At 44.4% G+C, this 59,241-nt stretch overlaps 1 protein-coding gene across 2 annotated transcripts; it reads right to left on the bottom strand.

Moving 5' to 3' along the window:
- Positions 1-13,401: 13,401 nt before the first annotated feature.
- Positions 13,402-56,209, bottom strand: LOC139554891 (DNA-directed RNA polymerase III subunit RPC1-like). Of its 2 annotated transcripts, XM_071368136.1 has the most exons (21): positions 55,967-56,209; positions 55,270-55,405; positions 54,698-54,835; positions 52,787-52,958; positions 52,457-52,611; positions 50,663-50,902; positions 49,978-50,140; positions 49,523-49,659; positions 48,387-48,490; positions 45,163-45,304; positions 43,364-43,504; positions 41,759-41,828; positions 35,226-35,353; positions 33,626-33,764; positions 32,976-33,140; positions 31,771-31,943; positions 29,798-29,909; positions 24,706-24,824; positions 17,345-17,482; positions 14,798-14,968; positions 13,402-13,557 (listed from the first exon to the last, which is right to left on the bottom strand). In XM_071368136.1, exons 1-21 carry the CDS (start codon positions 56,008-56,010, stop codon positions 13,417-13,419), a joined length of 2,928 nt encoding a protein of 975 aa, XP_071224237.1. In that variant the 5' UTR covers positions 56,011-56,209; the 3' UTR covers positions 13,402-13,416. The 2 variants fall into 2 exon arrangements, 1 of the variants encoding a protein (XP_071224237.1); XR_011670909.1 differs by lacking the exon at positions 13,402-13,557 and having other exon boundaries at positions 14,832-14,968; positions 24,696-24,824.
- Positions 56,210-59,241: the final 3,032 nt, after the last annotated feature.

Below are 59,241 nucleotides of genomic sequence, written 5' to 3'. Positions count from 1 at the left end.
TATGTGTCCTTAAGAAATTCCTGATTTGGAGGTATCTGAAAAAATGTGTTGTTGGCATGTTGAACTTTGCCTGTAATTGTTGAAATGAAGCTAACTGACCATCTATGTATAAATTACCAATTGTTGTGAGCCCCTTCTCCCTCCACTGTGAAAACACCACATCATCCAATGCAGGGTGGAAAGCATGATTCAGGCTAATCGGGCTGTCTATGTAAACAGTGGGTATGTTAAGAAAATCCCTAATCTGTTTCCAGATCCTAAGCGTATGACAAATGACTGGATTGGAGTCATAAGTGGGTTTTTTCACATATGATGGGCTATTAACAAGTGCAGGGAGTGAGGAACGTTGACAGGAGGCCTGCTCGATCAAAAGCCATGAAGGCATATCCTTCTGTCTCATCGCAGGTAAACTTTCCCTCCAGAAAGACACAATGTTCAGATTAGCAGCCCAATAATACAGTTTGAAGTGAGGAAGGCCAAAGCCCCCCTCTATCTTGTACTTGCATAAATGCTTCTTTGAAATTCTGGCTGCCTTGTTATCCCATAAAAATGGAGTTACTATTGAATCCAGTTTCTTAAAATAGCTTTGTGGTATGAAATTGGGTAGACATTGGAAGAGGTAAAGAAACCTGGGTAGGACAACCATTTTAATAGCGTTTATACGACCAACCAAGGAAATAGGCAGAGTTTTCCAGAAATCTATATTTTGTTTAAGCTGATATATTTTCATGTCCCAATTCACTTTCAATAGCTGGTCAAGGTCTCTTGTCACTACAATGCCAAGGCTTGTGAACTTGTCCCTCACTGTTCTAAACGGGGTAGATTGCAGAAATTGCATATCCACAGGCCGTGATATTGGCATCAACTCACTTTTTTGCCAGTTTATCTTGTAGCCAGAGAAGGAGCCGAATGTGTTTATCAAGTTAAGTAATGGTGGAATAGAAGTTTTAGGCTTAGACAAAAACAAAAGAACATCGTCTGCATATAGGGAAATTTTGTGCTGTGTGTCTTTTATTTTAACAGAAGCTATATCGGCACATGCCCGAATGCGAGTAGCAAGGGGTTCCATGGCTATAGCGAAGAGAGCAGGCGAAATAGGGCACCCCTGTCGGCACCCCTTGAACAGGCGGAATGACTGCGACATTTCCTGATTGGTCACAACGGACGCCATTGGGTGTGCATAAATAATTCTTATCCAATTAATAAATTCCTTTCCAAATCCGAAATGCTCCAGAACCGACATCATATACTTCCACTCAATCTGATCAAACGCCTTCTCTGCATCAAGAGCTATTACCACTGCCTCAACTTTATGATCATGATACATTACGTTGAAAAGGCGTCTCAAATTGTAGTATATATGTCGGCCCGGGATAAAACCTGTCTGGTCAGGGTGTATGATGTCGGAAATATATTTTTTCAATCGGTTTGCCAATATCTTTGTCAACACCTTGTTTTCTATGGGGAGTAACGACACGGGGCGATACGACGACATCTCCATGGAATCTCTATCTTTTTTCAAGATCAGGGCTATTGTAGCCTCATACAGTGTTTGCGGGAGTTTGGTATTTTCTTTGGATTGTTGAAACATTCGCAGCATAAGTGGAGATAGACTAGCGCAGTACTTCTTATAGAATTCTATTACATATCCATCGGGCCCAGGGGCCTTGCTGTTTGGAAATTGTGCTATCGCTGTGTTAATTTCATCTAAGGTTATCCCTGCATCGAGTGCGGCAGCTGCCCCCCTGTCTAGTTTAGGAAGTTCACATTCAGCGAGAAAGCGTTCCATAGTTTGTGGATCAGTAGCATCGCATTTTGATTGGTATAGCTCTGAGTAAAACTGCGCAAAGCATTTATTAATGTCCTGCGGATCTGTTACTATTTTACCCTTCTTGTCTTTTATTTTGTGAATAGCTCTAGATGCTTGTACATGCCTTAGCTGTCTTGCTAATAATTTATGTGGTTTGTCCCCCAGTTCAAAATAACTTTGTTGCGTTCTAGCAAGTAAAGAGCCCACCCGTTTCGAAAGGATGGTATTGTATTCATACTTTAACTTTGTGATCTTCTCAAGGACTGTATACGAGGAATTTGTCCTAAAAACGTTCTCCTGTTCCCCTAACTCTCTTTCAATTTCTCTCAGCCTAGTATTGGCACGTTTCTTCCTCTCTGATGTATAAGAAATAATGTAACCTCTAATCACAGCCTTTAGAGATTCCCAAAGGGTGGAGTCGTCAACATCCCCCGTGTCGTTAGTACTGAGGAAAAAGGCAATCTGCTCCTTCAAATACTGACAAAAAGCCTCATCTTTCAACAGGTATGCGTCTAAGCGCCACGGTCGCCGACCTGTCGACATATTGTCGAGTTTCAGCACCATGGACAGAGGAGAGTGGTCCGTAATTAGAATGGGGTGATAGGTAACCGACTCAGCTGCTGAAATTAGTTTGGAGTCCAACAAAAAATAGTCAATTCTGGAATATGATTTATGAACTGATGAAAAGAAAGAATAATCCCTGTCTGTTGGGTGCGTCAGTCTCCAAATATCGACAATGTTAAGGTTTGTCATCAATGTATTTAGACAGACACTGGCATTTGATTGTTGAAGTGACCTTGATAGCTGTTTATCTAAAAGAGGATCTAACGTACAGTTAAAGTCACCTCCAACAATAACACTTGTATCCGAGATATTTGGTATGGCCTTAAATACCCTTTGAAAAAATAATGGATCATCGAAGTTGGGTCCATATAAATTGACCAAGGTTATTGGTTTTGAATTCAGTGTACCAGCCACAATAATATACCGACCATTAGGATCTGAAATCGAGGTTGAGTAAACAAAAGGAATGTTTTTCCTTATCAGGATTGCTACCCCTCTCGCTTTTGCATCAAAGTTAGACTGGTATATCTGACCGATCCAGCCGACTCGTAGCTTGGCCTGCGCGGAGCGTTTAATATGAGTTTCTTGAAGAAGCACTATGTCAGCACCCAGTGATTTAAGATGAGAAAAAACCTTAGCTCGTTTCACGACATGCCCTAATCCATTACAGTTCCAGCTGACTATCTTTATTCCACCTGGTCTACTCTGTGCTCGGTCACTATGTGGCATTTCTTATTTTAAAGCAAATTGCTGCTGTCAAACAAAACCCTGAAGAAAAACGTCCCGCCGTGCGGGAGCTTGTCATGCCACCTGTACTAATAAACGTGAACATAAAACACAGACCCCATCCCCCCTCCCGTCCCTCCACCCGTCCCTTTACTGAGTGACTTCCCCAAACGAAGCGCTCCTTGACTAACACACAAACCTTAGGGTGTCTAGACATAAAGCTTGAACTAACTCGTCGTCTATAGATGCTCCGCATATAAACTAATATTAAATAACACTTAACTTAACTCTCACGTTAGGGGGTGAGTGGCGTTAAAACATGACATGCCAAACAATGCTATATTAGCCACAACATCTCACCTATCATATAAGTCCCAATTTCTGATCTTCTGATCGAAAAGACATAGGCCGGAAATTCAATTCACACACATTCCTGGCCTGTATTTGGCCATTTAGCCTGCTGGCACAGCCGTTCTGTATCCTCAGCCGGGGAGCTTGCTTGTCAAGAACAGATCGGCCTCTTTTGCGTTGTCAAACGTACGTGTTGATCCCTCGACTGTCACCTTAAACCGGGCTGGGAAGAGGAATCCATATCGGATGTTGGCCGCCCTGCATTTGTTGCGTACCTCATCATACTCTTTCCGTTGGTTCCTCACCTCCAAGGTAAGATCTGGGTAGAAAGACACCCTGGCTCCGTTGTAGTTAAGGGGGAACTTTTGACTAGCCAGCTTGAGGATGAGATCCCTGGTGTGGGGATAGTGCAGCCTTACAATGAATGGCCTTGGTGGCCCGCCCTTGGCCGGCTTCGTTGCCTGTGCTCTGTGTGCGCGGTCGATCAGGATGGCCGTTTTGAAGTGTTCACTCCCCAGCAATGCCGGTATCAGCTCCGAGACAAATTCAGTGGGTTTCCCTTTCTCAGTGTCCTCCTGGATCCCACATATTCGGATGTTCTGGCGTCTTGAATGCGACTCGAGCATTTCCAGTCGGGCCTTCAGGGTTTTGTTGTCATTTTTGAACGTTGCGCACTGTTTCTCTATGTCCTGTAGCCTGGCCTCGTGATCGATTGTCGTCTGCTCAACCTCGTGCACCCTTCCCTTAGTTGCCTTCACAGTTTCAGCCAAAGTCCCAATACTCTTTGAGATATCAGCCAACCTTGTGTCCACCTTCTTGCTTAGTGCGTTTATGGCAGCCAGTATGTCACTTTGAGTAGGATCTGTGGGGAACTCTTGGAAGCTAGCCTCTTCAGCTAGCTCCTCGTGGGTCGGCGACGTTGAAATTGGTTCGTTGTCTATCTCATTCCAATTATCTTGTTTAGCGCCCCCTTTTTTGTAGCCTTTTCCTTTTGTCATATTTGTTTGAAGTTATAGGTTGTGAGAGGTTAAGATAAATATTAATTTGTTTCAAAATTGAGCGGAGCTCTAGCAATGCACGTCTACTCCATAGCACGCTCTCTAGCGCCCCCGTAACATGACTGTTGATGATTGATATAGGTCTATAGGCTGTAACATGACTGTTGATGATTGATATAGGTCTATAGGCTGTAACATGACTGTTGATGATTGATATAGGTCTATAGGCTGGAACATGACTGTTGATGATTGATATAGGTCTATAGGCTGTAACATTACTGTTGATGATTGATATAGGTCTCTAGGCTGTAACATGACTGTTGATGATTGATATAGGTCTATAGGCTGTAACATGACTGTTGATGATTGATATAGGTCTCTAGGCTGTAACATGACTGTTGATGATTGATATAGGTCTCTAGGCTGTAACATGACTGTTGATGATTGATATAGGTCTCTAGGCTGTAACATGACTGTTGATGATTGATATAGGTCTATAGGCTGTAACATGACTGTTGATGATTGATATAGGTCTATAGGCTGTAACATGACTGTTGATGATTGATATAGGTCTATAGGCTGTAACATGACTGTTGATGATTGATATAGGTCTATAGGCTGGAACATGACTGTTGATGATTGATATAGGTCTATAGGCTGTAACATGACTGTTGATGATTGATATAGGTCTATAGGCTGTAACATGACTGTTGATGATTGATATAGGTCTATAGGCTGTAACATGACTGTTGATGATTGATATAGGTCTATAGGCTGTAACATGACTGTTGATGATTGATATAGGTCTATAAGGCTGTAACATGACTGTTGATGATTGATATAGGTCTATAGGCTGTAACATGACTGTTGATGATTGATATAGGTCTATAGGCTGTAACATGACTGTTGATGATTGATATAGGTCTATAGGCTGTAACATGACTGTTGATGACTGATATAGGTCTATAGGCTGGAACATTACTGTTGATGATTGATATAGGTCTATAGGCTGGAACATGACTGTTGATGATTGATATAGGTCTATAGGCTGGAACATGACTGTTGATGACTGATATAGGTCTCTAGGCTGTAACATGACTGTTGATGATTGATATAGGTCTATAGGCTGTAACATTACTGTTGATGATTGATATAGGTCTATAGGCTGTAACATGACTGTTGATGATTGATATAGGTCTCTAGGCTGGAACATGACTGTTGATGATTGATATAGGTCTATAGGCTGTAACATTACTGTTGATATAGGTCTATAGGCTGGAACATGACTGTTGATGATTGATATAGGTCTATAGACTGGAACATGACTGTTGATGATTGATATAGATCTATAGGCTGTAACATGACTGTTGATGATTGATATAGGTCTATAGACTGGAACATGACTGTTGATGATTGATATAGATCTATAGGCTGTAACATGACTGTTGATGATTGATATAGGTCTATAGGCTGTAACATGACTGTTGATGATTGATATAGATTTATAGGCTGTAACATGACTGTTGATGATTGATATAGGTCTATAGGCTGTAACATGACTGTTGATGATTGATATAGGTCTCAAGGCTGGAACATGACTGTTGATGATTGATATAGGTCTATAGGCTGTAACATTACTGTTGATATAGGTCTATAGGCTGTAACATGACTGTTGATGATTGATATAGGTCTATAGGCTGTAACATGACTGTTGATGATTGATATAGGTCTATAGGCTGTAACATGACTGTTGATGATTGATATAGGTCTATAGACTGGAACATGACTGTTGATGATTGATATAGATCTATAGGCTGTAACATTACTGTTGATGATTGATATAGGTCTATAGGCTGTAACATGACTGTTGATTGATATAGGTCTCTAGGCTGGAACATGACTGTTGATGATTGATATAGGTCTATAGGCTGTAACATTACTGTTGATATAGGTCTATAGGCTGGAACATGACTGTTGATGATTGATATAGGTCTATAGGCTGTAACATGACTGTTGATGATTGATATAGGTCTATAGGCTGGAACATGACTGTTGATGATTGATATAGGTCTATAGACTGGAACATGACTGTTGATGATTGATATAGATCTATAGGCTGTAACATGACTGTTGATGATTGATATAGGTCTATAGGCTGTAACATGACTGTTGATGATTGATATAGATCTATAGGCTGTAACATTACTGTTGATGATTGATATAGGTCTATAGGCTGTAACATGACTGTTGATGATTGATATAGGTCTATAGGCTGTAACATTACTGTTGATGATTGATATAGGTCTATAGGCTGTAACATGACTGTTGATGATTGATATAGGTCTATCGGCTGTAACATTACTGTTGATGATTGATATAGGTCTCTAGGCTGTAACATTACTGTTGATGATTGATATAGGTCTCTAGGCTGTAACATTACTGTTGATGATTGATATAGGTCTATAGGCTGTAACATGACTGTTGATGATTGATATAGGTCTATAGGCTGTAACATGACTGTTGATGATTGATATAGGTCTATAAGCTGTAACATGACTGTTGATGATTGATATAGGTCTATAGGCTGTAACATGACTGTTGATGATTGATATAGGTCTATAAGCTGTAACATGACTGTTGATGATTGATATAGGTCTATAGGCTGGAACATGACTTGATGATTGATATAGGTCTATAGGCTGTAACATGACTGTTGATGACTGATATAGGTCTATAGGCTGTAACATTACTGTTGATGACTGATATAGGTCTATAGGCTGTAACATTACTGTTGATGATTGATATAGGTCTATAGGCTGTAACATGACTGTTGATGATTGATATAGGTCTATAGGCTGTAACATTACTGTTGATGATTGATATAGGTCTCTAGGCTGGAACATGACTGTTGATGATTGATATAGGTCTATAGGCTGTAACATGACTGTTGATGACTGATATAGGTCTATAGGCTGGAACATGACTGTTGATGATTGATATAGGTCTATAGGCTGGAACATGACTGTTGATGATTGATATAGGTCTATAGGCTGGAACATGACTGTTGATGACTGATATAGGTCTCTAGGCTGTAACATGACTGTTGATGATTGATATAGGTCTATAGGCTGTAACATTACTGTTGATGATTGATATAGGTCTATAGGCTGTAACATGACTGTTGATGATTGATATAGGTCTCTAGGCTGGAACATGACTGTTGATGATTGATATAGGTCTATAGGCTGTAACATTACTGTTGATATAGGTCTATAGGCTGGAACATGACTGTTGATGATTGATATAGGTCTATAGACTGGAACATGACTGTTGATGATTGATATAGATCTATAGGCTGTAACATGACTGTTGATGATTGATATAGGTCTATAGACTGGAACATGACTGTTGATGATTGATATAGATCTATAGGCTGTAACATGACTGTTGATGATTGATATAGGTCTATAGGCTGTAACATGACTGTTGATGATTGATATAGATTTATAGGCTGTAACATGACTGTTGATGATTGATATAGGTCTATAGGCTGTAACATGACTGTTGATGATTGATATAGGTCTCAAGGCTGGAACATGACTGTTGATGATTGATATAGGTCTATAGGCTGTAACATTACTGTTGATATAGGTCTATAGGCTGTAACATGACTGTTGATGATTGATATAGGTCTATAGGCTGTAACATGACTGTTGATGATTGATATAGGTCTATAGGCTGTAACATGACTGTTCATGATTGATATAGGTCTATAGACTGGAACATGACTGTTGATGATTGATATAGATCTATAGGCTGTAACATGACTGTTGATGATTGATATAGGTCTATAGGCTGTAACATGACTGTTGATGATTGATATAGATCTATAGGCTGTAACATTACTGTTGATGATTGATATAGGTCTATAGGCTGTAACATGACTGTTGATGATTGATATAGGTCTCTAGGCTGGAACATGACTGTTGATGATTGATATAGGTCTATAGGCTGTAACATTACTGTTGATATAGGTCTATAGGCTGGAACATGACTGTTGATGATTGATATAGGTCTATAGGCTGTAACATGACTGTTGATGATTGATATAGATCTATAGGCTGTAACATGACTGTTGATGATTGATATAGGTCTATAGGCTGTAACATGACTGTTGATGATTGATATAGATCTATAGGCTGTAACATTACTGTTGATGATTGATATAGATCTATAGGCTGTAACATGACTGTTGATGATTGATATAGGTCTATAGGCTGTAACATGACTGTTGATGATTGATATAGATCTATAGGCTGTAACATGACTGTTGATGATTGATATAGGTCTATAGGCTGTAACATGACTGTTGATGATTGATATAGGTCTCTAGGCTGGAACATGACTGTTGATGATTGATATAGGTCTATAGGCTGTAACATTACTGTTGATATAGGTCTATAGGCTGGAACATGACTGTTGATGATTGATATAGGTCTATAGGCTGTAACATGACTGTTGATGATTGATATAGGTCTATAGACTGGAACATGACTGTTGATGATTGATATAGATCTATAGGCTGTAACATGACTGTTGATGATTGATATAGGTCTATAGGCTGTAACATGACTGTTGATGATTGATATAGATTTATAGGCTGTAACATGACTGTTGATGATTGATATAGATTTATAGGCTGTAACATGACTGTTGATGATTGATATAGGTCTATAGGCTGTAACATGACTGTTGATGATTGATATAGGTCTCAAGGCTGGAACATGACTGTTGATGATTGATATAGGTCTATAGGCTGTAACATTACTGTTGATATAGGTCTATAGGCTGTAACATGACTGTTGATGATTGATATAGGTCTATAGGCTGTAACATGACTGTTGATGATTGATATAGGTCTATAGGCTGTAACATGACTGTTGATGATTGATATAGGTCTCTAGGCTGGAACATGACTGTTGATGATTGATATAGGTCTATAGGCTGTAACATTACTGTTGATATAGGTCTATAGGCTGGAACATGACTGTTGATGATTGATATAGGTCTATAGACTGTAACATGACTGTTGATGATTGATATAGGTCTATAGGCTGTAACATGACTGTTGATGATTGATATAGATCTATAGGCTGTAACATTACTGTTGATGATTGATATAGGTCTATAGGCTGTAACATGACTGTTGATGATTGATATAGGTCTATAGGCTGTAACATTACTGTTGATGATTGATATAGGTCTATAGGCTGTAACATGACTGTTGATGATTGATATAGGTCTATCGGCTGTAACATTACTGTTGATGATTGATATAGGTCTCTAGGCTGTAACATTACTGTTGATGATTGATATAGGTCTCTAGGCTGTAACATTACTGTTGATGATTGATATAGGTCTATAGGCTGTAACATGACTGTTGATGATTGATATAGGTCTATAGGCTGTAACATGACTGTTGATGATTGATATAGGTCTATAAGCTGTAACATGACTGTTGATGATTGATATAGGTCTATAGGCTGTAACATGACTGTTGATGATTGATATAGGTCTATAAGCTGTAACATGACTGTTGATGATTGATATAGGTCTATAGGCTGGAACATGACTTGATGATTGATATAGGTCTATAGGCTGTAACATGACTGTTGATGACTGATATAGGTCTATAGGCTGTAACATTACTGTTGATGACTGATATAGGTCTATAGGCTGTAACATTACTGTTGATGATTGATATAGGTCTATAGGCTGTAACATGACTGTTGATGATTGATATAGGTCTATAGGCTGTAACATTACTGTTGATGATTGATATAGGTCTCTAGGCTGGAACATGACTGTTGATGATTGATATAGGTCTATAGGCTGTAACATGACTGTTGATGACTGATATAGGTCTATAGGCTGGAACATTACTGTTGATGATTGATATAGGTCTATAGGCTGGAACATGACTGTTGATGATTGATATAGGTCTATAGGCTGGAACATGACTGTTGATGACTGATATAGGTCTATAGGCTGTAACATGACTGTTGATGATTGATATAGGTCTATAGGCTGTAACATTACTGTTGATGATTGATATAGGTCTATAGGCTGTAACATGACTGTTGATGATTGATATAGGTCTCTAGGCTGGAACATGACTGTTGATGATTGATATAGGTCTATAGGCTGTAACATTACTGTTGATATAGGTCTATAGGCTGGAACATGACTGTTGATGATTGATATAGGTCTATAGACTGGAACATGACTGTTGATGATTGATATAGATCTATAGGCTGTAACATGACTGTTGATGATTGATATAGGTCTATAGACTGGAACATGACTGTTGATGATTGATATAGATCTATAGGCTGTAACATGACTGTTGATGATTGATATAGGTCTATAGGCTGTAACATGACTGTTGATGATTGATATAGATTTATAGGCTGTAACATGACTGTTGATGATTGATATAGGTCTATAGGCTGTAACATGACTGTTGATGATTGATATAGGTCTCAAGGCTGGAACATGACTGTTGATGATTGATATAGGTCTATAGGCTGTAACATTACTGTTGATATAGGTCTATAGGCTGTAACATGACTGTTGATGATTGATATAGGTCTATAGGCTGTAACATGACTGTTGATGATTGATATAGGTCTATAGGCTGTAACATGACTGTTGATGATTGATATAGGTCTATAGACTGGAACATGACTGTTGATGATTGATATAGATCTATAGGCTGTAACATGACTGTTGATGATTGATATAGGTCTATAGGCTGTAACATGACTGTTGATGATTGATATAGGTCTATAGGCTGGAACATGACTGTTGATGATTGATATAGGTCTATAGGCTGTAACATGACTGTTGATGATTGATATAGGTCTATAGGCTGTAACATGACTGTTGATGATTGATATAGGTCTATAGGCTGTAACATGACTGTTGATGATTGATATAGGTCTATAGACTGGAACATGACTGTTGATGATTGATATAGGTCTATAGGCTGTAACATGACTGTTGATGATTGATATAGGTCTATAGACTGGAACATGACTGTTGATGATTGATATAGATCTATAGGCTGTAACATGACTGTTGATGATTGATATAGGTCTATAGGCTGTAACATGACTGTTGATGATTGATATAGATCTATAGGCTGTAACATTACTGTTGATGATTGATATAGGTCTATAGGCTGTAACATGACTGTTGATGATTGATATAGGTCTATAGGCTGTAACATTACTGTTGATGATTGATATAGGTCTATAGGCTGTAACATGACTGTTGATGATTGATATAGGTCTATCGGCTGTAACATTACTGTTGATGATTGATATAGGTCTCTAGGCTGTAACATTACTGTTGATGATTGATATAGGTCTCTAGGCTGTAACATTACTGTTGATGATTGATATAGGTCTATAGGCTGTAACATGACTGTTGATGATTGATATAGGTCTATAGGCTGTAACATGACTGTTGATGATTGATATAGGTCTATAAGCTGTAACATGACTGTTGATGATTGATATAGGTCTATAGGCTGTAACATGACTGTTGATGATTGATATAGGTCTATAGGCTGTAACATGACTGTTGATGATTGATATAGGTCTATAAGCTGTAACATGACTGTTGATGATTGATATAGGTCTATAGGCTGGAACATGACTTGATGATTGATATAGGTCTATAGGCTGTAACATGACTGTTGATGACTGATATAGGTCTATAGGCTGTAACATTACTGTTGATGACTGATATAGGTCTATAGGCTGTAACATTACTGTTGATGATTGATATAGGTCTATAGGCTGTAACATGACTGTTGATGATTGATATAGGTCTATAGGCTGTAACATGACCGTTGATGATTGATATAGGTCTATAGGCTGTAACATTACTGTTGATGATTGATATAGGTCTATAGGCTGGAACATGACTGTTGATGATTGATATAGGTCTATAGGCTGTAACATGACTGTTGATGATTGATATAGGTCTATAGGCTGTAACATTACTGTTGATGACTGTTATAGGTCTATAGGCTGTAACATTACTGTTGATGATTGATATAGGTCTATAGGCTGTAACATGACTGTTGATGATTGATATAGGTCTATAGGCTGTAACATGACTGTTGATGATTGATATAGGTCTCTAGGCTGGAACATGACTGTTGATGATTGATATAGGTCTATAGGCTGTAACATGACTGTTGATGATTGATATAGGTCTATAGGCTGGAACATGACTGTTGATGATTGATATAGGTCTATAGGCTGTAACATGACTGTTGATGATTGATATAGGTCTATAGGCTGTAACATGACCGTTGATGATTGATATAGGTCTATAGGCTGTAACATTACTGTTGATGATTGATATAGGTCTATAAGGCTGGAACATGACTGTTGATGATTGATATAGGTCTATAGGCTGTAACATGACTGTTGATGATTGATATAGGTCTATAGGCTGTAACATGACTGTTGATGATTGATATAGGTCTATAGGCTGTAACATGACTGTTGATGATTGATATAGGTCTATAGGCTGTAACATTACTGTTGATGACTGATATAGGTCTATAGGCTGTAACATTACTGTTGATGACTGATATAGGTCTATAGGCTGTAACATGACTGTTGATGATTGATATAGGTCTCTAGGCTGTAACATTACTGTTGATGATGGATATAGGTCTATAGGCTGTAACATGACTGTTGATGATTGATATAGGTCTATAGGCTGGAACATTACTGTTGATAATAGATCTAAAATCAATAATGTAGTCTGGTCCCAAATGGCTCCCTATTCTCTATGGTATGCAGTGCACTACTTTAGACCAGGGCTCTGGTTAAGGTGCACTATGTAGGGAATAGGGTGCCATTTTGAACGCAGACATAGAAGCAGTCAAGTGGATACGTGATAGTTATTTACCTCCAGGAAGCTGTCTCGGCAGCACTTGAAGTCACTCCTCTTCATGATGGACTCTGCCGTCAGGACCAACTCATTCTTACTAAGGGCTGGCTGCTCTGAACACGTATGGACAGACTGGGGGATGGAAGCATGGAGGATAGAGGGAAGGATGGAGGAGGGATAGAGGGATGGAGAGGAGGGATAGAGGGATGGAGAGGAGGGATAGAGGGACGGAGTGATAGAGGGATGGAGAGGAGGGATAGAGGGATGGAGAGGAGGGATAGAGGGACGGAGTGATAGAGGGAAGGATGGAGGAGGGATAGAGGGATGGAGAGGAGGGATAGAGGGACGGAGTGATAGAGGGATGGAGAGAGGAGGGATGGAGAGGAGGGATAGAGGGACGGAGTGATAGAGAGATGAGGGATAGAGGATTGGAGGGAGGAGGGATAGAGGGATGGAGAGGAGGGATAGAGGGACGGAGTGATAGAGGATTGGAGGGAGGAGGGATAGAGGGATGGAGAGGAGGGATAGAGGGAGAGGGATGGAGGGAGGATAGAGGGATAGAGGGAGAGGGATGGAGGGAGGATAGAGGGATGAGGGATGGAGAGGAGGGATAGAGGGATGGAGAGGAGGGATAGAGATGGAGGGAAGAGGAGTGATGGAGGGATAGAGGGATGAGGGATAGAGGGAGGAGGGATAGAGGGATGGAGAGGAGGGATAGAGATGGAGGGAAGAGGAGTGATGGAGGGATAGAGGGATGAGAGGAGGGATAGAGGGAGGAGGGATAGAGGGATAGAGATGGAGGGAAGAGGAGTGATGGAGGGATAGAGGGAGGAGGGATAGAGGGATGGAGTGATGTGGAGTGATGGAGGGATAGAGGGATGAGGGATAGAGGGATGAGGGATAGAGGGAGGAGGAGTGATGGAGGGATAGAGGGAGGAGGGATAGAGATGGAGGGAAGAGGAGTGATGGAGGGATAGAGGGATGAGGGAAGAGGAGTGATGGAGGGATAGAGGGAGGAGTGCAGATGTGTTATTAGTCACTGTGGGTGGGTGAACAAACAGCTGACCTGCATCATCAACACATACATAGAGATGACAACATGCACGCTGGGTAAAACCTCATTTCACCGTATGCACATTCTGAAGTCTGGCACTTTGAAATGTAGGCTTGTTTATGTTATTGTTGCCAGACTGACGACAGGTGAGGATAATGGGTGTGGGAGTGTGAGCGTCTGCGTGTGTCTCTGTGTGTGCGTGTCTCTCTCTCTGTATCTGTGTGTATGTCTCTGTGTGTGTGTCTCTGTGTGTCTGTGTGTGTGTGTGTGTGTGTGTGTGTGAGATTAAGTCTTGTCGCACACGTGTGTGTGACTCACCCGGATGTTGTCCAGAACTCTGTTGAACTCCAGCGGTTCATCTTTCCCCTCCATGGCGGCCGGGTCCAGGCCGTCCCCCCCATAGACGAACTGGATGATGTCACCCGTGGAGCTCCGTACCGTCAGATCATACTGGGAACACAGGTCCTCCAACGACTTCACCAGACGCCTCTGTTGACACACAACACATCCACCACAGAAGAACAGATCAGAGGATGAATCAACAACAGATAGGCCTATTTAATCCTGCTTGTTGTGTAACCGTGTGTGTGTGTGTGTGTGTGTGTGTGTGTGTGTGTGTGTGTGTGTGACCACTCAACACCCTTCCTCTGCTATGTGTCATCAGTCAGATGGTGAGCTGTTCTGATCTGACCACATCAACAACACACCCCTAGGACCCTCAACTCTGGACCACCAAGCCAGTGCCACTGCATGTTTCCATTGTTCCCCTCTAGCCAGGGCCTGATTTAGACCTGGGATATCAGGTGGGTGATATTAATGACCAGGGCCTGATTTAGACCTGGGACACCAGGTGGGTGATATTAATGACCAGGGCCTGATTTAGACCTGGGACACCAGGTGGGTTATATTAATGACCAGGGCCTGATTTAGACCAGGGACACCAGGTGGGTTATATTAATGATCAGGGCCTGATTTAGACCCGGAACACCAGGTGGGTGATATTAATGACCAGGGCCTGATTTAGACCTGGGACACCAGGTGGGTGATATTAATGATCAGGGCCTGATTTAGACCTGGGACACCAGGTGGGTGATATTAATGATCAGGGCCGGATTTAGACCTGGGACACCAGGTGGGTGATATTAATGACCAGGGCCTGATTTAGACCTGGGACACCAGGTGGGTTATATTAATGACCAGGGCCTGATTTAGACCAGGGACACCAGGTGGGTTATATTAATGATCAGGGCCTGATTTAGACCCGGAACACCAGGTGGGTGATATTAATGACCAGGGCCTGATTTAGACCTGGGACACCAGGTGGGTGATATTAATGATCAGGGCCTGATTTAGACCTGGGACACCAGGTGGGTGATATTAATGATCAGGGCCTGATTTAAACCTGGGACACCAGGTGGGTGATATTAATGATCAGGGCCTGATTTAGACCTGGGACACCAGGTGGGTGATATTAATGACCAGGGCCTGATTTAGACCTGGGACACCAGGTGGGTGATATTAATGATCAGGGCCTGATTTAGACCTGGGACACCAGGTGGGTGATATTAATGATCAGGGCCTGATTTAAACCTGGGACACCAGGTGGGTGATATTAATGATCAGGGACTGATTTCGACCTGGGACACCAGGTGGGTGATATTAATGATCAGGGCCTGATTTAAACCTGGGACACCAGGTGGGTGATATTAATGATCAGGGCCTGATTTAAACCTGGGACACCAGGTGGGTGATAATAATGATCAGGGCCTGATTTAGACCTGGGACACCAGGTGGGGTGATATTAATGACCAGGTAGAACAGAAAAGCAGCAGACTCCGGACCTCATAGGGTCAGAGTTGAATAGCCCTGCTCTAGGAGATAACCCTGATCGCTACAGAAAAGCAGCAGGCTACAGACCTCATAGGGTCAGAGTTGAATAGCCCTGCTCTAGGAGATAACCCTGATCGCTACAGAAAAGCAGCAGGCTACAGACCTCATAGGGTCAGAGTTGAATAGCCCTGCTCTAGGAGATAACCCTGATCGCTACAGAAAAGCAGCAGGCTACAGACCTCATAGGGTCAGAGTTGAATAGCCCTGCTCTAGGAGATAACCCTGATCGCTACAGAAAAGCAGCAGGCTACAGACCTCATAGGGTCAGAGTTGAATAGCCCTGCTCTAGGAGATAACCCTGATCGCTACAGAAAAGCAGCAGGCTACAGACCTCATAGGGTCAGAGTTGAATAGCCCTGCTCTAGGAGATAACCCTGATCGCTACAGAAAAGCAGCAGGCTACAGACCTCATAGGGTCAGAGTTGAATAGCCCTGCTCTAGGAGATAACCCTGATCGCTACAGAAAAGCAGCAGGCTACAGACCTCATAGGGTCAGAGTTGAATAGCCCTGCTCTAGGAGATAACCCTGATCGCTACAGAAAAGCAGCAGGCTACAGACCTCATAGGGTCAGAGTTGAATAGCCCTGCTCTAGGAGATAACCCTGATCGCTACAGAAAAGCAGCAGGCTACAGACCTCATAGGGTCAGAGTTGATTAGCCCTGCTCTAGGAGATAACCCTGATCGCTACAGAAAAGCAGCAGGCTACAGACCTCATAGGGTCAGAGTTGAATAGCCCTGCTCTAGGAGATAACCCTGATCGCTACAGAAAAGCAGCAGGCTACAGACCTCATAGGGTCAGAGTTGAATAGCCCTGCTCTAGGAGATAACCCTGATCGCTACTCAAGAGGGAGCCTGATAAGATTTACATTTGTAGGAAGCACACGTTGTCCCTCTTTTCATGAATACAAGCAGAGAGCAGAGGGTGTTGGGTACGGTGCAGCAGGCAGCAGCCCAGCAGTGTGTGTTTGTGTTACCTGCATGTATCCGGTCTCTGCTGTTTTAACGGCGGTGTCCACCAAGCCCTCTCGACCAGCCATAGTGTGGAAAAAGAACTCCGTGGGCGTCAGGCCTGAATAAAAGCTGTCAGCCACAAAGCCTTTAGCCGCAGGAAGCTGTGACAGGACACACAGAGAGATAGAGAGAGAGGTGTTACATCATTATAAAAGGGCCTGGGCGAGTCCCAAATGGCACCCTATTCACTATACTGTAGAGTGCACTACTTCTGACCAGGGCCCCACAGAGCCTTGGTCAGATGTAGTGCACTAAGTAGGGAAAAGGGTTGTCATTTTGGGATTCATCCCCTGTTAGAGCAAAACAAATGAAAACAGGGCTCTGACTGAGCCAGCTGGAGATGTTGTTTACTGCTGGGAAGGAGAAACATCTACGAACGTTTGAACGTTTTTCAACCCTTTAGCCTACAATTTCTGCAAGGTTGGCGGAAATCTAATTGACATAAATCCCCATCAAAATCCGTCTGTTTAAGCTAGAGATTGTTAACGCATCAGGCTGTGTGTGTCTCAATCCACCGCATCCTGACTAGTCTCCCAGTCCCTGCCGTTGAATAATATCCCCTCAGCATGTTGCTGCCCACCACCGTGCTTCACCGTAGGGATGGTGCCAGGTTTCCTCCAGATGTGACGCTTGGCATTCAGACCAAAGAGTTCAACCTTGGGGTTCATCAGACCAGAGAATCTTGTTTCTCATTGTCTGAGTCCTTCAGGTGCCTTTTGGCAAACTTCAAAGGGGCTGTCGTGTGCCTTTTACTGAGGAGTGGTTTCTGTCTGGCCACTCTGTCATAAAGGCCTGATTGGTGGAGTGCTGCAGAGATGGTTGTCCTTCTGGTAGGTTCTCTCATCTCTACAGAGGTACTCTGGCACTCTGTCAGAGTAACCATCAGGTTCTTGGTCACCTCCCTGACCAAGGCCCTTCTCCCCCGATTGCTCAGTTTGGCCGGGCGGACAGCTCTAGGAAGAGTCTTGGTAGTTCCAAACTTCTTCCATTTAAGAATGATGGAGGCCACTGTGTTGTTGAGGACCTTCAATACTGCAGACATTTTTTTGGTACCTTTCCCCAGATCTGTGCCTCGACACGATCCTGTCTCGGAGCTCTACGGACAATTCCTTCCACCTCATGGCTTGGTTTTCTCTCTGTCAACTGTGGTACCTTAGACAGGTGTGTGCATGTCCAATCAATTTAATTTACCACAAGTGTTTCTCCAATCAAGTTGTAGAAACATCTCTAGGATGATCAATGGAAACAGGATGCACCTGAGCTCAATTTCGAGTCTCATAGCAACGGGTCAGAATACTTATGTAAATAAGGTATTTCTGTTTATTTTGTATAAATTTGCAAACATTTCTAAAAACCTGTTTTCCCTTGGTCATTATGGAGTAGATTGATGAGGGGGGGGAAATTATTTCATACATTTTTAGAATAAGGCTGTAACGTAACAAAATGTAGAAAAAGGTCAAGGGGTCTGAATACTTTCAGAATGAACTGTATATGATATAGGCTACTGCACATTACACATGACAGAAACACATACAAGCCCGTAGATATTAGCTAGCTCTATGCTCTCTTGGGTAAATAAATGAAACTAGCTCCAGTAGGCTAATCTGAGTGTGAACGGTATTAATGTAGACTACTGTATTAATATGTACATCGTTCAAACCATGATAAAGCAAGGAGAGAACATGTGATTCTGGTGCTGCAAGTATAAGCTAGAGAATATTGAAATATAATAGGACCTATTTGTATAATTAGTAGGCTGACGCATATTTACCTTTCATGATATTTCCCCTAATTATTATTAGTCTACCTCCTCTTTTCCTCTCTAGTGCTGCTTCATTTCTTCCTCGCGTTCAACAGCTAAATGAAATACACGTTTATTTTCCCTTATCGTCATCATTCTAATGTCATCCTTGAATAATATAGGACTAGAATTAGATGCCGACGGGTTTTCACGAAGATTGAATGGTTATGGGTCTGAATTAATAACTGCTATAGTCTACCACCATCTGAATGGTTATGGGTCTGAATTAATAACTGCTATAGTCTACCACCATCTGAATGGTTATGGGTCTGAATTAATAACTGCTATAGTCTACCACCATCTGAATGGTTATGGGTCTGAATTAATAACTGCTATAGTCTACCACCATCTGAATGGTTATGGGTCTGAATTAATAACTGCTATAGTCTACCACCATCTGAATGGTTATGGGTCTGAATTAATAACTGCTATAGTCTACCACCATCTGAATGGTTATGGGTCTAACTGCTATAGTCTACCACCATCTGAATGGTTATGGGTCTGAATTAATAACTCCTATAGTCTACCACCATCTGAATGGGTCTGAATTAATAACTGTTATAGTCTACCACCATCTGAATGGTTATAGGTCTGAATTAATAACTGCTATAGTCTACCACCATCTGAATGGTTATGGGTCTAACTGCTATAGTCTACCACCATCTGAATGTTTATGGGTCTGAATATATAACTGCTATAGTCTACCACCATCTGAATGGGTCTGAATTAATAACTGCTATAGTCTACCACCATCTGAATGGTTACGGGTCTGAATTAATAACTGCTAGTCTACCACCATCTGAATGGTTATGGGTCTGAATTAATAACTGCTATAGTCTACCACCATCTGAATGGGTCTGAATTAATAACTGCTATAGTCTACCACCATCTGAATGGTTATGGGTCTGAATTAATAACTGCTAGTCTACCACCATCTGTATGGTTATGGGTCTGAATTAATAACTGCTATAGTCTACCACCATCTGAATGGGTCTGAATTAATAACTGCTATAGTCTACCACCATCTGAATGGTTATGGGTCTGAATTAATAACTGCTATATTCTACCACCATCTGAATGGTTATGGGTCTGAATTAATAACTACTATAGTCTACCACCATCTGAATGGGTCTGAATTAATAACTGCTATAGTCTACCACCATCTGAATGGGTCTGAATTAATAACTGCTATAGTCTACCACCATCTGAATGGTTATGGGTCTGAATTAATAACTGCTATAGTCTACCACCATCTGAATGGTTATGGGTCTGAATTAATAACTGCTATAGTCTACCACCATCTGAATGGGTCTGAATTAATAACTGCTATAGTCTACCACCATCTGAATGGTTATGGGTCTGAATTAATAACTGTTATAGCCTACCACCATCTGGATGGTTATGGGTCTGAATTAATAACTGTTATAGTCTACCGCGCATCGCACATTCGCTCTTCTTTCAAACTATCAGTTCTATTGGCTGCTGTATTTAACATTCAGCAAACAAGAGCTTACCTCTTCCAACAGTCTATTGGTATAAGAAATGCTAAAAAACAAAAAAGGTCATAGCAAGCTATTCTAGTCTATCTTTTCCTGCATGGGACTCCTAGGAGTGTTCCCCTCTAGTCAGGGCCTGATTTAGACCTGGGACTCCTAGGAGTGTTCCCCTCTAGTCAGGGCCTGATTTAGACCTGGGACTCCTAGGAGTGTTCCCCTCTAGTCAGGGCCTGATTTAGACCTGGGACTCCTAGGAGTGTTCCCCTCTAGTCAGGGCCTGATTTAGACCTGGGACTCCTAGGAGTGTTCCCCTCTAGTCAGGGCCTGATTTAGACCTGGGACTCCTAGGAGTGTTCCCCTCTAGTCAGGGCCTGATTTAGACCTGGGACTCCTAGGAGTGTTCCCCTCTAGTCAGGGCCTGATTTAGACCTGGGACTCCTAGGAGTGTTCCCCTCTAGTCAGGGCCTGATTTAGACCTGGGACTCCTAGGAGTGTTCCCCTCTAGTCAGGGCCTGATTTAGACCTGGGACTCCTAGGAGTGTTCCCCTCTAGTCAGGGCCTGATTTAGACCTGGGACTCCTAGGAGTGTTCCCCTCTAGTCAGGGCCTGATTTAGACCTGGGACTCCTAGGAGTGTTCCCCTCTAGTCAGGGCCTGATTTAGACCTGGGACTCCTAGGAGTGTTCCCCTCTAGTCAGGGCCTGATTTAGACCTGGGACTCCTAGGAGTGTTCCCCTCTAGTCAGGGCCTGATTTAGACCTGGGACTCCTAGGAGTGTTCCCCTCTAGTCAGGGCCTGATTTAGACCTGGGACTCCTAGGAGTGTTCCCCTCTAGTCAGGGCCTGATTTAGACCTGGGACTCCTAGGAGTGTTCCCCTCTAGTCAGGGCCTGATTTAGACCTGGGACTCCTAGGAGTGTTCCCCTCTAGTCAGGGCCTGATTTAGACCTGGGACTCCTAGGAGTGTTCCCCTCTAGTCAGGGCCTGATTTAGACCTGGGACTCCTAGGAGTGTTCCCCTCTAGTCAGGGCCTGATTTAGACCTGGGACTCCTAGGAGTGTTCCCCTCTAGTCAGGGCCTGATTTAGACCTGGGACTCCTAGGAGTGTTCCCCTCTAGTCAGGGCCTGATTTAGACCTGGGACTCCTAGGAGTGTTCCCCTCTAGTCAGGGCCTGATTTAGACCTGGGACTCCTAGGAGTGTTCCCCTCTAGTCAGGGCCTGATTTAGACCTGGGACTCCTAGGAGTGTTCCCCTCTAGTCAGGGCCTGATTTAGACCTGGGACTCCTAGGAGTGTTCCCCTCTAGTCAGGGCCTGATTTAGACCTGGGACTCCTAGGAGTGTTCCCCTCTAGTCAGGGCCTGATTTAGACCTGGGACTCCTAGGAGTGTTCCCCTCTAGTCAGGGCCTGATTTAGACCTGGGACTCCTAGGAGTGTTCCCCTCTAGTCAGGGCCTGATTTAGACCTGGGACTCCTAGGAGTGTTCCCCTCTAGTCAGGGCCTGATTTAGACCTGGGACTCCTAGGAGTGTTCCCCTCTAGTCAGGGCCTGATTTAGACCTGGGACTCCTAGGAGTGTTCCCCTCTAGTCAGGGCCTGATTTAGACCTGGGACTCCTAGGAGTGTTCCCCTCTAGTCAGGGCCTGATTTAGACCTGGGACTCCTAGGAGTGTTCCCCTCTAGTCAGGGCCTGATTTAGACCTGGGACTCCTAGGAGTGTTCCCCTCTAGTCAGGGCCTGATTTAGACCTGGGACTCCTAGGAGTGTTCCCCTCTAGTCAGGGCCTGATTTAGACCTGGGACTCCTAGGAGTGTTCCCCTCTAGTCAGGGCCTGATTTAGACCTGGGACTCCTAGGAGTGTTCCCCTCTAGTCAGGGCCTGATTTAGACCTGGGACTCCTAGGAGTGTTCCCCTCTAGTCAGGGCCTGATTTAGACCTGGGACTCCTAGGAGTGTTCCCCTCTAGTCAGGGCCTGATTTAGACCTGGGACACCTAGGAGTGTTCCCCTCTAGTCAGGGCCTGATTTAGACCTGGGACACCTAGGAGTGTTCCCCTCTAGTCAGGGCCTGATTTAGACCTGGGACACCAGGTGGGTGATATCAATGATCAGGGTCTGATTTAGACCTGGGACACCAGGTGGGTGATATTAATGATCAGGGTCTGATTTAGACCTGGGACACCAGGTGGGTGATGGACCCATCCATTTTTTACTTCTAGAAGTAAGGAGTGTTATTTAAGGAGACCAGCGGCCGACAGGTTCCTGCATATTGCACAAGACACCGAGGCTGTCAGTTAGAAGATTATTATAACCCATTAAATATAAGGCTAATCCTGCATTGAATTTATTACCTGAAAGAGGTAGGCTCAGACTTCTATAAAATGGGGCTATATATCAATCTAGAAGAGGATTATCTGTGTTGGATGCAATTTGAATGGACTTGATGGAGAGAGAGAGAGACTGAGAAAGCGCTCCACTGATGCAAAGCAACGATATGCCTGTGATAGGATGTTTTAAAACTGCTTTAAAACTGCTGTAAAACAACGATATGCCTGTGATAGGCTGCTTTAAAACTGCTTTAAACAACGATATGTCTGTGATAGGCTGCTTTAAAACTGAATTAAAACAACGATATGCCTGTGATAGGCTGTTTTAAAACATCTGCAGCTGCAATTAAAAAATATCTTTACAATAACAAAGAATAAGGTGATCCCCAAAAGCAGATGGAGATGTGTAAATCAGACTGTCTGTCCCCGCCCCGAGACGGGCCGCCTGTCCCCGCCCCGAGACGGGCCCACTGTCCCCGCCCCGAGACGGGCCGCCTGTCCCCGCCCCGAGACGGGCCCACTGTCCCCGCCCCGAGACGGGCCGCCTGTCCCCGCCCCGAGACGGGCCGCCTGTCCCCGCCCCGAGACGGGCCGCCTGTCCCCGCCCTGAGCGTTGATTCATCATGCAGAGGCCGTAGAGAAGCCAGATTTAGACATGGCATGTAATTAAGCAGTTCCATTTCATGCTGTTCATATCAATAATTTATTATAATTTACCGGTTTCTCGCAGTTATTTATCCCCCCAAAAATGTAGAGGTTTTGGGCGGTAAATCCCAGTAAATCTTTGTAACGGGGTTCCTGCCATTAAACCCTAATGCTGACTGCAGGAATGTCCACCAGAGCTGTTGCCAGAGAAATGTAATGTTAATTTCTCTACCTTAAGCCGCCTCCAACGTCATTTTAGAGAATTTGGCAGTACTTCCACCCGGGCACACAATTGCATACCACGTGTAACCACGCCAGCCGAGGATCTCCACACCTGGTTTCGTCACCTACGGGATCGTCGGAGACCAGGCACCTAGACAACTGATGAAACTGTGGGTTTGCACAACCGAAAAATGTCTGCACAAACGGTCAGAAACCGTCTCAGGAAAGCTCATCTGCGTGCTCCTCTTCCTCACCAGGGTCTTGACCTGACTGCAGTTGACTGCATCATAAATCGACTTCAAATGCTCACATCGACGGCCACTGGCACGCTGGAGAAGCGTGCTCGTCACGGATTAATCCCGGTTTCAACTGTCCTGGGCAGATGGCAGACGAGCGTGTACGGCGTTGTGTGGGCGAGCGGTTTGCTGATGTCAACGTCGTGAACAGAGTGCCCCCACGGTGGTGATGGGGTTATGCAAATTGCTTTTAATCGATGGCAATTTGAATGCACAGAGATATCGTGACGAGATCCTGAGGTCCATTGTCGTGCCATTGATCCACCACCATCTCCTCATGTTTCAGCATGATAAAGCACAGCCTCATGTTGCAAGGATCTGGTCACAATTCCTGGAAGCTGAAAATGTGCCAGTTCTTCAGAACCCCATCAGTGCCCTGGTCAAAAGGAGTGCACTATGAAATAGGGTGTCATTTGGGAGATAGCCCACCCTAATATCTTCATGTTATGAATGAATGAAACCATGCCCTGAGACTTTGGACAGATCTAACGGTGATTTCAGCTGGTTAACAAAGGCCTTAAGAGGTTCTTACAGAATCTTACTTTCGAGTGTTTCTCAAAGTGTGGCAGCGAGCGGTTCTCGAAGCCGTCGGGCACTCGAGAGCCGCTTATAGCCTGCTGGCCCACACAGGCAATCATCTGGGAGATGTTGATGAAGGATCCTAGGAGGGGAAAGAGAAAGGGATGAATAAATAACACCATTAGCATTACTGAATCATCACCTTAAACAAACAAAGGAAATCCTAAGCTTTCTACCATATACAGGTAAGTAAGCAGCCAGAACGGCTCATAGGAGTAGAATCTCCTGTTTCTGTAGCGTGATGTACCAGTACACCCCCTGGACAGGACACTAGTCTATCTCCTCAGTACACCCCCTGGACAGGACACTAGTCTATCTCCTCAGTACACCCCCTGGACAGGACACTAGTCTATCTCCTCAGTACACCCCCTGGACAAGACACTAGTCCATCTCCTCAGTACACCCCCTGGACAGGGCACTAGTCTATCTCCTCAGTCCACCCCCTGGACAGGGCACTAGTCTATCTCGTCAGTACACCCCCTGGACAGGACACTAGTCTATCTCCTCAGTACACCCCCTGGACAGGACACTAGTCTATCTCGTCAGTACACCCCCTGGACAGGACACTAGTCTATCTCCTCAGTACACCCCCTGGACAGGACACTAGTCTATCTCCTCAGTACACCCCCTGGACAAGACACTAGTCCATCTCCTCAGTACACCCCCTGGACAGGACACTAGTCTATCTCCCCAGTACACCCCCTGGACAGGACACTAGTCCATCTCTTCAGTACACCCCCTGGACAGGACACAGGTCTATCTCCCCAGTACACCCCCTGGACAGGACACTAGTCCATCTCTTCAGTACACCCCCTGGACAGGACACAGGTCTATCTCCTCAGTACACCCCCTGGACAGGACACTAGTCTATCTCCTCAGTACACCCCCTGGACAGGACACTAGTCCATCTCGTCAGTATACCCCCTGGACAGGACACTAGTCCATCTCCTCAGTACACCCCCTGGACAGGACACTGGTCTATCTCCTCAGTACACCCCCTGGACAGGACACTAGTCTATCTCCTCAGTACACCCCCTGGACAGGACACTAGTCCATCTCCTCAGTACACCCCCTGGACAGGACACTAGTATATCTCCTCAGTACACCCCCTGGACAGGACACTAGTCTACCACAGGGCCCCAATCTATTTCCTTAATGCAGAGGGACAAGCAGAGATGCACCAGGTCCCATTTTTCATTGGTATGACTCGGCCGGGAATCACACTCTCAATCACAACACCACTGAGTTGGACCATGTACAAGTACTGCCCATAATCAATTAATACATGAGAAATGTAGCAGGGAGAAGAGACATAATGATGGAGAGATGTTGATGAGAGTCTACAGCAGGGAGAAGAGACATAATGATGGAGAGATGTTGATGATGAGAGTCTACAGCAGGGAGAAGAGACATAATGATGAAGAGATGATGAGAGTCTACAGCAGGGAGAAGAGACATAATGATGGAGAGATGTTGATGAGAGTCTACAGCAGGGAGAAGAGACATAATGATGGAGAGATGTTGATGAGTCTACAGCAGGGAGAAGAGACATAATGATGGAGAGATGATGATGAGAGTCTACAGCAGGGAGAAGAGACATGATGGAGATGTTGATGAAAGAGTCTAGAGCAAGGAGAAGAGACATAATGATGGAGAGATGTTGATGAGTCTACAGCAGGGAGAAGAGACATAATGATGGAGAGATGTTGAGAGTCTACAGCAGGGAGAAGAGACATGATGATGGAGAGATGTTGATGAGTCTACAGCAGGGAGAAGAGACATAATGATGGAGAGATGTTGATGAGAGTCTACAGCAGGGAGAAGAGACATGATGGAGAGATGTTGATGAGAGTCTAGAGCAGGGAGAAGAGACATAATGATGGAGAGATGTTGATGAGAGTTTACAGCAGGGAGAAGAGACATGATGATGGAGAGATGATGATGAGAGTCTAGAGCAGGGAGAAGAGACATAATGATGGAGAGATGTTGATGAGAGTCTACAGCAGGGAGAAGAGACATAATGATGGAGAGATGTTGATGAGAGTCTACAGCAGGGAGAAGAGACATGATGATGGAGAGATGATGATGAGAGTCTACAGCAGGGAGAAGAGACATAATGATGGAGAGATGTTGATGAGAGTCTACAGCAGGGAGAAGAGACATAATGATGGAGAGATGTTGATGAGAGTCTACAGCAGGGAGAAGAGACATGATGATGGAGAGATGTTGATGAGAGTCTACAGCAGGGAGAAGAGACATAATGATGGAGAGATGTTGATGAGAGTCTACAGCAGGGAGAAGAGACATGATGATGGAGAGATGATGATGAGAGTCTACAGCAGGGAGAAGAGACATAATGATGGAGAGATGATGATGAGAGTCTACAGCAGGGAGAAGAGACATAATGATGGAGAGATGATGATGAGAGTCTACAGCAGGGAGAAGAGACATAATGATGGAGAGATGTTGATGATGAGAGTCTACAGCAGGGAGAAGAGACATAATGATGGAGAGATGTTGATGAGTCTACAGCAGGGAGAAGAGACATAATGATGGAGAGATGATGAGAGTCTACAGCAGGGAGAAGAGACATAATGATGGAGAGATGTTGATGAGAGTCTAGAGCAGGGAGAAGAGACATAATGATGGAGAGATGTTGATGAGAGTCTACAGCAGGGAGAAGAGACATGATGATGGAGAGATGATGAGAGTCTACAGCAGGGAGAAGAGACATAATGATGAAGAGATGTTGATGAGTCTACAGCAGGGAGAAGAGACATAATGATGGAGAGATGTTGATGAGAGTCTACAGCAGGGAGAAGAGACGTGATGGGAAAAGGATTTAAGGGCATTAGCATTACACCAACTTGTTTACCTTAAACCAGGGGGAGGGAGACTAGAACCAGGGGGAGGGAGACTAGAACCAGGGGGGGGAGACTAGAACCAGGGAGACTAGAACCAGGGGGAGGGAGACTAGAACCAGGGGGAGGGAGACTAGAACCAGGGGGAGGGAGACTAGAACCAGGGGGAGGGAGACTAGAACCAGGGGGAGGGAGACTAGAACCAGGGGGAGGGAGACTAGAACCAGGGAGACTAGAACCAGGGGGACTAGAACCAGGGGGACTAGAACCAGGGGGACTAGAACCAGGGAGACTAGAACCAGGGAGACTAGAACCAGGGAGACTAGAACCAGGGGGAGGGAGACTAGAACCAGGGGGAGGGAGACTAGAACCAGGGAGACTAGAACCAGGGAGACTAGAACCAGGGAGACTAGAACCAGGGGGAGGGAGACTAGAACCAGGGGGACTAGAACCAGGGAGACTAGAACCAGGGAGACTAGAACCAGGGAGACTAGAACCAGGGAGACTAGAACCAGGGAGACTAGAACCAGGGAGACTAGAACCAGGGAGACTAGAACCAGGGGGAGAGAGACTAGAACCAGGGGGAGAGAGACTAGAACCAGGGGGAGAGAGACTAGAACCAGGGGGAGGGAGACTAGAACCAGGGGGAGGGAGACTAGAACCAGGGGGAGGGAGACTAGAACCAGGGGGACTAGAACCAGGGGGACTAGAACCAGGGAGACTAGAACCAGGGAGACTAGAACCAGGGAGACTAGAACCAGGGAGACTAGAACCAGGGGGAGGGAGACTAGAACCAGGGGTGGGGAGACTAGAACCAGGGGGACTAGAACCAGGGGGACTAGAACCAGGGGGACTAGAACCAGGGAGACTAGAACCAGGGAGACTAGAACCAGGGAGACTAGAACCAGGGAGACTAGAACCAGGGAGACTAGAACCAGGGGGACTAGAACCAGGGGGAGGGAGACTCGAACCAGGGGGAGGGAGACTAGAACCAGGGGGAGGGAGACTAGAACCAGGGGGAGGGAGACTAGAACCAGGGGGAGGGAGACTAGAACCAGGGGGAGGGAGACTAGAACCAGGGGGAGGGAGACTAGAACCAGGGAGACTAGAACCAGGGAGACTAGAACCAGGGGGACTAGAACCAGGGAGACTAGAACCAGGGAGACTAGAACCAGGGAGACTAGAACCAGGGAGACTAGAACCAGGGAGACTAGAACCAGGGGGACTAGAACCAGGGGGAGGGAGACTCGAACCAGGGGGAGGGAGACTAGAACCAGGGGGAGGGAGACTAGAACCAGGGGGAGGGAGACTAGAACCAGGGGGAGGGAGACTAGAACCAGGGGGAGGGAGACTAGAACCAGGGGGAGGGAGACTAGAACCAGGGGGAGGGAGACTAGAACCAGGGGGAGGGAGACTAGAACCAGGGGGAGGGAGACTAGATTCAGCCCCGGGGGCTGATTTTTGGCGGAGTGAATGGTCGGGAGGGCCTGAACGTAACTATAATCATTTTGATCACTGCAAATTGACAACTAAGACCCAAAATAATGTCACACCTTGATCACTTCTCTTTTTTCTTTCTTCGTTGGAATACTTGAGAACAGATTTCCTAAATTAAACTCATTTTTTAGCTGAATTCCTGGTGATTTTACAGTCATTTTTTAGGAAAAGAAAGTTGCAGGCCGGTTTTGGCCCGCGGGCAGCCTGTCGCCGACCACAGCCTTAAACCCATGGGCTGGTTTCCCAGACACAGACTAAGCTTTTGAAATCTGTGGAGAATCTCCATTGAGCATAGTTTTTAGTCCTGTTCTATAAACTATACTGTACATCCTACCATAAACAGATAATGAAAGAGCCTAAAGCAGGGAGAAAATGAAATAAGGCAATTATAATGGCTATATTAGCATACAGGTCAGCTACAGGTCAGTACTAGCCCCTAATAATCCATAAAACAAACGTTAAAGTATAACCTAGCTGTTCCCATGACAACAGCGCTCTAACGGCCAATAAAATCCGAGCGAATCAGGAAGTCTTAGTTGAAGTGAATAAGAACCACTTAGTCCTTATTATTAGAAGTGTGTACAGGCAGAGCTCCTGACATGTGATTAGTGTATGTGTGTGTGACCGTGTGTGTGTGTGACCGTGTGTGTGTGGTAAAGGCAGCATTTAAACCTCCGCGGCTGGTTAGTTGACCTACCTTTGGAGCCACACAGAGCCATAATCAGAGGACTGTTGGTCTTGTCCAGTTCTCTGAGGCAGGCGCTGCCGGCATGGTCTCTGATAACAGATAGCTCCTTCAGGATGAGGGCCTGTTGAGAGACACATCATTATCACTCTAAACCACAGGTAATAGATACACCTCCATTACAAAAGAAAGTGCTATCTCTCCTCCTCACATCAGTCTGAAGCAGAGATGATGACCTACCTGCTTTCAAAAGGCCACCAGACTAAAGTAGCTGGTCTAGAAGGAGCACCAGACATCAACCAGACAATAGATACAGTAGCTGGTCTAGAAGGAGCACCAGACATCAGCCAGACAATAGATACAGTAGCTGGTCTAGACGGAGCACCAGACATCAGCCAGACAATAGATACAGTAGCTGGTCTAGAAGGAGCGCCAGACAATAGATACAGTAGCTGGTCTAGAAGGAGCGCCAGACAATAGATACAGTAGCTGGTCTAGAAGGAGCACCAGACAATAGATACAGTAGCTGGTCTAGAAGGAGCGCCAGACAATAGATACAGTAGCTGGTCTAGAAGGAGCGCCAGACAATAGATACAGTAGCTGGTCTAGAAGGAGCACCAGACAATAGATACAGTAGCTGGTCTAGAAGGAGCACCAGACAATAGATACAGTAGCTGGTCTAGAAGGAGCACCAGACAATAGATACAGTAGCTGGTCTAGAAGGAGCGCCAGACAATAGATACAGTAGCTGGTCTAGAAGGAGCACCAGACAATAGATACAGTAGCTGGTCTAGAAGGAGCACCAGACAATAGATACAGTAGCTGGTCTAGAAGGAGCACCAGACAATAGATACAGTAGCTGGTCTAGAAGGAGCAAAGCTCATGGTGGCTGTTTGATTTGGGGATACCAGAAATATCAGCTGGTTTAAGGGGGGGGGGGGGTGTTTGATTTGGGGATACCAGAAATATCAGCTGGTTTAAGGGGGGGGGGGGGGGGGGTGTTTGATTTGGGGATACCAGAAATATCAACTAGTTTAAGGGGGGGGGGGGGGTGTTTGATTTGGGGATACCAGAAATATCAGCTGGTGTAAGGGGGGTGTTTGATTTGGGGATACCAGAAATATCAGCTGGTTTAAGGGGGGGGGGGGGGGGGGGGGGTGTTTGATTTGGGGATACCAGAAATATCAGCTGGTTTAAGGGGGGGGTGTTTGATTTGGGGATACCAGAAATATCAGCTAGTTTAAGGGGGCTGTTTGATTTGGGGATACCAGAAATATCAGCTAGTTTAAGGGGGCTGTTTGATTTGGGGATACCAGAAATAACAGCTGGTTTAAGGGGGCTGTTTGATTTGGGGATACCAGAAATAACAGCTGGTTTAAGGGGCTGTTTGATTTGGGGATACCAGAAATATCAGCTAGTTTAAGGGGGCTGTTTGATTTGGGGATACCAGAAATAACAGCTGGTTTAAGGGGCTGTTTGATTTGGGGATACCAGAAATAACAGCTAGTTTAAGGGGGGGGGGGGGTGTTTGATTTGGGGATACCAGAAATAACAGCTAGTTTAAGGGGGGGGGGGGGGGGGGGGTTGATTTGGGGATACCAGAAATATCAGCTAGTTTAAGGGGGGTGTTTGATTTGGGGATACCAGAAATATCAGCTAGTTTAAGGGGGGTGTTTGATTTGGGGATACCAGAAATATCAGCTAGTTTAAGGGGGGTGGGGGATTGATTCAGTTTGGACCAAGCTTGAGGTAAAGACAGGCTTCAGGTGAAGGGAGACGTCATCATTGTGCTTAACTATATCCTTTTGCAAAAAACACCACTGAAAAGGCTCCAGTTGACTCCAGGAAATGTAAAAGGATACTAATCTGATTGGTTATCTTGTGTTTATAGTATCTCCACGGTCTCCTCAGCAGTGGATCCTGAATCCTGCCGCATCAAATTGAGAGAAGTGACTAAGCTAAGAGTTATCTAGTCTAGGGTGTACCTCCAGCGTCTCCTCAGCCGTGCAGCCTGGCTGTTGCTGCAGTTTGCCAGTCTTCAGGGCCTCGATGTACTCGTCACACTTGGCATAGCCTTCGTCCAGCAGGTTCTGTTTGGCCTTCAGCAGACCCTGGCCTGGGGTCACGTCACCAATACCGATGGAGAAACCCCGGTTGGCTGCAAGGTTTTATAACGGTCATGTTCAGTAGGGCACACTGTAGCCAAATGTTGGGCAACGGGAAAACTAAAGCGAGCAAACTAAAACAAGCATTGTAAAGTATGAGAACGCATTTAGTATTGAGCATGTTCAAAGCATTATCAGAAAGGGATGTAAACCTACAGTATATTACTATTATATAATTATATCACAGTACAGCATGTTCAAAGCATTATCCATAAAGGGATGTAAACCTACCGTATATTACCATTATATAGCATTAGCTCACAGTACAGCATGTTCAAAGCATTATCAGAAAGGGATGTAAACCTACAGTATATTACTATTATATAATTAGCTCACAGTACAGCATGTTCAAAGCATTATCAGAAAGGGATGTAAACCTACAGTATATTACTATTATATAATTATATCACAGTACAGCATGTTCAAAGCATTATCCATAAAGGGATGTAAACCTACCGTATATTACCATTATATAGCATTAGCTCACAGTACAGCATGTTCAAAGCATTATCAGAAAGGGATGTAAACCTACAGTATATTACTATTATATAATTAGCTCACAGTACAGCATGTTCAAAGCATTATCAGAAAGGGATGTAAACCTACAGTATATTACTATTATATAATTATATCACAGTACAGCATGTTCAAAGCATTATCCATAAAGGGATGTAAACCTACCGTATATTACCATTATATAGCATTAGCTCACAGTACAGCATGTTCAAAGCATTATCAGAAAGGGATGTAAACCTACAGTATATTACTATTATATAATTAGATCACAGTACATCATGTTCAAAGCATTATCCATAAAGGGATGTAAACCTACAGTATATTACTATTATATAATTAGATCACAGTACATCATGTTCAAAGCATTATCCATAAAGGGATGTAAACCTACAGTATATTACTATTATATAATTAGATCACAGTACAGCATCAGTGAACTGCAGGTCAGTATAGCATCTTTGAAGTATTGACAGAAGAGAACGTGTCAGTACGGGCGGCGGTGGACGTACAGAGGTATGTAGGCGCGATGCGGGCCAGGCGAGACATGGCGTTGGCTGCCTCCAGCTGCCCCCAGTCTCTCAGCAGGATGTAGAATATGTTCTTCTTGGAGCCAGAGCCCAACGTGCCCTTATCCATGGTACCACACATCAACTCACTGTTCTGGATCACCACGACTGACAGACAGAGAGAGACACACAGAGAGAGAGAGAGATATACACAGAGACAGACAGAGAGAGAGAGAGACACAGAGACACAGAGAGAGACACAGAGAGAAAGACACAGAGACACAGAGAGAGACAGAGAGAGACAGAGAGAGACACAGAGACAGAGAGAGACACAGATACACAGAGAGAAAGACACAGAGACACAGAGAGAGACAGAGAGAGACAGAGAGAGACACAGAGACACAGAGAGAGACACAGATACACAGAGAGAAAGACACAGAGACACAGAGAGAGACAGAGAGAGACAGAGAGAGACACAGAGACAGAGAGAGACACAGAGACAGAGAGAGACAGATAATCATAGTTTTGGAATAATGAATCAGAATCGTTGAATCTGATTATAGTAATACAATTATATTTAAATCTGAATAATTGAATCAGATGATATGTATTTTATGGATGAAGACACTAGAGAGGCATGAGGAGGAACTCACAGGAGTCGTTGCTGCAGAGGTCCTCTCCTTTGCCGCTGTACTGTTTCCCCTTGGTCCTCAGGTTGGCCTTGACTGGACAGTCCTTACTGGGCTTCAGGATCAGACCAAAGAGCTGCTTCCCTGTCCACAGAGTCATGGGCTGACAACAGACAACAGAGTCATGAGCTAACAACAGACAACAGAGTCATGAGCTAACAACAGACAACAGAGTCATGACGGACTGACAACAGACGACAGAGTCATGACGGACTGACAACAGACGACAGAGTCATGACGGACTGACAACAGACGACAGAGTCATGACGGACTGACAACAGACGACAGAGTCATGACGGACTGACAACAGACGACAGAGTCATGACGGACTGACAACAGACGACAGAGTCATGACGGACTGACGGACTGACGACAGAGTCATGACGGACTGACGACAGAGTCATGACGGACTGACGACAGAGTCATGACGGACTGACGACAGAGTCATGACGGACTGACGACAGAGTCATGACGGACTGACGACAGAGTCATGACGGACTGACGACAGAGTCATGACGGACTGACGACAGAGTCATGACGGACTGACGACAGAGTCATGACGGACTGACGACAGAGTCATGACGGACTGACGACAGAGTCATGACGGACTGACGACAGAGTCATGACGGACTGACGACAGAGTCATGACGGACTGACGACAGAGTCATGACGGACTGACGACAGAGTCATGACGGACTGACGACAGAGTCATGACGGACTGACGACAGAGTCATGACGGACTGACGACAGAGTCATGACGGACTGACAACAGAGTCATGACGGACTGACAACAGAGTCATGACGGACTGACAACAGAGTCATGACGGACTGACAACAGAGTCATGACGGACTGACAACAGAGTCATGACGGACTGACAACAGAGTCATGACGGACTGACAACAGAGTCATGACGGACTGACAACAGAGTCATGACGGACTGACAACAGAGTCATGACGGACTGACAACAGAGTCATGGCGGACTGACAACAGAGTCATGGCGGACTGACAACAGAAAGACCAACACCCAAATGATTGACGAGTTGCAGACCACTGATATTTAACTACTAAAGAAAGTCACGCTGTATGACTCCCAGTGACTTTCAGACCAACTGTATTAAACTACTAAAGTCACTCTATATGACTCCCAGTGACTTTCTAGATGTTTTCCCCTCACGACAGAGAACAACAGATGTCGGCCCAATATCCAGTCCCATCATTCAGTTGAACCAAGGAGAGCCGTACCTTGAGTATGCCAGGGTGTGGGAGAGCTGTACCTTGAGTATGCCAGGGTGTGGGAGAGCTGTACCTTGAGTATGGCAGGGTGTGGGAGAGCCGTACCTTGAGTATGGCAGGGTGTGGGAGAGCCGTACCTTGAGTATGGCAGGGTGTGGGAGAGCCGTACCTTGAGTATGGCAGGGTGTGGGAGAGCCGTACCTTGAGTATGGCAGGGTGTGGGAGAGCCGTACCTTGAGTATGGCAGGGTGTGGGAGAGCCGTACCTTGAGTATGGCAGGGTGTGGGAGAGCTGTACCTTGAGTATGGCAGGGTGTGGGAGAGCTGTACCTTGAGTATGGCAGGGTGTGGGAGAGCTATCTTGATCTTCTCATCCACCCCCACCAGGATAGAGGCCACTATCTGGCAGGCTTTAGACCTATCGAAGAAAGTGTCCTTCAGGGTCAACAGGTAGGCTCCTGAGAAGAAAGGCGAGAGAGGAGAAGAGTAGGGTGTTGAAATGTGGAGTGTGAAACATACAGCTATTGTCTTCCTAAGAAATAGCCTAAGAAATATTAGGCTACACTTTCTCCAAATATGATAAATACAAAGATGACATTTTGACATTGCTATATGTGGCCGGATTCAGGATCGTAGGCATTTGAGTCTATTTCCTACTTTACAGTACAGACGTAAAAAAACAAAATATATTATTTTTTTTCGTTGCAGAAAAGCCTTCTTGAACGTGTGAACTTTCATATGACTTAATTACAAACTTGTCTGGAATCCATAAATATGAATAAAAATGTTATATTATGAGCCTAGTTTAGCCAAGGAGTAAAGCACTGAGCTCTATAGGGAGAAAGACAGGCTCCGTGATTGGCTGATAATGGAGGGGGGATAATAGAGAGCAGAGGAGCCTCAAATAGTGAATATTTTTAGATTAAACTGTACTAAATATATTCACGTCACCAAATAATTGATTAAAATACACTGTTTTGCGATGAAGGTCTACAGTAACTTCCACAGCACTCTGTAGGGTAGCACCATGGTGTAGCCGGAGGACAGCTAGCTTCTGTCCTCCTCTGGGTACATTGACTTCAATAGAACACCTAGGAGTCTCATGGTTCTCACCTCCTTCCATAGACTTACACAGTAATTATTACAACTTCCAGAGGATGTTCTTTAACCTATTAGAACTTATGCAGTATGAACTGAAAATGTTGTTCACCCAATCAAAGGATCAGAGAATGAATCTAGTACTGAAAGGATAAGCTACAGCTAGCTAGCACTGCAGTGTATAAAATGTGGTAGTTGACTCAAAGAGAGAGAAAGAAACGTTGAACAGTTTTGAACAAATTCATTTAGTTAATGAAGGAGAAGCAACAGAGAGAGAGTGAGAGAGAGCAAGACAGCTATATTTAGTTGTATTTTTTTCACTTTCACTTAGCTAGCGAAAGCAGCTAGCTAGTTTAGCCTACTCAAACACCCGCTCAAACAGATAGGGATGCTATGTAAGCTAGCTGGCTATGACAGTTCAACACTGGAACTCTTTCAAGTCAAGGTAAGCTTTTGGTTTTATTAATTTATTGCCACCGGGGCCCACCGGTGTAACTGCTAAACTGCTTGCTGACTGCACTGCATGATTTTAGCGGGATTACTAACGCGTTAGTTCTAGTAGCAATGTTGACTATGACGTTACTAACATCGTTAGCTAATATGGTGACAACGATGTAGGCTGTGTGTAGTGATTAACGATATGAAGGTTTGGCTTGGAAAGTTTTTTTCCGCCTGGTCACAGACAGCTGATGTGTTGTGCACTGAAGTCCACAAGCGAAGGGAAAAGATGAGGAGAAGAGCGCATAGATGCAAGAAGGAATTATACAACGAGCAAAATGTTCATGCTGTTTGTATGTGGTGGCTATGAAAGTGAACTGTGTTTGCGTGTGATCAGGGGTGTATTCATTCCATTGATTCTGTTGAAAACCAATTCTTAAAAACGGAAGCAAGCGGAACGAAAATGATAAACATAATTGAATTTGTCCAATAGAAACTCTCATTTGCAACCTTTGGACTAATGATTACACCCTAGGTCAGCTAGATGCAGGCAGGAGTGTGCAGGGCGTTACTGAATGTGCCAATGTCGGTCACTTTGATTACTCACATTTCTCTCAACCTGTTGTAAACTTTCATTCATAGGCTAGGTTGTAGCAACCTCATGATGGGTATAGGGAAAATGTGAGTATCGTGTAGTAGCCTAAACCTATCAATGTCACATTGAACTGGGTGAATATGAATGACAGTAACCTAAACCTATCACTGTTACATTGAACTGGGTGAATATGAATGACAGTAACCTAAACCTATCACTGTTACATTGAACTGGGTGAATATGAATGACAGTAACCTAAACCTATCACTGTTACATTGAACTGGGTGAATATGAATGGCAGTAACCTAAACCTATCACTGTTACATTGAACTGGGTGAATATGAATGGCAGTAACCTAAACCTATCACTGTTACATTGAACTGGGTGAATATGAATGACAGTAACCTAAACCTATCACTGTTACATTGAACTGGGTGAATATGAATGACAGTAACCTAAACCTATCACTGTTACATTGAACTGGGCGAATGGAATATGAATGACAGTAACCTAAACCTATCACTGTTACATTGAACTGGGTGAATATGAATGGCAGTAACCTAAACCTATCACTGTTACATTGAACTGGGTGAATATGAATGACAGTAACCTAAACCTATCACTGTTACATTGAACTGGGTGAATATGAATGACAGTAACCTAAACCTATCACTGTTACATTGAACTGGGTGAATATGAATGACAGTAACCTAAACCTATCACTGTTACATTGAACTGGGTGAATATGAATGACAGTAACCTAAACCTATCACTGTTACATTGAACTGGGTGAATATGAATGGCAGTAACCTAAACCTATCACTGTTACATTGAACTGGGTGAATATGAATGGCAGTAACCTAAACCTATCACTGTTACATTGAACTGGGTGAATATGAATGACAGTAACCTAAACCTATCACTGTTACATTGAACTGGGTGAATATGAATGACAGTAACCTAAACCTATCACTGTTACATTGAACTGGGCGAATGGAATATGAATGACAGTAACCTAAACCTATCACTGTTACATTGAACTGGGTGAATATGAATGGCAGTAACCTAAACCTATCACTGTTACATTGAACTGGGTGAATATGAATGACAGTAACCTAAACCTATCACTGCTACATTTTACCTGGGTGAATATGAATGACAGTAACCTAAACCTATCACTGTTACATTGAACTGGGTGAATATGAATGACAGTAACCTAAACCTATCACTGTTACATTGAACTGGGCGAATGGAATATGAATGACAGTAACCTAAACCTATCACTGTTACACTGAACTGGGTGAATATGAATGACAGTAACCTAAACCTATCACTGTTACATTGAACTGGGCGAATGGAATATGAATGACAGTAACCTAAACCTATCACTGTTACATTGAACTGGGTGAATATGAATGACAGTAACCTAAACCTATCACTGTTACATTGAACTGGGCGAATGGAATATGAATGACAGTAACCTAAACCTATCACTGTTACATTGAACTGGGCGAATGGAATATGAATGACAGTAACCTAAACCTATCACTGTTACATTGAGCTGGGTGAATATGAATGACAGTAACCTAAACCTATCACTGTTACATTGAACTGGGTGAATATGAATGACAGTAACCTAAACCTATCACTGTTACATTGAACTGGGTGAATATGAATGACAGTAACCTAAACCTATCACTGTTACATTGAACTGGGTGAATATGAATGACAGTAACCTAAACCTATCACTGTTACATTGAACTGGGTGAATATGAATGGCAGTAACCTAAACCTATCACTGTTACATTGAACTGGGTGAATATGAATGACAGTAACCTAAACCTATCACTGTTACATTGAACTGGGTGAATATGAATGACAGTAACCTAAACCTATCACTGTTACATTGAACTGGGTGAATATGAATGACAGTAACCTAAACCTATCACTGTTACATTGAACTGGGTGAATATGAATATGAATGACAGTCATCCAATATGCTGTAATAGAAATAAGGCCAAGCTCATTAAAAATAAAAGTCGCCCTCCTTCATGTTAAACGTCACCAACCGCCACTGACAGAGAGACCACTTTCTGGAGGACAACGCCACGCTGACTCATGAATAAATGGGTGGGGCTTAAGAGGGTGCGAACAATGCTGAATGGACGTAAAGAAACAAGTGTTCTGTAGAAAGTGGGAAACTCATTGAAGGGCATTTTTCTCCTACCCGTCTCCATATTGGGATAACACGTCTATCAAACGTCAAAGAAGCATAACTTTCCCATGTTTCATAACAGACCAAAGCTCTGGGACTGTACCTTCATAACATGTAAAAAAATATATATATTTGACATAAGTTCATCTTCCTGAATTCAGTTTCAAAATGTCAAACCCTAGTGGATAATAAAGTCAGTATGAAGAAGCCCCATCAAGGTGTTGATTTAACAAGAGGTCCCAATCTGGATAAACACAAGCAAAGCAGCTGTATAACGAAGATGACATCGTTATGATGAGACGAGCTGTGACACATCTATCAAATGTAGTGAACAGATGACGTCGTTATGATGAGACGAGCTGTGACAACATCTATCTAATGTAGTGAACAGATGACGTCGTTATGATGAGACGAGCTGTGACACATCTATCTAATGTAGTGAACAGATGACGTCGTTATGATGAGACGAGCTGTGACAACATCTATCTAATGTAGTGAACAGACGACATCGTTATGATGAGACGAGCTGTGACAACATCTATCAAATGTAGTGAACAGATGACATCGTTATGATGAGACGAGCTGTGACATCTATCTAATGTAGTGAACAGATGACATCGTTATGATGAGACGAGCTGTGACATCTATCTAATGTAGTGAACAGATGACATCGTTATGATGAGACGAGCTGTGACAACATCTATCTAATGTAGTGAACAGATGACGTCGTTATGATGAGACGAGCTGTGACACATCTATCTAATGTAGTGAACAGATGACATCGTTATGATGAGACGAGCTGTGACATCTATCTAATGTAGTGAACAGACGACATCGTTATGATGAGACGAGCTGTGACACATCTATCTAATGTAGTGAACAGATGACATCGTTATGATGAGACGAGCTGTGACACATCTATCTAATGTAGTGAACAGATGACATCGTTATGATGAGACGAGCTGTGACATCTATCTAATGTAGTGAACAGACGACATCGTTATGATGAGACGAGCTGTGACATCTATCTAATGTAGTGAACAGATGACATCGTTATGATGAGACGAGCTGTGACACATCTATCTAATGTAGTGAACAGATGACATCGTTATGATGAGACGAGCTGTGACAACATCTATCTAATGTAGTGAACAGATGACATCGTTATGATGAGACGAGCTGTGACAACATCTATCTAATGTAGTGAACAGATGACGTCGTTATGATGAGACGAGCTGTGACACATCTATCTAATGTAGTGAACAGATGACATCGTTATGATGAGACGAGCTGTGACATCTATCTAATGTAGTGAACAGATGACGTCGTTATGATGAGACGAGCTGTGACATCTATCTAATGTAGTGAACAGACGACATCGTTATGATGAGACGAGCTGTGACAACATCTATCTAATGTAGTGAACAGATGACGTCGTTATGATGAGACGAGCTGTGACACATCTATCTAATGTAGTGAACAGATGACATCGTTATGATGAGACGAGCTGTGACATCTATCTAATGTAGTGAACAGATGACGTCGTTATGATGAGACGAGCTGTGACATCTATCTAATGTAGTGAACAGACGACATCGTTATGATGAGACGAGCTGTGACACATCTATCTAATGTAGTGAACAGATGACATCGTTATGATGAGACGAGCTGTGACATCTATCTAATGTAGTGAACAGATGACATCGTTATGATGAGACGAGCTGTGACAACATCTATCTAATGTAGTGAACAGATGACATCGTTATGATGAGACGAGCTGTGACACATCTATCAAATGTAGTGAACAGACGACATCGTTATGATGAGACGAGCTGTGACAACATCTATCTAATGTAGTGAACAGATGACATCGTTATGATGAGACGAGCTGTGACAACATCTATCTAATGTAGTGAACAGATGACATCGTTATGATGAGACGAGCTGTGACAACATCTATCTAATGTAGTGAACAGATGACATCGTTATGATGAGACGAGCTGTGACACATCTATCTAATGTAGTGAACAGATGACATCGTTATGATGAGACGAGCTGTGACAACATCTATCTAATGTAGTGAACAGATGACATCGTTATGATGAGACGAGCTGTGACAACATCTATCTAATGTAGTGAACAGATGACATCGTTATGATGAGACGAGCTGTAACATCTATCTAATGTAGTGAACAGATGACGTCGTTATGATGAGACGAGCTGTGACAACATCTATCTAATGTAGTGAACAGATGACATCGTTATGATGAGACGAGCTGTGACACATCTATCTAATGTAGTGAACAGATGGGAGAGCGCCAGGGAGACATCTTCCATCAGGTTGATCACATGATCACCGTGTCAAAACCTTTCTCCACCTAACAACGAGCAGTTTGAGACACTCACTAATACAGACGTCAAAGGACCTCAATCATCCGACAAATGAGCCATTTGATTGGCTGTCAGGCCCTGCTGCGACAAACAACGATTGGCTATTGCTGTAACACAATGGCTGACCTGTCAGAAAGTCTTGAATAGCAGCAATCAGAGGCTCTCCGTTCCTGGGGGTCACCAGGTTGGCTTTGGTCTGGAGGAAAAGAGACAAAGAGAAATGAGAAAAGTATCGGTCAGAGGGAAAAGTAGAACCTCGGCTGTACAGGTTTTAGTTTAAACCTGGGCTTTGAAAGACTGAGTGACAGAGAGGAGAAGTGTAGGGGAGGACTGTGGGGCGGTGTAGAGGTGGACTGTGTGGCGGTGTAGAGGTGGACTCTGGGGCGGTGTAGGGGTGGACTCTGGGGCGGAGTAGGGGTGGACTCTGGGGCGGTGTAGGGGTGGACTCTGGGGCGGTGTAGGGGTGGACTCTGGGGCGGTGTAGGGGTGGACTCTGGGGCGGTGTAGGGGTGGACTCTGGGGCGGTGTAGGGGTGGACTCTGGGGCGGTGTAGGGGTGGACTCTGGGGCGGTGTAGGGGTGGACTCTGGGGCGGTGTAGGGGTGGACTCTGGGGCGGTGTAGGGGTGGACTCTGGGGCGGTGTAGGGGTGGACTCTGGGGCGGTGTAGGGGTGGACTCTGGGGCGGTGTAGGGGTGGACTCTGGGGCGGTGTAGGTGTAGGGGGGGCTGTACAGCGTGTAGGGGTGTGAGGTGTGTGAGGTAGGTAGGGGTGTGAGGTGTGTGGGGGTGTGAGGTGTGTGAGGTAGGTAGGGGTGTGAGGTGTGTGGGGGTGTGAGGTAGGTAGGGGGTGTGAGGTAGGTAGGGGTGTGAGGTGTGTGGGGTGAGGGTGTAGGGGTGTGAGGTGTGTAGGGGTGTGAGGTGTGTGGGGGTGTGAGGTGTGTGGGGGTGTGAGGTGTGTGAGGTGGGAGGTGTGAGGTGTGTAGGGGTGTGAGGTGTGTGAGGTAGGTAGGGGTGTGAGGTGTGTGGGGGTGTGAGGTAGGTAGGGGTGTGAGGTGTGTGAGTTGTGTGGGGGTGTGAGGTGTGTGGGGGTGTGGGGGTGTGAGGTGTGTAGGGGTGTGAGGTGTGTGAGGGGTGTAGGGGTGTGAGGTAGGTAGGGGTGTAGGGGTGTGGGGTGTGTAGGGGTGTGAGGTGTGTAGGTAGGTAGGGGTGTGAGGTGTGTGAGGTGTGTAGGGGTGTGGGGGGTGTGAGGTGTGTAGGGATGTGAGGTGTGGGGGTGTGAGGTGTGTGGGGGTGTGAGGTGTGTAGGGGTGTGAGGTGTGGGGGTGTGAGGTGTGTGGGGGTGTGAGGTGTGTAGGGATGTGAGGTGTGGGGGTGTGAGGTGTGTGGGGGTGTGGGGTGTGAGGGGTGTGAGGGATGTGAGGTGTGGGGGTGTGAGAGGTGTGTAGGGATGTGAGGTGTGGGGGTGTGAGGTGTGTGGGGGTGTGAGGTGTGTAGGGATGTGGGGGTGTAGGGGTGTGAGGTGTGTGAGGTGTGTGAGGTGTGTAGGGGTGTGAGGTGTGTGGGGGGTGTGAGGTGTGTAGGGATGTGAGGTGTGGGGGTGTGAGGTGTGTGGGGGTGTGAGGTGTGTGGGGGTGCAAGGTGTGTGGGGGTGCAAGGTGTGGGGGTGTGAGGTGTGGGGGTGTGAGGTGTGCTGCAGGAGTCTAAAGGTGAAGCAGGGCAGGTGACACTAACCCCCATCAGCACCAGGGCTTCAGCCTTGGCCTCCTCTGTCTGGGGAAGGTGAAGGTTCATCTCGTCCCCGTCAAAGTCAGCGTTGTACGGCGTGCACACACACTCGTTGAACCGGAACGTTCTGTGAGGCTTCACTTTGGCCTTCAGGACAGATAAAGATAATAATGATTTCATTGAGATCTGCCTGAAATAAACTTATCTTGATACACCCAAAACAGTAACAACTACACGACAAGGCAGCTCTAGAACAGTAACAACTACACGACAAGGCAGCTCTAAAACAGTAACAGATACACGACAAGGCAGCTCTAAAACAGTAACAGATACACGACAAGGCAGCTCTAAAACAGTAACAACTACACGACAAGGCAGCTCTAGAACAGTAACAACTACACGACAAGGCAGCTATAAAACAGTAACAGATACACGACAAGGCAGCTCTAAAACAGTAACAACTACACGACAAGGCAGCTCTAGAACAGTAACAACTACACGACAAGGCAGCTATAAAACAGTAACAGATACACGACAAGGCAGCTCTAAAACAGTAACAACTACACGACAAGGCAGCTCTAGAACAGTAACAACTACACGACAAGGCAGCTCTAAAACAGTAACAACTACACGACAAGGCAGCTCTAAAACAGTAACAACTACACGACAAGGCAGCTCTAGAACAGTAACAACTACACGACAAGGCAGCTCTAGAACAGTAACAGATACACGACAAGGCAGCTCTAAAACAGTAACAGATACACGACAAGGCAGCTCTAAAACAGTAACAACTACACAACAAGGCAGCTCTAGAACAGTAACAACTACACGACAAGGCAGCTCTAAAACAGTAACAACTACACGACAAGGCAGCTCTAGAACAGTAACAACTACACGACAAGGCAGCTCTAGAACAGTAACAGATACACGACAAGGCAGCTATAAAACAGTAACAGCTACACGACAAGGCAGCTCTAAAACAGTAACAACTACACGACAAGGCAGCTCTAAAACAGTAACAACTACACGACAAGGCAGCTCTAAAACAGTAACAGCTACACGACAAGGCAGCTCTAAAACAGTAACAACTACACGACAAGGCAGCTCTAAAACAGTAACAACTACACGACAAGGCAGCTCTAGAACAGTAACAGCTACACGACAAGGCAGCTCTAAAACAGTAACAGATACACGACAAGGCAGCTCTAAAACAGTAACAACTACACGACAAGGCAGCTCTAAAACAGTAACAACTACACGACAAGGCAGCTCTAAAACAGTAACAACTACACGACAAGGCAGCTCTAAAACAGTAACAACTACACGACAAGGCAGCTCTAAAACAGTAACAGCTACACGACAAGGCAGCTCTAGAACAGTAACAGCTACACGACAAGGCAGCTATAAACAGACAACCCCCAACATACATCACACAAAATCCCCAACTTCTAACAGGGAGGTTCTCTTCCTGCCTACACGTTGCCATGGAGTCAGGACGTTGATTAACACGACAGTTTCCAGACTGAGAGCCGACGTGAAGGACGGGTGTACGATGCGGAGAGAGACAGAGAGAGAGACAGAGAGAGAGAGACAGAGACAGAGACAGAGACAGAGACAGAGACAGAGAGAGACAGAGAGAGACAGAGAGAGACAGAGAGAGAGAGAGAGAGAGAGAGAGAGAGAGAGAGAGAGAGAGAGAGAGAGACAGAGAGAGACAGAGAGAGACAGAGACAGAGACAGAGAGAGAGAGAGAGAGAGAGAGAGAGAGAGAGAGAGAGACAGAGAGACAGAGAGAGAGAACTCACAATATGAGCCATGATGCTGAGTTTGTGTAGAGATGGCTGCCGGTTGAAGAGGACGATGTCTCCATCGATCATGTGTCTCTCCACCACGTCTCCAAACCTCAGCTCCTGGGCCATCTTCTCTCGGTTCCCGTACTTCAGAAACCTGAACACACACACACACACACACACAGGGAATACTCTTAGAACATACACCTAAACATGTGGTTTCATACAAAGTTTCAGTTTAGTGGTAGGCCTGTAACCCCAGTTTCAGTTGAGTGGTAGGCCTGTAACCACAGTTTCAGTTTAGTGGTAGGCCTGTAACCCCAGTTTCAGTTTAGTGGTAGGCCTGTAACCACAGTTTCAGTTTAGTGGTAGGCCTGTAACCACAGTTTCAGTTTAGTGGTAGGCCTGTAACCACAGTTTCAGTTTAGTGGTAGGCCTGTAACCACAGTTTCAGTTTAGTGGTAGGCCTGTAACCACAGTTTCAGTTTAGTGGTAGGCCTGTAACCACAGTTTCAGTTGAGTGGTAGGCCTGTAACCACAGTTTCAGTTGAGTGGTAGGCCTGTAACCACAGTTTCTGTTGAGTGGTAGGCCCATAACCACAGTTTCAGTTTAGTGGTAGGCCCGTAACCACAGTTTCAGTTTAGTGGTAGGCCTGTAACCACAGTTTCAGTTTAGTGGTAGGCCTGTAACCACAGTTTCAGTTGAGTGGTAGGCCTGTAACCACAGTTTCAGTTGAGTGGTAGGCCTGTAACCACAGTTTCAGTTTAGTGGTAGGCCTGTAACCACAGTTTCAGTTTAGTGGTAGGCCCGTAACCACAGTTTCAGTTTAGTGGTAGGCCTGTAACCACAGTTTCAGTTTAGTGGTAGGCCTGTAACCACAGTTTCAGTTGAGTGGTAGGCCTGTAACAACAGTTTCAGTTTAGTGGTAGGCCTGTAACCACAGTTTCAGTTTAGTGGTAGGCCTGTAACCACAGTTTCAGTTTAGTGGTAGGCCTGTAACCACAGTTTCAGTTGAGTGGTAGGCCCGTAACCACAGTTTCAGTTGAGTGGTAGGCCCGTAACCACAGTTTCAGTTTAGTGGTAGGCCCGTAACCACAGTTTCAGTTTAGTGGTAGGCCTGTAACCACAGTTTCAGTTTAGTGGTAGGCCTGTAACCACAGTTTCAGTTTAGTGGTAGGCCTGTAACCACAGTTTCAGTTTAGTGGTAGGCCTGTAACCACAGTTTCAGTTGAGTGGTAGGCCTGTAACAACAGTTTCAGTTTAGTGGTAGGCCTGTAACCACAGTTTCAGTTTAGTGGTAGGCCCGTAACCACAGTTTCAGTTTAGTGGTAGACCTGTAACCACAGTTTCAGTTTAGTGGTAGGCCTGTAACCACAGTTTCAGTTGAGTGGTAGGCCTGTAACAACAGTTTCAGTTTAGTGGTAGGCCTGTAACCACAGTTTCAGTTTAGTGGTAGGCCTGTAACCACAGTTTCAGTTTAGTGGTAGGCCTGTAACCACAGTTTCAGTTGAGTGGTAGGCCTATAACCACAGTTTCAGTTGAGTGGTAGGCCCATAACCACAGTTTCAGTTTAGTGGTAGGCCCGTAACCACAGTTTCAGTTTAGTGGTAGGCCCGTAACCACAGTTTCAGTTTAGTGGTAGGCCTGTAACCACAGTTTCAGTTTAGTGGTAGGCCTGTAACCACAGTTTCAGTTGAGTGGTAGGCCTGTAACCACAGTTTCAGTTGAGTGGTAGGCCCGTAACCACAGTTTCAGTTTAGTGGTAGGCCCGTAACCACAGTTTCAGTTTAGTGGTAGGCCCGTAACCACAGTTTCAGTTTAGTGGTAGGCCTATAACCACAGTTTCAGTTTAGTGGTAGGCCTATAACCACAGTTTCAGTTTAGTGGTAGGCCCGTAACCACAGTTTCAGTTTAGTGGTAGGCCCGTAACCACAGTTTCAGTTTAGTGGTAGGCCTATAACCACAGTTTCAGTTTAGTGGTAGGCCTATAACCACAGTTTCAGTTGAGTGGTAGGCCCGTAACCACAGTTTCAGTTTAGTGGTAGGCCTGTAACCACAGTTTCAGTTTAGTGGTAGGCCTATAACCACAGTTTCAGTTTAGTGGTAGGCCTATAACCACAGTTTCAGTTTAGTGGTAGGCCTATAACCACAGTTTCAGTTTAGTGGTAGGCCTATAACCACAGTTTCAGTTTAGTGGTAGGCCTGTAACCAAAAGGATGGCGGACCCAACCAACAACCTAATGATTGTGATATGTGGTTGTTTTAGCTAATTTAGTTGACACTGGATAAGAGCATCTATTAAAAAGGGGATACTTCGGGACAATGAAGTCCATTATCTACTTCCCCAGAGTCAGATGAACTGGTGTCCCAGTAAACAGAGACATTAAACTGGTGTCCCAGTAAACAGAGATATTAAACTGGTGTCCCAGTAAACAGAGACATTAAACTGGTGTCCCAGTAAACAGAGATATTAAACTGGTGTCCCAGTAAACAGAGACATTAAACTGGTGTCCCAGTAAACAGAGACATTAAACTGGTGTCGCAGTAAACAAAGATATTAAACTGGTGTCCCAGTAAACAGAGACATTAAACTGGTGTCCCAGTAAACAGAGACATTAAACTAGTGTCCCAGTAAACAGAGACATTAAACTGGTGTCCCAGTAAACAGAGACATTAAACTGGTGTCCCAGTAAACAGAGATATTAAACTGGTGTCCCAGTAAACAGAGATATTAAACTGGTGTCCCAGTAAACAGAGACATTAAACTGGTGTCCCAGTAAACAGAGACATTAAACTGGTGTCCCAGTAAACAGAGACATTAAACTGGTGTCCCAGTAAACAGAGATATTAAACTGGTGTCCCAGTAAACAGAGATATTAAACTGGTGTCCCAGTAAACAGAGACATTAAACTGGTGTCCCAGTAAACAGAGACATTAAACTGGTGTCCCAGTAAACAGAGATATTAAACTGGTGTCCCAGTAAACAGAGATATTAAACTGGTACCAACGAGTTCATCTGACTGAGGAAGTAGCTAAAGGGCCTCAAGACAAAAAAGTATCCCTTTAAAACGACTAAAATGTATAAAAACAAAGATACTCTAAATATGCTTCTAATAACTGAATGGGTAAACCTCACCAACGCTTTGGCACATAGTGCCTTCTTCAACATTTTAAGGGGTGTGGGTCAGCTCATGCTTTTTAACTGACTACTAAACATGTCCAATAGAACTGTCCTGACCTCTTCATCTGCGTGTGTCGTTGCTGGATGAAGTTGGCTCCAGGGTGGTCCTCGGGACCGCTACGCACCAGCTTCCTCAGCATCTCCAAGTTGGCCTTGTTCACCTTGGGGCGCACAACAAGTTAAGAGGTCACAGGTCACACAACAGGACAGTGAAGACACTGTGCAGGTTACTTCTCAATGGTAAAGACAGCTGGAAAAAGGCACTCAACCTCCCTTGTGATCCATCCTGATTTGTGAAGCATCTATGTAGTGCTTATAAACAATTGATGTATTCTTATTAAGGAAGTCAAATTATTAAAATAATTAAATAGAGTTAATGGAATTAGTTAAATCGCGATTCATTGCAATTATAGAATTTGCTCCAATTTGGACTTCAACAAATGTTTCATTAAAAAGCAGAACATCGAGTTACTATTAAACCCAAAATAGTCTGGATCAAAATGTTTTAAAGGCATTTTCACCATAAACAACACAAAAGTCTCTGTAACATTCATGCTATTCATGATCCCAATGGTTCAGGAGGCCTACTCCCTCTTAACTGATCCATGTTCTTCATCATGAACTAGTCACAAGCTGCTGCTACTAGAACTGGGATCATTACGTCTATTGACCTGAGAACTACAACAGAAACAGTAGTTACATGGAATGGATGTCCCGTTCTGATATAAATCACGGTGGGAAGTTGGTTGAATCAGGAGGCATTCAGCCATGGCATTGTAAACAATGTTTTGGCTAGCTAGCTAACGTTAGCATAACTAGTTCGCTACTTCTGTACAAATTAATGTTTTTTTTGCTGTCATCTAAAGAAATGCCTGGGAATGTGTTTATGGTAGAAGTATCTGTACGGTTTCCTTCAAAACTGTTTCTCAAAGCGGTGCGCATTGCGCACCACAATAGAGACAGACAGCGCTACTGAGACCGAGTGCACACTGACAGTACACAGCATAGAGAGTGTTGCGCTTAAAAGGGTCCTTGCTGAAACACGTGCCCTTGAAAAGGGTCCTCGCGGGGTAAAGAAATAGAGAAGCGATTAAAAGCGTCAAAGAAATGAACAGCATTAAAAAGTGGGACAGCCCTAATTCTTATAAAGCCTCTATAAGTTGTAGTTAAAGTGTGACCAATAAGACTCTTACCTTCTCTGGGTAGGTCAGGATTTTGGCTACGTGCACAGGGACAGCCACCTCATCAATCCGCAGGTTGGGGTCCGGAGAGATGACAGTTCTCCCAGAGAAGTCCACTCTCTTCCCCGAGAGGTTTCCACGGAATCGCCCTGAGAGAGACACCTCGAACCATCAATAACTGAGTGTCTCCAAATCCTTATCAATCCAAAGGCAGCAGCAGAGAATAACATTCCACTCTATAATTTGCGATTAAATGTCTCTACAATCAACTAGGATGCTTTCTGTTTCTGACTCAGCTGTGTAAATAAACTAAATTGTTTATGACAAAATACATGACATTGACATGAATTCAGTGTCAACTATTAATAAATACGATGGTGAGAATGACCACAGAACTAGAAATCAGAATAGACAACAGATAACTATTAAATAATTAGAATAAAAATCACTATTTATATGAGCGAGACCTTGTTTGCCCTTGAGTCTCTGAACGAAGCCTCTGGTCCACTTCTTAGGGGCCATGTTGAGGGGGATGCCAGAGAGCTCACTGTTGATGTAGAGAGCACATTGCAGCTGGAGGAAGTCCCAGTCCTCCATGATCATCTGGGTCTTGGCCCCTGACATACGGTGCTGTGGGACGGCATGGGAAGCGGGCAGAACAACTCATTCATCACTCAACATTCATTAGACAACAACAACAACAACATCAAACCACCTTATTGTCTAATGTGAATTGGAAATTGTAACTTTTTTTCTGTCTTGTGTTATTGCCTTCATAAAAAGGCCCAGAGGTTTTCCTCAGCTGACCAACTAGTTAGTAATAGCCTACTGGGGCCCAGAGGTTTTCCTTAGCTGACCAACTAGTTAGTAATAGCCTACTGGGGCCCAGAGATTTTCCTTAGCTGACCAACTAGTTAGTAATAGCCTACTGGGTACCAAGAGGTTTTCCTTAGCTTACCAACTAGTTAGGAATAGCCTACTGGGGCCCAAGAGGTTTTCCTGGTCAGTTCATGGAAAAACTCCCGGGCCGGTTAATAAAACAATCACAAATTCATTGCCACTTCCTGCTACTGTCCCAATCCCACGATGCCCACCTTCTCTATGACATCATACAAAAAATAGATATATTTGATGTAAATGTAATGTACCCACCTTCTTGATGACGTCATTGAGGAAGATGATCTCTGTGAGCTTCATGGTGAGGTCATCCTCATTAGTACCTGACTTGAGGTCTGAGATGACAGAGGGGCGGATGCAGAGTGGGGGTACCAGCAGACGGGTGAGGATGAGGTCTGCAGGCTTACCTGCCTCAGGGTTCATCAGGAGCAGGGGAATGTCCTCCGCTGGAATCCTCCTGAACAGGTTCAACACCACCAGAGGACTCAGGTTCTCCTGGAAACCACAGGACATGAAGGTCAATCAGTCAGCATTTAAACCTTAAGGGCCAGTTTCCCGGATTCAGACAGACACATTTTGAACAGGTTCAGCACCACCAGAGGACTCAGGTTCTCCGTCGGGGTGAAAGACATGATCGGTCAGCATTTAAAACCTGTGTGACCCAGTTGGTAAAAAGAGTGTGGCTCTAGTAATACCAGGGTTGTGGGTTCAATTCCGACAAGTATCCCATATACTAACCCTGTATGAACTCTGTAAGTCACCGCTGAGTGAAAAACATACAAAACAAACCATTAACCTCATATGACCTCTACAAAGTAGACATGTAAACTGTTAAAAGTTGCCATAGTTGCCTTGAACGTGACTCACCTGAGCCCTGTTAAGCAAGCCCTAGTTGCCTTCATCGTGACTCACCTGAGCCCTGTTAAGCAAGCCCTAGTTGCCTTCAACGTGACTCACCTGAGCCCTGTTAAGCAAGCCCTAGTTGCATTCATCGTGACTCACCTGAGCCCTGTTAAGCAAGCCCTAGTTGCATTCATCGTGACTCACCTGAGCCCTGTTAAGCAAGCCCTAGTTGCCTTCAACGTGACTCACCTGAGCCCTGTTAAGCAAGCCCTAGTTGCCTTCAACGTGACTCACCTGAGCCCTGTTAAGCAAGCCCTAGTTGGCTTCAACGTGACTCACCTGAGCCCTCACCTGAGCCCTGTTAAGCAAGCCCTAGTTGCCTTCAACGTGACTCACCTGAGCCCTGTTAAGCAAGCCCTAGTTGCATTCATCGTGACTCACCTGAGCCCTGTTAAGCAAGCCCTAGTTGCATTCATCGTGACTCACCTGAGCCCTGTTAAGCAAGCCCTAGTTGCCTTCAACGTGACTCACCTGAGCCCTGTTAAGCAAGCCCTAGTTGCCTTCAACGTGACTCACCTGAGCCCTGTTAAGCAAGCCCTAGTTGGCTTCAACGTGACTCACCTGAGCCCTGTTAAGCAAGCCCTAGTTGGCTTCAACGTGACTCACCTGAGCCCTGTTAAGCAAGCCCTAGTTGCCTTCAACGTGACTCACCTGAGCCCTGTTAAGCAAGCCCTAGTTGCATTCATCGTGACTCACCTGAGCCCTGTTAAGCAAGCCCTAGTTGCATTCATCGTGACTCACCTGAGCCCTGTTAAGCAAGCCCTAGTTGCCTTCAACGTGACTCACCTGAGCCCTGTTAAGCAAGCCCTAGTTGCCTTCAACGTGACTCACCTGAGCCCTGTTAAGCAAGCCCTAGTTGGCTTCAACGTGACTCACCTGAGCCCTGTTAAGCAAGCCCTAGTTGCCTTCAACGTGACTCACCTGAGCCCTGTTAAGCAAGCCCTAGTTGGCTTCAACGTGACTCACCTGAGCCCTGTTAAGCAAGCCCTAGTTGGCTTCAACGTGACTCACCTGAGCCCTGTTAAGCAAGCCCTAGTTGCCTTCAACGTGACTCACCTGAGCCCTGTTAAGCAAGCCCTAGTTGGCTTCAACGTGACTCACCTGAGCCCTGTTAAGCAAGCCCTAGTTGGCTTCAACGTGACTCACCTGAGCCCTGTTAAGCAAGCCCTCCACTTCTTTGTTGTGTTCTATTGCGATATCGAACGAGTTGAGAAAGTCTGATACTACAGTGTCCACCACTTTCTTGGTTGTCTTGTATTTCTCATGGAGGATCTTTAGCAAGCCACACTTCTTCACTGGTCCTGTTAAATGGCAAGAACAAAGACATGATCAGTCACACCAACCACCACTTGGGCTATGCTTTCAACTCAACTAAATTCAACTCAATTCAAATAGAACTTAATAATATGTATTTTGGCCCAAATGTCAAAATTGAACCGTAAACAGTCAAAGAGTAAGCTATTGGTGATACCCTACCATTTAACGTGGAGCAATTGAGACACATTGTCCTTTTGCGGCATTTGTCGGATATCTTCTTCTTCATTCCTCGTTTCTGGAGGTACGCTAGGCCTGGCCTCTTCAACACATCCATAAACTGTAGTTTCTCCTCTTTGGTCAACATGATGTGAGAACACGTCTTACAGATCATCTGGAGGGATACAACAATCACATGATGTAATAATGGAACAATAACATGATGTCATAATGGAACAATTTGAACAACATGATGTCATAATGGAACAATTTGAACAACAATAACATGATGTCATAATGGAACAATTTGAACATCAATAACATGATGTCATAATGGAACAATTTGAACAACAATAACATGATGTCATAATGGAACAATTTGAACAACAATAACATGATGTCATAATGGGCCAATTTGAACAACAATAACATGATGTCATAATGGGCCAATTTGAACAACAATAACATGATGTTCAAATTGTTCCATTATGACATCATGTTATTGTTGTTCAAATTGTTCCATTATGACAACAATAACATAGTTATAATGGAACAACAATCACATAGGGTGTTTCTCAATATGCCTACTACCGTGCTCCACTCTCATGCACCGAGGACGTTCTCTTGAGTACGTTCTTGTGAGGACTAGAGTGTGGAGAACACATAAAACATTCCATTTGAGCAGCACTCCCCCTACTGTATTACCTCACGCTGAGCAGCACTCCCCCTACTGTATTACCTCACGCTGAGCAGCACTCTTCCTACTGTATTAACTCACGCTGCACCTCCCCATTCACTGAACCTTCTTCCAGCCAGGACAATGACAACAATAGAGACCAAACAAGATATATACAAAGCAAACATTTTACTTCATAACTACCAGCTAGATATATGTGAACCGTTTTAATCTAGCTAGCCAGCTAGTTAGTTAGTTAAACAGGCAAAACTGACATAAAACCAATGTTATCCAAGGTGTCAATTCTTTGTGGCTATCTGGCTAGCTAACAGTAGTAGCTAGCCAGTTAGCTCTATTGAGTTACTACTGGCTTGCTAGTATAGTGCGTATGTTATCATGTGTTTGTATGCATGTGTCTGTGCCTATGTTTGTGTTGCATTTTGAGAAACACTCATTATGTTCTAACGGGCCAGCTTGAACAACAATCACACGATGTTCTAACGGGCCAGCTTGAACAACAATCACATGATGTTATAACGGGCCAGCTTGAACAACAATCACATAGCAAGAGTCAAAGAAGTAACTATGATAATTTAATCAGGATGATCAAGGTTGTGATGTAGGCTACTCAGTGTGCAGTACAGTAATGTCATATTTAGTTTGCCACATTGAAGAGAGAGAATGAGAAGATGAATATGTACAGATAACTACCATAAATAAAGGAAACATAAAGTGGGCGTAGGGCGACCACGAGCCGCCAGAACAGCTTCCCCCTTGGCATAGATTCTCCAAGTGTCTGGGACTCTATTAGAGGGATGCGACACCCTTCTTCAATGAGAAAATCCACCATTTGGTGTTTTGTTGATGGTGGAGGAAAACGCTGTCTCAGGTGCCGCTTCAGAATCTTCCATAAGTGTTCAATTGGGTTGAGATCTGGTGACTGAGACACTCCCTTTAAACCCTCTGTGTTCCTTTGAGAACCCTCTTTCAAAGTCACTGACATCTCTTCTTCTAGCCATGATAATGGGCAACTGAGCATTTTTAATACATGATCCTAAGCACGATGGGATGTTAATTGCTTAATTAACTCAGGAACCACACCTGTGTTGGAAGCACCTGCTCTCTATACATCCTACTTTGTCCTCCTCATTTACTCAAGTGTTTCCTTTATTTTGACAGTTACTGTTATAGTGAACTTGTTTCCTTTATTTTGACAGTTACTGTTATAGTGAACTTGCCTGTAGGATTCCAATGATGGCTTTGAAATAGCCCACATGAAAACAGGGCATCTCCAGGTCCAGATATCCATAGTGTCCCAGACAGTCTGCCAGGTTCTTCCCACACGTCTCACATGGACGATCCTTCTCACTGGTGCCCTGGAATATAACATGACAGTTGGGTCACAACCACCAATAGAGAATGCCAAGGAGTTTGCAAAGCTGTCATAAAGGCAAAGGGTGGCTATTTGAAGAATCTCAAATATAACATATATTTTGATTTGTTTAACATTATTTTGGTTACTACATGATTCCATATGTGTTATTTAAAAGTTGATGTCTTCACTATTATTCTACAATGTAGAAAATAGTAAAAATAAAGAAAAACCCTGTAATGAGTAGGTGTTATAAAACTTTTGACCGGTAGTGTACCATGTGATGGTCCAGTACTCCATAGGGTGGTGTGTGTGTGTGTGTGTGTGTGTGTTCACGTGTGTGTGTGTGTGTACACACGTGTCAGCCCTACCATGTGATGGTCCAGTACTCCATAGGGTGGTGGTGTGTGTGTGTGTGTACACGCGTGTCAGCCCTACCATGCGATGGTCCAGTACTCCGTATGGTAGAGGAGTATGGCTGGTGTCCTGGCTGTACAGGTTCTTACTGACCACCTGGATATGAGCCTGCTGTCTCATCTGCTCAGCTGACTTCATCCCAAAACAGATGTGGCTTCTGTTGACATAAATGGAATAGATAGCCAACTCAGCATTGGGGTTCAATTAGACACTGTCTAGTAGGTCAACTAGCAAATAGGTCCTACCCAAGCAAGGACTGCCAATGATAACAAGCTATAGTTTAGGGGTCAATTGAGAGTCATTTGTAAAGCATGGTCAGCATTGCCTTGCTGGATGTCTACTTGAGGCTACTTCGTAGTTGATTGGAATGCAGATTCCTCGCTACACGTCATGCTTTACCATGTTCTTAGCAAGAGCGTCAGTGGTCATGGCAAGACGAGTTCGATATCCTGCCACATTAGCCAGGTGGGGATGTGATGTGGTATGATTGTTTGTTTAACTAGCTAGCTTTCTAAAACGTGTTACCGGCATTGCTGACCCTGTTCAATCAATGATGCAATTGCAAAAAGCTAGCTAGCTATGAAAAGCAAGCTCGTGTGACAAATTGCAAGCTGCTTTATTCAATTATTTACGAACAATACTCATAGCTAGAGGGCTGGGGGAAATATTAGTGGCTAATGGCTAACAGCAAGCTAGCTAGCTAACTGGACATACTTACATTTTTTTGGCCACATCGGTCTCTCTAAACTGCTCTTTCACCATCGTGACTTCTGTTTGCCCCCGCCAATCTCCGGCAGAAATACCGATCTAGGATAAGATCCGGCACATAAACTGTTATTTTCTACACTGTTGTTTACGCTAAACGTGATATACAGTCATCACACTGTTACTTGTCGTTCCCAATTCCCATGTTGTAGCTAGAAATGCTGCAACGGCAATGTGATACAACGTGAACCATGAATTCATATGACAACGACATGCACACATCCGGTTCAAGAGCGCCCCATGAACGATAGTGAGGTTATCCATCAGCAACTGCCCTCTAGTGGGCTAAATAATGATTACATAAACATTGAGGAAACGGGTGCAGAATTACATTTCCACTAGATGTCACTCGTAGCTACATGGATTAACAGATAGGCTACTAACTACTACATGTTCCTAGCCTAAATCTGTCTCAAAAATCAGTATGGACTTTTTTTAACCTCCTCTAGTGCGGGAGAGGGGACACATGGGAGTTGTAGTTTTAAGTGGGAAGAAACATTTAAAACGGTAAACAATAATATAAGCCATTTAGCAAACACTTTTATCCAAAGCCACTTAGTCCTGTGTGGCTCAGTCCGTAGAACATAGCGCTTGCGAACGCCAAAAGTCCCGCGGGAACCACCCATATGTAAGTGTACAATGCAACATGTCATTTACATGACATAACAATAAGCTCTTTGTTCTAGTGTAATTACCAATAAAGTTCAGTACTATGTACTGTTATTACATGCAGTAAATCTACCACTTTAGTTTCCACCTTTCCCAAACCTAGGCCTCTCCCATGATTTAATTGAAGAACAGCTCCAGAGTGGCGCAGCGGTCTAAGTCACTGAATCTCAGCGCAAGTATCGTCACTATTGTACCTGGTTTGAATCAAGGCTGTATCACATCCGGCCGTGATTGTGAGTCCCACAGTGCAGCGCACAATTGGCCCAGCGTCGTCCGGATTTGACTTGCCTAGTTAAATAAAGGTTATATTTAAAAAATAAAAAACAGAACTAGCAATGGTAAGAGCTGTAATAAATGATATCACAATTGTCAACCTCTTTATTTATTTTGTCCCTGTCGGGAGACACTTTTTCTGGCTGCGGATAACCTTTTTATAATGGTTATTTTTATAACCATCTGACGGTCGACCAGGAAACAGAGGGTTCTTCATTACACTGTCAAGAGTGAAAATACAGTATACAGGTTAATGTATTTTTAGAGCTGAATTAAGGTTTTTGTGGAAAACTCGATCCAAAGATTTCGACAGAGACTCATTTAAGGTATAATAGTGAATCTTTAATACACGCAGCTGCAAGGTAGATGTGTCTCTGATCAGAGTCAGGGAAGGAGCTCCCTGGGGAGATGGTTTCAGGTCCCTCATATAGAGGAGGGGTGATAATGCAATCATAATGTTTACACAACAGTTCTTTATCCAAGCAACAGTTCCAGAACACAATGGCCTTGTGTTAGGATGCAGACATGACAGGAGTCTAGGAAATGCATAACATCCCAGTTCAACACAGAACAGGGCATAAATCTTGTGAAGTTACAACAGCTCACCCCAATTCTGCCACCACAAGGTGTTATTGCTGTAAAGGACAGCATGCTGCTGAATTTTGATTACCTGGGAGGCAACCTCACTTAGGGATTTGAACTTGCAACCTCTTGGTTGCTAGCAACCTGCATTTGCTGCTACACTAGCAGGTCTGTGGGTAAGACAGAGATTGCTGCTACACCAGCAGGTCTGTGGGTATGACAGAGATTGCTGCTACACCAGCAGGTCTGTGGGTAAGACAGAGATTGCTGCTACACCAGCAGGTCTGTGGGTAAGACAGAGATTACTGCTACACCAGCAGGTCTGTTGGTAAGACAGAGATTGCTGCTACACCAGCAGGTCTGTGGGTATGACAGAGATTGCTGCTACACCAGCAGGTCTGTGGGTAAGACAGAGATTGCTGCTACACCAGCAGGTCTGTGGGTAAGACAGAGATTACTGCTACACCAGCAGGTCTGTGGGTAAGACAGAGATTACTGCTACACCAGCAGGTCTGTGGGTAAAACAGAGATTGCTGCTACACCAGCAGGTCTGTGGGTAAGACAGAGATTACTGCTACACCAGCAGGTCTGTGGGTAAGACAGAGATTACTGCTACACCAGCAGGTCTGTGGGTAAGACAGAGATTACTGCTACACCAGCAGGTCTGTTGGTAAGACAGAGATTGCTGCTACACCAGCAGGTCTGTGGGTAAGACAGAGATTACTGCTACACCAGCAGTTCTATGGGTAAGACAGAGATTGCTGCTACACCAGCAGGTCTGTGGGTAAGACAGAGATTACTGCTACACCAGCAGGTCTGTGGGTAAGACAGAGATTGCTGCTACACCAGCAGGTCTGTGGGTAAGACAGAGATTGCTGCTACACCAGCAGGTCTGTGGGTAAGACAGAGATTACTGCTACACCAGCAGGTCTGTGGGTATGACAGATATTGTTAAAAGATTAGACTAAAACATTGTTTAGCAGGTAATGACGTTGAAAGTCAACTGCAAAGAACTCTGGGGAAGAAACTATTCTGCTATTTAGAACTTATTCAAGAAGAACCAATAGAGGATTCTGTAATTTGTCCCTATGGGGAATATCACGTTTTAGGTTTGACCCAGATGCAGACAGTGTATAAGAAACAAACGTTTATTTCAAAAACAGGGGCAGGCAAACGACAGGTCAAAGGCAGGCAGGGGTCAATAATCCAGAGAGGGTGTAAAGAGTCCAGAACGGCAGGCAAACGACAGGTCAAAGGCAGGCAGGGGTCAATAATCCAGTATGGTGGGGTAAGGTACAGAACAGCAGGCTCAGGGTCAGGGCAGGCAGGGGTCAATAATCCAGTATGGTGGGGTAAGGTACAGAACAGCAGTCTCAGGGTCAGGGCAGGCAGGGGTCAATAATCCAGAGAGGGTGCAAAGAGTCCAGAACGGCAGGCAGTCTCAGGGTCAGGGCAGGCAGGGGTCAATAATCCAGTATGGTGGGGTAAGGTACAGAACAGCAGGCTCAGGGTCAGGGCAGGCAGGGGTCAATAATCCAGTATGGTGGGGTAAGGTACAGAACAGCAGTCTCAGGTCCAGTGCAGGCAGGGGTCAATAATCCAGTATGGTGGGGTAAGGTACAGAACAGCAGGCTCAGGGTCAGGGCAGGCAGGGGTCAATTATCCAGTATGGTGGGGTAAGGTATATAATGGCAGTCAGGGTCA

Source organism: Salvelinus alpinus, chromosome 26 (assembly GCF_045679555.1).
Source record: "Salvelinus alpinus chromosome 26, SLU_Salpinus.1, whole genome shotgun sequence".
Taxonomy (NCBI): domain Eukaryota; kingdom Metazoa; phylum Chordata; class Actinopteri; order Salmoniformes; family Salmonidae; genus Salvelinus; species Salvelinus alpinus.
This window is presented reverse-complemented; position numbering and strand designations above follow the sequence as displayed.

What these genes read in the sequence shown, in the direction of transcription:
- LOC139554891 (XM_071368136.1), bottom strand. Translation starts at nt 56,010, where the DNA reads ATGGTGAAAGAGCAGTTTAGAGAGACCGATGTGGCCAAAAAAAT. An exon ending in GAGTACTGGACCATCGCATG is followed by an intron (nt 54,836 to 55,269) that starts GTAGGGCTGACA and finishes GTTATATTCCAG; the next exon opens with GGCACCAGTGAGAAGGATCG. An exon ending in TCCTGACCTACCCAGAGAAG is followed by an intron (nt 48,491 to 49,522) that starts GTAAGAGTCTTA and finishes GTGCGCCCCAAG; the next exon opens with GTGAACAAGGCCAACTTGGA.